Here is a 72,089-nt window from a genome sequence, read left to right on the forward strand (position 1 = left end):
TAAGCCTAGGTAATCAATGGTATTATTATTTATATTATATAATGAGAACTAGTAGGATGAATAGAATAGCTTTGATTTTCATGAATAAATAAAGCGGTATTAAAGTTTTATAATAACCCACGGTAGGTTTATGTTATCCGTTATTTCCCTAATGAAGCTTCAATGAGTAATATTGTCATGATTGTGAGTAGATTTATAAAGACAAGACAAAAACATCCAACATTATTTTGTCCAGAATGAACAATCACATTTATCATGAAATAACTACTATGAATATATTATAAATGGAAACTATCTTTCACATTAAAGCAAGATCCTACACAGTAGAACCTCTATATAAGAATATCCTAGGGACTACAGAAAAATATTCTTATATGGAGGTCTACCGTGAAAACATCGATTAATTTTGTTATATATATACCTAGAAAAAAAATGGAACATCATAATATACATGGGTAATATAAATACCAATTAAATGTTGTATCATTTTACAAATAGGCATATAAGAAGCTTGCTATATAACACAATCCACACAATTAAACCACGAAACAAAATTTTATATTGAGTTGTGCAAAATAAAGGATTAAATCCACATAGAAGTAAAAGGATCTTGCAAAATGGTTACAAGAATCCGTTCATCTTAAAACTGCGATCTATGACATGACCTATGTTATTTATATTATAATGTCAATTATTCTTGGATGGAGGTAAGTTCCTTAAGACGGGACAAGAAAAAAAATATAACTTATTCCAATATGAAGTTTATTCTTAAATATAACTGGCCCAAATCGGGACCAAATATTTTATTCTTATATAGAGGTTATTCCTATATGGAGTATTCTTATGTAGAGGTTCTGTTGTATTTTCCAATGGTGTCACCAACCAAATATTAAGAAGGTAATTAGCCTTTTTACTAATAGATTTAGTTTCAAAAAGTAAAATAAATCAAAATCAAAATTATATAATTTCTAGTGTTCTTATTTCCAAATACAACATTCCGAGCAAAAAATTTCATTGTATACCTAGTGCTAAGGATGTATTTAATATTTACGTAGATCTAGAAACTCTTTCATTATTTTATTTACAAACACTCAAAATGATATTATGACATGCATTTGTTAGTGTATAAACACAGTTACAAATGCCCATAGTTTTCATGTGTCTGATGTAATCATGACAGGCCGTATAATTGTCATTTAGTATATTTTGAGAGTGACGTGTTGGCCAGGCTGTCTGTACGGACACTACTGCAACATTGTCTTTAAATAGTGACCGATCATCACTTTAAACTTGTGATTTATCTTTGTAATATTTTATAGTTTTCTCTTTCATTACCATTTCAGTATGGTATCAGAGCCGATGAGGGCCTGATCACCTTTTGTTTTCCACAATTGCTTCCGCCATTAAAATTCTTTTTACTTTTCTTGATTTTCTTTTACTGATTCATCATGGAATCAAACATCTCCAAAGTACCTTTAAATACAATCTCTAATATTGTTCATTACAAACTTCAAGATCACAATTTTCTCACTTGGAAATCTCTTCTTCTCCCTTTATTCAAAAAATTCAAGGTTATAGGTTTCATAGATGGATCTGAATCTTGTCCAAAAAATTTCATCTATGCTCGAGCTGGTGCTGATCCAGAAGAAACTATCAATCCTGACTACATTCATTGGAACGATGAAGACCAAACTTTACTTCTCTGGTTCTTATCAACAATTTCTAATAGTGTTTTTCCTTATGTAGCCGGTCCAACAACATCGTTTGATCTTTGGAGAGCTATTGAAGAAAGATTTGTTGCATCTTCTGCTACACATGTGATTCAATTACGCACAAAACTCTCTACTATCAAGCAAGGGAATTCTCTAGTTATTAATTTCCTGAGTGAAATCAAGAAAATCACAGATTCACTTTCTGCTGCTGGATCTATAGTAAGTAATAATGAAGTTCTTGCTTGTATTCTCAATGGTTTGAATTCAAGCTTTGATTCCTTTTCTACTTCCATAAAAGTGCGTAGTCCACCAATCACCATTGGAGAGTTACATAATCTTTTAATTAGTGAAGAGATTGTACTTCAAGAAAGATCCAAATCTTTTGTTCATCCTGATGAATCTAAGGCCTTTGCTTCTTTTAGACCAAATAGATATTTCTCCAACACCTCCTACAGATATCCTTCACCTAATACCTATTATTCTCCAAGACCTGCATCTTCTTTCAGATCTGCTCCTCCAATGCAGTTTCAAGCACCAACCACTTCTTCTGCTTCTTCTTTTCTTGTGAAGAATGCTTCATCAAATCCTTTTCAGCTTCAAGTTCATCCAGATATCCAAAACCTATTGTCAGTCAAATCTGTTTTAAAGCTGGCCATTCTGCTATTGAATGTAATAAAAGGATGAACTTTTCTTATCAAGGTCAACCAATTCCACAAAATCTCCATGCCATGATGGCTACGGCTGACATTCTAGGAGAGAATCCATGGTATGCAGATTTGGGAGCAACAAATCATATTACTACCGAGGCTTTAGATCTCACAGACTTTCAATCTTACAATGGTAATGAACAAATCTCTACTGCAAATGGATAAGGTATGAAAATTTCACACATTGGTAATACTACAAAGTTTTTATTATCAGAGCCTATGTCTCTTCCTAGCATACTTCATGTTTCTTCTGCTTCTCATAAGCTTCTATCTGTACATAAGTTCACTACTAATAACCATTATAGTATGACATTTGAGGGTAACCATTTTTATGTGAAGGATCTCAAATATGGGAAGAGAATTATTCAAGGGCTGAGTAAAGATGGTATATATCCAATCCCTTTAGTTTCTACAGCTACATCTACATTTGTTGCTTCTTCACCTTGTCCTGGTGCTTCAGCCAATTCAGTTAATTCATAAACTAAGGATTCGTCATCTAGTTTGCCGCTTCATATGCGTTTGGGACATCCTTCCTTTCAGTCCATTCAAAGAATAAGCCACAAATTGGGTACTAACTGTGCTCAACAACCTGTTATGTGTAGTTATTGTCAGTTAGGCAGATCTCATAAATTGCCTTTTTCCTTGTCTACTTCTGTGTCATTCCAACCACTACAACTTTTACATATGGACCTTTGGGGACCAAGTCCTGTAATGTCTAATAATGGATTCAATTACTATTGTAATATCATAGATGACTATACCAAGTTGTTGATGGTGGTTTTTAGTTCATGGCTAAAATTGTAAAACCGTGTATTTAATGCGCCATCGCTCTGCAAAGAGGTTGAGCCATTTAAAAGTGATGAGTGCTCAAACCTCTCAACTTACATATGTATTGAGCAATTTAGTATATTTAATGTGTCATCGCTCTGCAAAGAGTTGAGCCATTTACAAGTGATGAGTGCTCAAACCTCTCAACTTACACATGTATTGAGTAATTCAGTACATTTGTATATGAAATTTATCCAGAATGGTGCGTGAAACCACAATCCCAGATATTCTGTAAATTTTAACCTATTGCATTATTCACTAATGCATTGCCTGCCTGGTAATTTCCCATGCTATTTTCCCAGCCGAACTCTCAATATTGACATGACATGACGATTAAATGTTCACTCTCAGCAGAGTAGCATGAGTCTCCTGAAGTGTTAGTATTGAGATCTGCATGGAAGTACCCACATGGCCTGCATCACTCTCTGACAAAGAAAATATTGTATCGACGCACTTTTAAGTTAGCTCGATCGAACACGCTTAAATTCCTTAAGGAAAATCTAGACTGTTAATATCAGTCTCAGAAACGATCACGGCCACACAACTTGGCCGCACGATCCAACAAGCATAGCCTACTCCTAGCAGAACTAGGCAATCATCGTAGTGACCACAGGCGGACCCACTAATGCCCTACTCCATTGAATCCTATTTAATTAACTTCCAAATGCTCCGAAAGTCAACCCTAAAATGGGTGTTCACGCTATTTGAAAGAAAGCTCAAACGAGCTAAGACCGTCAAAAAAGGCCTTAACTACATATTGACCGTTCAACTTTGCCAGCCTTGTTGGACGACTGAGATCTTCCCTGGAATGATCAAAGAGGCGTCAACATGCACATTAGCGGCCCAACTTCCCCCTTGCCCGATCGATCTGCCCGCGACAAGTCTGTAGAGAAACAAATCGTTTGCCCAAACTAGCGCAAGCACGTTATTTTCAAAACCCTAATTTGGGTCGCGGCAGTATACAACTGTCGCAAATAGATCGTGTTCGTCCAACTTCGCTAGCCTAGTTGGACGACTTGGATCGCGTTTCAGGCGATCAAGGAGGTGTACATGAGTTCACCGCCGACCCAACTCTATTCCTACTCGATCGACTTGCCCAAGGGAAGTCAATCCCACATTAAACGCTTGATCGAACTAAGGTGAATGTGGCCGCCTCAAAACCCTAATTGGCATTTGCGGCAACACAGTACTGTCGCAAATTGATCACAACCATCCATCTTCGCCGGCCTAATCGAGGGGATTAGATCTAATTCTAGAGGGTCCATGAGATGTCAACGTGCTCGCCGGAAACCCATCTTTGCACGAGGCGATCGACCTGCTCAAACTGGTACCCAGCGCCTCGAATCGCTCGCCCAAAAGGGGGTTGGCTGCTCGGCCTCTAAACCCTAAAAATTGCGTCAACGACAATACACAACTGCCGCAAATCATCTCCTCCATCCAACTTCGCCAGCCTAGTTGGATGGTGCAGATTCATTTTTAGAAAACTAACAAAGTAGCATTGTTAGCACCGCCAATCCCTCCTCCACAAGGAGTGATCGACCAAGAGACAGCTCGGCCATAAGGTCCTCAAACGATTACACAAAGATGGCCAGTCATGCTACTTTTAAGACGCTCAATCCGTGACTGGTTCGATCGAGCTCAAAAATAGCGATGCTTCTAGCACATCGATTATTTTCAGCTGCTTATTCGAAAGCGATGCTTTATATACATATATTACAAGCAACGCTTTACAAATATTGGTTTCACAAATAATTTATTATTTGACCTAAAAGCACTATGTGCTGCTCTCAACGACGAGTCCCACGACTCGACTCACTTACTCGAGACATCAAACATGTCACAAACTGGGGGATACTCACTGGGGTATTGGTCTGGTTTACAGCGTGCGGCGTGCAACGCGCCCATTACGAGAACGTGTCAGGGAAGAACGGACAGTTAACAACAATGAGATAGTGGGTGAAGGCGTGACCAGTTTCACCTCATAGTGGAAACGTGGTGATCACCACTCTTTACAAAACTCCACTTCTCCATTGCCTAATCACCTGCACTTCCTACGAGATCAGGGTGTGTTCGAACATGACTTGTATAAATAGATTTTTCAACCTATTCAAACAAGAGAACAAGTGTTATCAACACAGTATCCAGAAAACACCAAGAACTGATAACTTACATTCTGCAAGCCAGTTCCACATTCTGATACGAGTCATAAATAGTCGCACCTTCATAATTCAATATTCTGATCTCAAACACCTTCTTCGCTTCCCTCCCTAAGATCAACCCCTTCTCCTTCACTTTGTGACCGAATTGAATCTGGAACGACCATTTATTGGTTTAGGCCAGAGTCTTACAAATTGATCTCTTGAATCTAAAAGTACTCACGTGCAGTGCATTGTTTAGGGTTTGAATTCGTTTCTCATCAACACACCCAAATTTACCAAAAACAGCAGAACCAGTTTTTACCCTCAAACACAAGTATTGTTGGATCTTTCCATCGATGAGAAAATCATATTTTGGAACAGTTTTTGCTGACTTCAAATTACAGGTTGAGAATTCTTTTCAACTTAAAATTAAAAGCATTAGGTTAGATGAAGGTGGTGAGTTTATTAACACAAAATTATCTTCTTTATTAGCCTCAACAGGTATACTTCATCAATACACATGTCCTTACACCCCTGAGCAAAATGGAGTACCTGAAGCTAAGCATAAGCATTTAGTGTGAGTTGGGAGAAAATTACCGATTCAGGCTAATTTAGATGATTCATTTTGGTTTGATGCTTTCAAAACAACAAACTATTTGATAAACAGGTTACCAACTGCTTCAATTTCATTCATATCCCCTTATGTAAAACTATATGGTTCTTCACCTAACTATAATAGTCTTAAAGTCTTTGGATGTGCATGTTATCCTTGGATCAAACCATATACAGATAACAAACTTCAACCAAGAAGCAAGTTGTGTATCTTCTTAGGCTATGCAGAATCTCAAAAAGGTTACAGATGTTTTGAACCTTATTCAAGGAAAGTTTATATCTCCATGCATATTACCTTTGATGAAAGCCATTTTCCATCTCTGGCTTGCAAGTTGTTTAAAGTATCTAACACAAGTACTACTTCTCATTTCTTTTATGATGACACTGCTCAGCCTACTTCGGTTGTTTCTACACCAGTCAATGTGTTTCATACTTTTGATGCTTCCACACCAGAGTCTGAGGAAGGAGCTGTAGAAACAATTGCAAGCTCATCAAATACCGCTACTACACCGACTCCTGAGCATGTTATTTCAGATACTGTTACTTCAATAACAATTACAAGCTCTTCTGCTGCTACTCCTCAAAATCTCACAACTAATGCTCATCAAATGATTACCAGGGGCAAAACTGGTAACCTCAAACCTAAGACCTTTTTCACTACTAAGTATCATATTTCTACTGCTTGCATGGTTCATGTTCCTCTTTTAGTCTCTACTTCTTATACTCAAGCCTGTAAACATCCTAAGTGGTTAACTGCAATGCACAATGAAAACAAATCTCTCAAAGATGCTGATACTTGGAGCTATGTTCTTCCACCATCAGGCCAGAATATTATTGGTTGTAAGTGGGTTTCTAAGTTCAAATATAATCCTGATGACTCCATAGATAAACATAAAACAAGGTTGGTTGCCAAAGGCTATACTCAACATGAAGGCATTGACTATGATGAAACTTTTAGCCATGTATCTAAACCAACTACAATTATATTAATCATATCTCTTGCAGTTCACAATGATTGGTTGGATGATGAGTCCTAAAAAGTGCATATTTCTATATATTTTTCTTGGCATTTAATTCATCTTTTGTGCATTAATTCTACATTTTATCCCATATTCTGTATTTTCATTGTTTTCAAGAATAAATATTTTTCTTACTTAATTTTGCATTTTTAGGTAATAAATAAAGTCTGGATAACTTGCGGAGCGGAAAAGAGCTGAAGAGTGGTGAAAAGCCGGGAGGAATTACACAAGGAAGCCGCGAAGAATGTTGTGCACAAGACCAAAAGGCTAGAAGTGGGCTTGAAGAGGAAGAAATTGTTCTTAAAGAAGAAATGGGCTCAGAATTATCCCAAGCCCAACTTATCTCCCAAACCAAAACCCAAATCCATAACCCACTTCTCATGTAGCCGTCAGATTGGATCCATATCATCATCCAACGGTCGCCTCCTCTTCGTGCATCAAAGTCTGAATTTCCTGACCAACACTACAACACCTAACTCCATCTCACGCCGTTAGTTTCATTGTATCTCTTCATCCGACGGTCGCTGAAGGCTATGTTCCATCTTATCGTTGGATGCATTTCAGATGTATCGATCAAACGCCTATCACTCGCCTAACATCGAAATCTGATGAGCCCGCCTCACACCCGAGCAACCTAACCCTATACCCATCGCCAAACACTCCCCTCCTTCTTTCCATCGACTTCTTTCTCCCTCACCCTCTGCAACCACCATACTCTGCCATCACCATCACCTTCTGCCATCGCCATCATCCCTACCAGCCACTACAACCACCCTACATCAAATACAACCAAAACCCATCCTTCCCCCATCATCCTATGCTACCTATTTCACTGATTTCACACTCCCTCTCTCTGTTAGGGTTTTGAAATCGATGAACTAGGTTGATAGGCAGAGGAAGCTCGAGCTGGAGCGTAGCAGCATGGAAGACATGAAGAGGAGCAGGAAGAAGAGCAGCAGGAGTATGGGTGAGAATTGTCATGTCAATTTCTTTAATTTCAAAAACCCTAATTCACTGTTTTGGGAATTTGGGGGAAAGTGTAACCCTAATTCGAATTGTATAAATAGGAGCTGTGAGGGTGTTGTTGAGGTTATGCCTGGATTAGCCAGTGTGTCCAGAACCAAGTTCTGTTAATGATCATTTTTGTGCTGTTAATGTTGTGTTCATGTTTAGTGTAATATCCTGTTGTGTTCTGTGTGTGATGTTTGTTCCTGTGATGTTTTGTATCCATCTGTCATGTTATGTTTGTGTTAATTAGCATGTTTGTAATGTCTCTTCACATGATCATGTATTTTCCCTGTTTAAACCTCAGAGAAGACCTTTGAACCATGATGGTTAGCTATTAGGATGGTTTTTGTTGAACTCAAAATAGCTTAGGCTAGTTAGATTCCTAAAAGCCCAACTGATTTGTGATTAGTGGTGCTGTAAGAAGACCACTAATGCTAGGGGTCAGTGGTGGCTCTAAGGAGTTAATCAGCTACATTAGTTAGTAAGCCACTGCCTAGTTAGTCTGTGATTGGTTGTGCCTTAAACAGACAGCCAATACTAGGGGCTAGCTAAGGCTGTAAGGTTAGTTAACTAGACATATGACAAAAACTTAACCTAGATGAACTAGCTAGGTGAAGGGAATTCTCATCCATCTCCTTACACTTCCCATCCACAATTTCTTTTCCATGTTCTGTTTTGGTTAAGTTGTTCTTAGTTTCTTTCATTCTTTACTTCACTGCCTTTGGCTCATTGCCATTGTAACTGTCACTATCTCACTGCCACTTAGTTACTTGTTTAGATAACTTTAGTCTAGGAAACTTCAATACACCCCAAGTCTCTGTGGAATGATCCCTTGCTTACTTTCTATACTAAAACTTGGCCTTGTATACTTGCAAGAGTTTTTGTGTGTTTTCTAACCACACCAAGTTTTTGGCGCCGCTGCCGGGGACTTGGCTGCCGTGTTTTTGAAGTTTTTCTTGCTGTTCTTTGCATGCTCATACCTGCTGTGTAGTTCTGATAAGCATCTTAGTGTACTCATCTTGCATATTGCATCTGTAGCTGTAACTTAGTACCACCTCTAGTGCATCTGCATCATTTGCATAATCTTCTCCTTTGCTTCAACTGCATCATTCTGGGAACTGAACCTCTTCTCTGAGTTGCCAGGTGCTTGTGGTGCTGCTGTTGCAGCCTGTTGCTGCTGAATTGCTCCTGTTGCTGAAGCTGTTGCCCCTGCTGTTGTTGCTGTGACCTTGCTGTGAGGCTGAGAACAAACCTCTGGTGCTGATGTGCTGCTGTGAAGCCCAAATAGAGCTGAGCTGCTTCTCCTGCTGTTGCTCCTGATCCTGCTGCTGTGCCTCAGCTGTTGCTGCTGTGCAAAGGCAAGCTGCTGCTACCCCCTGCTGGTCCTGCTGTTGCTATGATCCAAAGCCCAACTGGGCTGATTCCAAGCAGCTGAAAAAGAACAAAGCCCAACTGGGCTTTGCAACTGAAATACCCAACTGGGCCTCAGAAAAGCCAAAGCTTAGGATGATCTAAAGCCCAACTGGGCTTTTGCAACCAAACTGAGCAGCTGGGCTGTGCTTCAAAGGTAAGCCTAAACCCATTAAGAGAACCCAACCTGTGGGCTTCCATTTTTAATTTGTGGGCTTGTAATAATTTTTTCCATTTTTTTTGTTGGGCTTGTAATTTAAGTTAACTTTTGGGTTTGTATTTGAGCTTAACTGTGGGATTGTCCCTATCAAAATTTTGGGTTTCAAAAACCCAACAAACAACCTAAACAAGGTTAACTGAACCTACCAACTCAGCTGGGCTTCATTAGTTTCTGGGCTTACTAAAGTCGTTAGTGGGCCGTGTACCCAAACTCTAGGCCGAAAGTTGGGCTCTGTTTCACAACAGTTCTCCAAACCCATTGCCTCACCAAAGCACAACCAAAACAGTGGGCTTATCCCCATAAAAACCAAATGTTTCCCATCAAAAACCAAATGTTTTTCATTCCCATAAAAACCAAATTTTTCCCAAAAATCCAAACCCATTAAAAACCAAATTTTGGGCTTTGTAATATAGTTACTTAGCTTTTGAGCCCAATCATGTCTAGATCTTGGTCTACAGTTGGGGAATACAACAAATCCCTTAGAGAACTTGCGTGTGGACATACTTCACGTTATGAACCTCCCATAGACCATGATGTCAATAGTCATAGGAATTATTATGGACATTTTCAAAGTCCCGAGCCTCAATACTGAACCCTAATGACTATTCACACATGCATCATTCGCCACAACGTGAAAATGAACATTTTGCTAGTGCCTCACCCACAATCATCTCTGATCGATCAATTAGAAGCTCGAATCGCAGCTTTAGAAATGCAATCACATGAGGAATCTGTCACATCTAATTTTCTTAGGCAACCTGAAATCTATGCATGTCCCGCATGTGGTAGTTTAGACCACCCTGTTGAGAATTGTCATATTTTGCATAATTTTAGGCAATCTAGAGAAAATCCAAGGTATGAAATGCCCATAAAGTGAGAATGGTAGTCATTGGGACCATAATCAATCCTTTGAGGGTTGCGATCAATCTTTTATAAACCCTAATGACCATGCACACATGTACCAATCACCACAATTTGAACATGAAGAATTTTGTACTCCCATGAATTTAGACTCCACCACAGAAGCTTTCAGACTCAGTGAGCAAAACTTCGATAGATCTACATCACGAATTCAGGCATATTTAGATCAGATTTTGCTTCACCTACAAAAGGAGGAAATTCATGAGGAAATGTATGTTGTCCCTAATGAAGTGTCTAGTCCCATTCATGTAAATGATGTTGAATATGAACCTAATTTAGAGGAACATGAATCGACTAACGACACCACCACTTTTAATGAGGACCAATATGCATGCTACCATGATGATGATTATGATGATTATGATGATGTGTTAGAAGAACATGAAAATATTGTGGAACCTGTTGGTTCAATAACATATGGCTTCTCGCCCTCGACCGTCATTCATGTTTTTTTTTCTAATACTCATTGTAATTCATATGATTTTGATATTGACATGGGATTCGTACAATTATTCTGTGAAGATGAGCATGACATAGGAATAGTTGAATCTTCTGTAGACACTAATATGCATGAAAATATATTTGATGTGTCTGATTCTCTACCTAGGTCACATTGTGATATTTCTCCTGATTGCCGATGCATGAGAATAAATTTGTTGATGATGTTGATGATTCTGAGTGTGAACTTGCTAATTTGATTGATGATTGTGAGCATGATGTGACATGTGTAGATGATTTAGGAGATTTTGATTTGATTGATAATGACGTACCTATTCTCCTACATGAGTCACAATCTGATGGCCTTCCACCCAACCTAGATTTGGTTTGTACCAATATTGTAAAACCAATTTTTCTGAGAATGCCTAATCTAGGTTTGGAACTGTGTGCTTCCCAAGTCCTCTTGGACCATTTTGCATTTAAATATAATATCTTTGAGGAACCACAGTTGGAAATTGCATGTTTGCCCGTCCATAGCAAAGTTCATTTCGAGTTAGACCTTGTACATGATGAACCCCCAAAACTGCGAGATTTTGTTTCCAAAATTTTATCCGTTGAAAAATCCAGGTTTGGGGGTAGCTCATTTTGTTTCACAGCTTCACTTGCATGCCTATCATATTATTATTGTGTGAAGCTGTTGAAACCTCTACACTTTGTCTTTTGGGTTGATCCTCAACTCTTTAGATTGTTAGTGTATGGTGAATTTTTGTATATAATCCAGTAGATAAAATTTCTTAAAACCCTTTTTGTTCCTTTTGTATATATTTTGCTAATCCAATATGATCTCGGCTGAAATATGTTGGATTTTTTTTCCTTGAATAACGGAGTTCTAATATTGCTTTCGCCGAAATCGGGTATTTTCTTTCCTTTTTCTCTACTCAACATGATCCTCTTCATATATTGTTTTAATTCTTTCCATATTTTGAAACATTGAGGACAATGTTTAGTTTAGGTTTGGGGGTGAAAAGTAGATACTTCGATAATATGCCATAATTGAAAACAAAACTCCTTCTTCTTTTTGAAAAAATTGAAAAATTCCAAAAAAATTGACAAATCAAAATTCAAAAAAATTAAAAAATTGAAAAAAAAAATCATAAAAAGGAGCTCATTTACCTTGAAATGTTGACTCTTGTGCAAAAATGTATTTTTATTAGGAGTCTTAGTCTAGATATTTAGGCACCCTGATTCTAGCACAATTCACATAGTGATAAGAAATTTGCACGCGCACGATCTACCAATACATGTATGGCCTCGATCTTCAAGGTGTTGGATAGGAAGTTACGATTGCCAATCACTTTAGAATACTGAACGAAACTTGACTAGCTTGTTCTTTGGTTGGTTGGGATAGAGGTGGAGGTTACATTAAGAAAGACAACCATCGAATTTAACTGGGTGCATCAAAAAGGGCTACCTCTTGCAAAGTGTCATGTAATTTTTGTTTCCTTTTGTATATGTATCAAAAGTGTTTCCTTAAAAAAAAAAAAAAAAAAAAAAAAAAAAAAAAAACGATATATATTCAAAAAAAAAAAAAATATCAGAAAAATACAAAAAAAATCAAGTATTATCAATTCCATCATCTCTTGTTCCAAAAATAAAAGAGAATAGTCAATGTAAATAAGAGTCATGTAAAGAGTCATTTTGTTGTTTCATTGTAATAAGCAAGGAGGGTGTATGCCATTGATGTACAACGCGAGTAATTGTGAAATACCTCCAACTCATTCACAATTCTCGTAAAGTCCGGACAGCTAGCTAGATTTCGACCTCAGTTCTTAGCCTGAGAAACTATCTCTTGGTGATTAGTAGTCATAACTTCAGATCTTTCTTTACACATGTGTAGATACACTTTACACTCTTATCACATGTCTTTTTTTTGTTATCAGTGCTAGGATTGTGCCTTCGATAGCTAGATTGACATCTCCATTTTGCTGTGAGCTTAAACTGTTTTGCACATGTCACATTTGATGGAATCTGAGCTTATATTTTGACCTAGAACTTTGTAGGTACGTTCTAAGCAAACCTTCACGAGACTTCAACTCGTCCACTAGGGACACTTAGTGGTTTAAAAGGCTTAGTGCATATGCTAAATGCATTCGAGAGACCAGCGACAGTGGTATAGGTAGGATTTCCTTAGTTTTGTTTTACTTGAGGACAAGTAAAATTCAGGTTTGGGGGTATTTGATGAGTCCTAAAAAGTGCATATTTCTATATATTTTTCTTGGCATTTAACTCATCTTTTGTGCATTAATTCTACATTTTATCCCATATTCTGTATTTTCATTGTTTTCAAGAATAAATATTTTTCTTACTTAATTTTGCATTTTTAGGTAATAAATAAAGTCTGGATAACTTGCGGAGCGGAAAAGAGCTGAAGAGTGGTGAAAAGCCGGGAGGAATTACACAAGGAAGCCGCGAAGAATGTTGTGCACAAGACCAAAAGGCTAGAAGTGGGCTTGAAGAGGAAGAAATTGTTCTTAAAGAAGAAATGGGCTCAGAATTATCCCAAGCCCAACTTATCTCCCAAACCAAAACCCAAATCCATAACCCACTTCTCATGTAGCCGTCAGATTGGATGATATTCCATCATCCAACGGTCGCCTCCTCTTCGGCATCAAAGTCTGATTTCTGACCAACACGACAACACCTAACTCCATCTCACGCCGTTAGTTTCGTTGTATCTCTTCATCCGACGGTCGCTGAAGGCTATGTTCCATCTTATCGTTGGATGCATTTCAGATGTATCGATCAAACGCCTATCACTCGCCTAACATCGAAATCTGATGAGTCCGCCTCACACCCGAGCAACCTAACCCTATACCCATCGCCAAACACTCCCCTCCTTCTTTCCATCGACTTCTTTCTCCCTCACCCTCTGCAACCACCATACTCTGCCATCACCATCACCTTCTGCCATCGCCATCATCCCTACCAGCCACTACAACCACCCTACATCAAATACAACCAAAACCCATCCTTCCCCCATCATCCTATGCTACCTATTTCACTGATTTCACACTCCTTCTCTCTGTTAGGGTTTTGAAATCGATGAACTAGGTTGATAGGCAGAGGAAGCTCGAGCTGGAGCGTAGCAGCATGGAAGACATGAAGAGGAGCAGGAAGAAGAGCAGCAGGAGTATGGGTGAGAATTGTCATGTCAATTTCTTTAATTTCAAAAACCCTAATTCACTGTTTTGGGAATTTGGGGGAAAGTGTAACCCTAATTCGAATTGTATAAATAGGAGCTGTGAGGGTGTTGTTGAGGTTATGCCTGGATTAGCCAGTGTGTCCAGAACCAAGTTCTGTTAATGATCATTTTTGTGCTGTTAATGTTGTGTTCATGTTTAGTGTAATATCCTGTTGTGTTCTGTGTGTGATGTTTGTTCCTGTGATGTTTTGTATCCATCTGTCATGTTATGTTTGTGTTAATTAGCATGTTTGTAATGTCTCTTCACATGATCATGTATTTTCCCTGTTTAAACCTCAGAGAAGACCTTTGAACCATGATGGTTAGCTATTAGGATGGTTTTTGTTGAACTCAAAATAGCTTAGGCTAGTTAGATTCCTAAAAGCCCAACTGATTTGTGATTAGTGGTGTTGTAAGAAGACCACTAATGCTAGGGGTCAGTGGTGGCTCTAAGGAGTTAATCAGCTACATTAGTTAGTAAGCCACTGCCTAGTTAGTCTGTGATTGGTTGTGCCTTAAACAGACAGCCAATACTAGGGGTTAGCTAAGGCTGTAAGGTTAGTTAACTAGACATATGACAAAAACTTAACCTAGATGAACTAGCTAGGTGAAGGGAATTCTCATCCATCTCCTTACACTTCCCATCCACAATTTCTTTTCCATGTTCTGTTTTGGTTAAGTTGTTCTTAGTTTCTTTCATTCTTTACTTCACTGCCTTTGGCTCATTGCCATTGTAACTGTCACTATCTCACTGCCACTTAGTTACTTGTTTAGATAACTTTAGTCTAGGAAACTTCAATACACCCCAAGTCTCTGTGGAATGATCCCTTGCTTACTTTCTATACTAAAACTTGGCCTTGTATACTTGCAAGAGTTTTTGTGTGTTTTCTAACCACACCATTGGACAAGCAACTTGATGCGAGTAATGCCTTCTTGCATGGAGATTTGCAAGAAGATGTATATATGGCTCAGCCTCCAGGGTTTGTAGATAAATCAAGGCCTAACCATGTTTGTAAGCTCAACAAATCCATCTATGGACTAAAGCAATCTCCCAGAGCATGGTATGAGAAATTAATGGATTCTCTTTTGGCTCTTGGTTTTCATACTTCACAAGCTGATACTTCTCTGTTCATTCACCAGTTTGGATCTCAACTTATCCTTGTTTATGTGGATGATATTATCATTACTGGTTCTTCCTCAGCTTTCTGCAATGAAGTTATTCACAGTCTCAGTCTTTCTTTTCTCATTAAGGATATGCGATCTATTCATTATTTTTTGTGTATAGAAGTCGAGAGAAACTCCACTTCCATGCATTTATCTCAAGCTAAATATGTTCTTGATCTACTCAAGAGGTTCAATATGTTGGATGCTAAGCCATGTTCCACTCCTGCTGTTGCAGCTACCAAAATGAGTAAATTTGATGGTACACCTCTTACTGAGTCAGGGGCTAGTGATTGCAGGTCTCTCGTTGGAGCTTTGCAATATGTCACTTGGACTCGTCCTGAGATCTTCTATGCAGTTAATCAAGTTTATCAACATATGAGTGCACCTATATTTGTTCATTTGATTGCTGCCAAACATATTTTACGATATCTCAAACTCACAACTGACTATGATATTATTCTTCAGAAAGGTTTGACATCTCTTTCCTCTTTATCTGACTCTGATTGGGAAGGTAACCCTGATGATCGCAAATCTACATGTGGCTACTGTGTGTTTTTCGGCTCTAATCCTATTTCTTAGTCTTCCAAGAAACAACCAACAGTGCCACGTAGTTCTACTGAAGCAGAATATCGTTCTTTATCACATACAGCTGCTGAAGTCCTTTGGGTTTGTCAATTCTTGAAGGACTTGGGTATTTTTATTTATACTTCTCCTTTGCTGGGCTGTGACAATAAGGGCTCCATCTCTCTCGCCTCTAGTCCTGTTCTCCATAGTAAGATGAAACATGTTGCTTCGGATTTTCACTTTGTTCGAGAGCTTATACAGTCCAAGACTTTGCGTATTGTATATGTTTCAACAAACGAGCTTGTTGCTGATATCTTCACCAAAGACTTGTCTTCACAACGTTTTGATTTTCTGCGTCACAAGCTGAGTGTTCAGTCTCCTTCTCAGCTCACCTTGAGGGCACAATTATAGGTGCCCATAGTTTTCCCGTGTTTGCTGTAATCATGACAGGCTGTATAACTGTCATTTAGTTATTTGTTGAGAGTGACGTGTTGGCCAGACTGTCTGTACGGACACTACTACAACACCGTCTTTAAATAGTGACTGATCATCACTTTAAACCTGTGATCTGTCTTTGTAATCTTTTATAGCTTTCTCTTTCATTACCATTTCGGTAGCATTCAGTCAGATCTTTTTTTGTTTTACCTCTGAAATCGATAAGACAGAGTTGTAAAAAGGTTTATCTTATTATTACATTTTGTTTCAAGAAAATGGAGACGATGATGTGGTATGTTGATTCTGAATGGAATTGCAAAGGATACATATCGACTTGGTCGCACATACTTCCTCCAAATAAGACACCCCTTGTCTGTTTGGCAAGTGGTGTGTAGTGTGTACTGCTTCCCATGTCACAAAGTACTTTAAAACGTTAATGGTAGATTCAGCTGTCTTTTCCAGCAATAGATTAAACAATACTGTATAGTGTATTCATTTATTTTATATTTTATTTCTTTCGTTGGGTCTCAGGCCGGAATCTTCTTCCTCACCTCGTCAGCAATGACGATTCATGGTTTTAAAAGGGTTTTTGTCTTCAACTTCGACCGGGGCAGGAGGAGGAGGAGAACGAAGCATCGAAATCATCAGATCAGATCGAACCTTTTCTCCATCCATTCATCTCCCTCCAATAGGTATAACCAGCTTTTTTCTTTTATTTCCCTGCATTCTTATTATATATTATATTATCCTTGCTCAGTTTTTCCATCTGATCTCACGAACATTTCTAAGTCTTCTGTTTATGAAATGTGTAATATGTTCTTCCCTAATTCTTGATTCTTGATCCCACGAATTTGATGATGAAAGAAACCAGAGAAATTGGCAGAAAGATCAGAGTATATATGTTAATATTAGTCAACATTTTTTAGTTCTACTTGGACAGGTTTTGATAAGATTCTACATGTTGCAGAAATCGCATGTGGATTGAGGAGTGATTGGATTATGTGTTTAGAAGTGCAGAAAACAATGGGGTTTAAGCCATTACTTTGGTATTGTAAGCCTGTGGAGAATGGGGTGTGGGCGAAAGTTGTGACAAATGCATTTGGTGTTTATACGCCTTGTGGAATTGATACTTTGGTGATTTCGTTTACGCATTTAGTTCTTTTCAGTCTCTGCGTGTATCGAATATGGAAAACGATAAAGGATGTTACGGTCAAGAGGTTGATGCTGAGATCGAATTACTTCAATTACTTTTTGGGGGTTTTAGCTGCTTATTGTGTTGGGGAGCCATTGTATCGGTTGGTTACGGGCATGTCAGTTTTGAATGTTGATGGACAATCTGCACTGGCTCCATATGAGGTGGGCATTTTTAATTCCTCACTTTGTTTTTAGTTGAGTCTTGTACTTTTTAAAAGAAGTTGTAATTTTGTGGTTTGATATGAGCTTGTAATCTCTCTTACAGATACTGTATTTAGAAAATCTGCAGAATTTACTGATGTGGTATATAGTGGTGTTGTTTATGCTAGATTGGCCTCTGTAACTATCTCTAGTAGGGGGAGAACTGATGGAGATATTGTTCAACTTCTAAGAAACCCATCAAGAACTCTATTATGTCCCAAACCTAATCGCTTTTATTCTACATTGAGAAAACACTACCATCACCTTATGTTTAAAATTCCAGTATTGAAGCAAGATTATATAGTAATTAAGCAAATGAATTACTTCAAGTCCCAGAATGCTGGAGGATTATAAGAAATACCATTGTTTGTTCTGATTACCTGATAATTAGTAGAAGATACATTGTACTTGATCCTGCTATACTGTTTGAATATATTTCATGACTGATGTGATTTTACCTTTGTTTCGTAATCCTACATCAGATGTTTTCTCTTGCCATTGAGGCTCTTGCGTGGTGCTCAATGCTGGTTATGCTTGTTCTAGAAACTAAAATCTACATCCGCGAATTCCGTTGGTATGTTCGATTTGGAGTCATTTATGTGCTAGTAGGGGATGTTGTTATGCTTAATCTTGTCCTCTCTGTGAAAGAATACCAAAATCCGTAAGTTGTCCATTCAGGTTTTGCTCATAAATTTTTGAAAGTGGTATGTAATGTTTAGTCCAAATTGTATTTGCTATCTCTGACATTTATCTGAAACATTACAACACCTTATTCACTTATCATGATTTCCCATCTTTCTCATTTCTTTTCTTTACCTTTATTTCTCATTTTTGTTGTATTATTTCAAGTTTTCATGAGTTTTTTCATTCTTTTTGAGAAGACTCAACCAATTGAAGCTTGTTCTATTATTTTAAGTTTTCATGAGTTTTTTAATTCTTTTTGAGAAGAACTCAACTAATTGAAGCCTGAGACAAGATTTATGTAACAATGAACAACTAGAGTAGAATTTGCTATATTCACGGAAACATCTATCAACTAAAATAAGAAAAGATGCATGTTCATCACTTGGCAGCATCATAACCCATCACATGTACAATTTAAATAACCAATTAGAAATGTTTACCATGGCTTATGATAATTGGTCGTCCAAGATTTCACAGATCAGAATATCCTTTTCTTGTAACCATGTCACTACTATCGTGGACATTGACATAAACCAGAAAAGAATACTGTAGTCTGATTATTATGTTCACCTTGCTGGGTTGTAAACATGGAAGGGTTATGGATTCTCAAACTTGTATTTTCTCTATGCAGATCTATATTATATGTCTACACCAGTCAAATTGTTTGCCAGGTTCGTTTTCTAGCTTTTGCGATCCCTCTCAGCTTGTCCAGTTTTTTTTTTTTTTACTGTAGAGAGCACTGGTATAGAGTTCTGAAGACGCGAAAGCAAACATTCTGGAGAATATCTTAAATTTTTTTTGCCTCTATAGGTTCTCCTTCTTTACTATAGGTAGGCTCGTATAGACAATCTTTATGTGGATGTGACTTAACATCATATTGTCCTTTTTTTTTGCTCATGGTATATCATACTTCTTTTTAGGGGGCTATGGAATTTGCCTACAGTTGGCCATAGCTTGTAGGGTGACATAAATAGAGCTTGGTTCTGCTCAAATGTTATTTAGTTTTTGAAAGTTGGTTGAGAACTGATACCCATTGATATACAGGGAAACCACCGGTCACTAGTCATCCTTTTTTTTAGTATCCTTCAGAAACACATGAACTACATTTTCATTCTACGCATACCATTTTTCTACAGATCTTATTTGGAGTTCTATCAGTTCTATACCTTCCTAACGTGGATCCATATCCGGGATACACTCCGATAAGGGAAGAGTTTGTTGATAACACAGAGTATGAATCACTTCCTGATGGAGAGCAGATTTGTCCAGAGAGGCATGTGAATATTATTTCCAGTAAGTTACTGGTGCATTGTATATTTCTTCTTCATTTTGGATAAACTTGAAATTGAATCACACATGATTAATGGGGCGATCCTCTTAATGAGTTCTTGTGAAGTCAGATTCAAGTTATACTATATTATATTATGTTTCTAGAATATAAACCAGATTGACACTCGCCATTCATGTACTAATCTTCGATGTGCTTGTTTCTGTGAGAATCTGCCCGATGCACGAGCATCCTCCCCTTGCTGTCTGGATCCGAGTCGTTTGACTGGATCTTCGGGGAAGATTCTCATGTCTTCCTTCATTACCGAAACGGAACCCTTTGAAATTTATTGAGCTACATTCAGCTGATTTTCCTCATCTGATGCTATTTTTGTGCGCCTTGCAGATATACTCTTCTCGTGGATGACACCCCTCATGCAGAAAGGTTATAGCAGACCCATAACTGAGAAGGATGTGTGGAGATTAGATACATGGGACCAGACTGAGACACTGAATGCCAAGTACTCATCATGTTGCCTCCCTTAACGTTAGTTCTCCTGTGATCTTTGATGTATCTAGAGATCTCATTTTGATGATGCTTTTGTAGATTCCAGAGCTGCTGGCTTAAGGAATCCCAAAAACCCAGGCCATGGTTGTTGAGAGCTCTAAATAGTAGTCTTGGAGGAAGGTAGGATTGCTGCTTAGTTTATAAGTTTTTCCATGACTCGCTGTCAACCCCTCTTGGGTAATACCCTAAATTCATTTGCTGTTATCCATGTTGTTGTGTACTATGTTATGATTATATTAGTCAGGACCTGATCACATTCTTTTATGTTTTCTTTCTAGGTTCTGGTTGGGAGGTTTCTTTAAGGTGCGAACCCCTTATTGTACTATGTGGTGATGTCCATTTGGTTAAAATGAATATCTTAAACTCTTCTTAACTGCATCTTAATTGAATTCATTTTTTATATTATTATTATTATGTCGTCAAAGCTATTTCTACAGTACTAATCTCTGCTTAATCACTTTCTAGATTGGAAATGATCTTTCTCAATTTGTGGGGCCCGTCATGCTTAATCTCCTCTTACAGGTTAGTCTTTCTTACCAATGCCTCCTATTTGATAAATTAACGTTTTTTTCTTTTTTTTCTTTTTTGACAATTTGTTACAATTATCCAGTCTATGCAAGCAGGGGAGCCAGCTAGGATTGGCTACATCTATGCTTTCTTAATTTTTGTCGGAGTGGTATGGATAGTTACTTGCATATCTTTAATTCCTTTTCTGAAGTTTGATTCAATATCTCCTCAAAAATAGAATATTGCCGCACAAGGATTTTTATGATATTCTCCATTTACTTAGCTTATTGTTCTCGTGGTTTCTGAATCCTAGATGCATAAAAAACAATGTTCCATTGCATCATAGGGATTGACATGTGAACATGAGAATTTCTAAATTTGAATCCAAGTAAGTTGTTGAAGATTGTAAGTGTTTAGTGTTTGTGTTGGGTTCGCTGTTATCTACTCAGCTATTATGTTACCTTTTCTTTCCAAGTCATGGCAGTATATATCTTGAAGCCAATGAAAATTTCGAAGTTCATTCAATATTCTGAAATAAATTTCTTAATTTCACTGAAAGTTTCATATTTGCTTTTTTAACTTGAGTTTTTTATTTTGCAGGTCCTAGGGGTGCTTTCTGAAGCTCAATATTTCCAGAATGTCATGCGTGTGGGTTATCGCCTAAGAGCAACATTGGTATGATATTTAAATTGAATTGACAATCTTTTGTACAGGTTTTTATGTTTGGTTACATTAGCTGTTATCAAATTTGATTGGAACTCTTAGATTTTAAGGAAGAGTTCAATATGCACAGTATTTTCACCCGGAATGAAGTTTCTCTGGAAACTTTCATTGTTGATGATGTACAATTTCTTGGCTGGTCTTCAAATTGTTTCTTCCGGACATTGTGAGGCCTAGACTAGGCTTCGAGTTTGGGATCACCTAGTCTTTTCCATTTTTTTTTTGGAGCTAACTTCTTATTTCTCGCGGAACTTAGGTCTTTGATTCCCTTCTGTTTTCTATAAATCTTCCATTTTTTTTTCCCGCTTCCAAATGTTAAGTCATGGCTGACTAGCCAGCAATCAGTCTGTCCCCAGCCTGACCAGGAACTTTCATAATCAACTGAAGGCCAAATCTCAGCCAGGCACAACCAATTCAATCAATACCCCTGATTCTGAAATGTTTATATTTTTTCTTGTAAAAAATCATCATATTCTCTTTTCAGATGTTGGGATCCAAGTTTCCATTTTAATTGTAAAATGGATTTCATAACTGCTGAATTGGTCTATTTTCTCTATTAGATATCGAAAGTCATGTTTTAACATATTTGACTCTGCATTCTTCATATGTCATATGTGTTTACTTTTGTTGTTAATCTTAACCCATGGTGGTCAATAAGAGTTGTTCCTGAGTGTATACACATTTAAATATGTATCTCTTCAATTTCAGGTTGCTGCTGTGTTTCGCAAATCATTGAGATTAACACATGAAGGGCGCAGGAAGTTCCCTTCTGGAAAAATTACCAACTTGATGACCACAGATGCCGAAGCTCTTCAGGCACTCTCTCTCTCTCTCTCTCTCTCTCTCTCTCTCTCTCTCTCTCTCACACACACACACACACACACATGTACACATACATACGTATGATACCAGTGGAGGAGAGCATAAGGAAATGTTATTTGACACACTTCAGGAATCCTTTATGCCTAGTCCACTGTGACCAGTGCATCCCCGATCCCCAAGTTCTAATTCAGAGTATCAGATCAATTTGGTTTGGGGATCAAAATGATGGGTGAAATATAAATGGAAATGTCTTCTTCCAACTCAATTTCATGTTGTTGCTAGTGCCATTCACATACTCGCGAGTTCAGTTTTTTTTTTTTTTGAAGCATAAGTTCAGATAATGTTACCGCCAAGGTGACCTCGGTTTAGATTTATAATTCTGATAGTGGTTGAGAAGCTAAATGTGTATGAATCTATATTCCATTATTAATTTGTATCTCTTGGGTAACAGCAAACCCGATTTAAGGTCAAGATATTAACACCCATCTGTCAGTAGACAATTAGACATGAACGCTAATGAATTGTTTCTTGTTTCAGCAAATATGCCAACAGCTAAACAGTTTATGGTCAGCGCCATTCCGTATCATCATTTCCATGGTTCTTCTGTACAATGAACTTGGTGTTGCTTCGCTGTTAGGTTCTTTGATGCTGGTCTTGATGTTTCCTTTACAGGTATCTCTCTCCCTCTCATTAGAATTGGATGAGATGTAAAATCACATTGTAGATTTTTGTTATGAAAATCTGTTAGCCAGAGTAGAAGTAATGTAGGAGTGTTGGAGATCTGAAATTTATATGTAGCTTATTATGAATTCATTTGATTGATTTCTATTTTAAAGTTTTTTCAGGTAGGTGGTATCCTTAGGTTCTAGAAAAATCTCTTTAAACAGGAAACAGCCTTAGGGTAACCATTACTAAATTAAATGAATGTGTGCCACATGTAAAACATTAGAATATTTTCCTGCGAGGCACATTTAAATGTCTTCAGTAGAAGAGCAAACTGACTGCAACTACTGATAGGGGAGTGAGTTGATACATATCGTGTAACTCGAATTCCTTTGGTATAAGGTTGCTGGTTGATTTGTTATATTAACAGCTGCAATTGCATTTGTGTCTTCTCCGTTCTCCTTCATATGAACTTCTTATTATTATTCTCACTGTTATTTATTTCTATTTTAATCTCTGTGGGGAACAGGCCTTTGTGGTAAGCAAAATGCAAAAGTTGTCTAAGGAGGGTCTTCAACGTACTGACAAGAGAATCGGTTTTATGAGTGAAATTTTGGCTGCAATGGACACTGTCAAGTATGGTTTTAGATAACTGTTACTCTTAAACACAAATTATTATTGTTGAGAGTGATGATTCTGACTATTTATATGGATTTGTAAATAGATGCTATGCATGGGAGGGGAGCTTCCAATCTAAAATTCAAGGCGTCCGTGATGATGAGCTCTCGTGGTTCCGAAAAGCCCAACTACTATCAGCGGTAGGGTAGAAAAACTTGCTAGGTCTAAGCTCATGGCAACATTGATTGATTTTCGTTTCAGATATGAAATGATATGCATAAGGATCGAACTTAGTCATAATAACGTGGTCCTCTGCTTGTTTGACTTTCTTTGTGTTTTATACAAATAAATTGGGTATTTAGGAACATCATGAATAGGCTTTTCTTGCATAAGTATAGGTCTTAGTTATCCCACTTATTTGCTTTACATTTCTCTTAAATGTTTCTCCTTCTTCTTGCAGTGTAATATGTTCCTCTTGAACAGCATTCCAGTTGTGGTTACTGTGATCTCATTTGGGATGTTCACTTTGCTTGGTGGGGATTTAACACCAGCGAGGGCATTTACATCACTTTCGCTGTTCGCAGTGTTAAGATTCCCTTTATTCATGCTTCCTAATTTGATAACACAGGTGCTGCTTGTTATTCTTATATTTTTGTTTCTCTTTTATCTGTGTATCTTATGATTTGGGGACCAGAGCTGCAGCTACCACGTTTTTTCAGTCAACAATAATATTTCGGGCCTTGTTAATTAGAAACCTCAGACGCATTATTGGAGAAAAGGACTACTCCTAGTACCGTATAATATGTCATTGTGATTTGATGTGCCTAGAGGCATAGTTAAGAACTCAAAATTGTTTCAAATCTGTTTGACAGGTTGTAAATGCAAATGTGTCGCTGAAACGTCTTGAGGAATTATTCTTAGCTGAAGAGAGACTTCTTATGCCTAACCCACCACTTGAGCCAAGTCTTCCAGCTATTTCAATCAAGAATGGCACCTTTTCCTGGGATTCGAAGGTTTGGCTTTCGAGTTAATGCAAACTGATTGAAATTTGTACTGTGATTTTAGGTTTGCTTTGATGACTAGCCAAGTACAAACCAAGGATGGAAACATATCTTGGGATCCAAATAATTTGTTTCATATTTGGTCTATGTTTACTGTTTTACTTTACTGGCTTTCTTTCATTTAAATGTGTTTAACTAAAAGCTTGAAAGGGTTGCTTCATTTGAATCCATCACTAGTTGAGAACAGAGGTATTCACCTGATGATTAGTATCGCCTTATATTTCAGATCTTTTGTTAAATTTGCCAACTACTTGAAAATCAATTGTCAATTAGCTTCTAATGTAATTAATTTCTAAAAACCTTGATGTTATTCATGTGTTTGTGTCTGCATTTTAATGCTTTAGCTGTGTTTGTACCTGTATCTGCCTTTCAGGCAGAGAAGCCCACATTATCAAATATCAATTTAGAGATACCTGTTGGTAGCCTGGTGGCTGTTGTTGGCAGTACCGGTGAAGGAAAAACGTCACTGATATCGGCGATGCTTGGGGAACTACCTCCAGCTGCAGATGTAGATGCCGAGGTTGTTGTTCGAGGAACCGTTGCTTATGTTCCACAGGTTTCATGGATCTACAATTCAACAGTAAGTTAGAAAATTCTTATGTCTGTCTTCTTGATTTGATGTGAAAGCGGATAAGTAGCTATATATACTTATTCCTCTTATTGCCTTCTTGGGTGTATATGGTCAATTACACTATCCTTCTGATAACTCCTAAGCCATGTTTACCAGGTACGGGACAACATATTGTTTGGGTCTCCATTCATAGCTGCACGCTATGAGAAAGCAATAGATGTGACTGCATTGCAACATGACTTTGAAGTACTCACTGTGAGTGTTATATTTGTGATGTATCTTGTGTCTGTTGCCTGTCCTGCGCACGTGATGTTCCTCTGCACTATATCCTACAAGTTTGTGATCTGCAATCCTTATTGTCTCACACACTCTATTTTATCAGGGTGGTGACCTCACAGAGATTGGAGAAAGAGGTGTGAATATTAGTGGTGGGCAAAAGCAAAGAGTCTCCATGGCTAGGGCAGTCTACTCCAGTTCTGATGTTTACATATTTGATGACCCTTTAAGTGCTCTAGATGCTCATGTTGGTCGCCAGGTAATGAAATGTTTTTGTACATATTATATCGTGGTTGTTGATCAAAAAACCAATCAATATTTTTTGTAGTTATATTAGCTGTTTTTGGAAAACAAATAACACGACACTGTTTGAAGGTAGTATGTTTCAGTTTTTGGAAATAGTTGGTTAGGTCCTCGTGTTGTCTCTTTGTTAATCTTCTTGCAGAAAGTGTTCATTGAAAATGCTAATTTTATTGACATCAAAGGTTTTTTGATTTTCCATGAAAATACGTCTTTCAGAGTAACAAAACAAAAAGAAACTAGAGAAATGTATCTGATGTTGCCTAGAAATAAAATGTACTAGTAGATATGCAAACTTCCTTACCTCTTCAGTTTCATCATTCATTTCTTTTCGAAAAAATTTTTTATCTTACAAACTGAACGATCTCTCATTTTTCAGGTTTTTGATAAATGTATCAAAGAAGAATTGCAAGGCAGAACCAGAGTGCTTGTCACAAACCAACTCCATTTTCTTCCCCAGGTGGACAGAATTCTTCTGGTTCATGATGGTATGGTGAAAGAGGAAGGAACATTTGAGGAACTAACAAATAATGGGATATTGTTTCAAAGCCTAATGGAAAATGCGGGCAAGATGGAGGAGCATGTAGAAGAAAAGAAAGACCTTGAGATACCTGAGGAAAAGGGTCCTCCAACCAATGGTGAAGTGAATGGGATGCCAAAGAGTGTTAGTCAAACAACTAAAGGGGGAAAAGGCAAGACCGTGCTTGTCAAGCAAGAGGAACGAGAAACAGGTGTCGTCAGTTGGAATGTTCTGATGAGGTAAAGATTCATATCCAACCACATTTCATACTGTGGTGAAAGCTTATTTTGCTGAAAGAAATGTCCACGCACAGCAGGATACATACAGAATTCTGGTGGTTTTTCCATTCATTTGTTTGTGTTTATCCTTTTGTTTTTGGGGAACTTATTTTCAGGTGGCACATGTGACACATTTGTCCTCTAAAAGTAGATTCTGAAAATATCTTCCTTATATGTTAAACTTGTATCATAATGTTTCTTTTTCTTCTATCAGTATGGGACCTTCTTTTAGTGAAGGAGTCTTTGAAAATTGAATTTAGTAGTTTCAGTGAAACATAACCTTTCTATGCATGTTTTCTGTGAACGATTCTTTTAATAGATAATAAGCTTCTACCAAGTTCTGTGTGATGACATAAAACCTTTTTGCAGGTATAAGAATGCATTAGGAGGCTTATGGGTTGTTATGATCCTCTTTTCCTGCTATGTGTCAACTGAAGTTCTCCGAATATTGAGTAGTACGTGGTTGAGTGCGTGGACTGATAGGAGCACCGCCAAAACCCACGGCCCAGGCTTCTACAATTTGGTTTATGCTTTGCTCTCTTTTGGTCAGGTAAAAATGCAGAAGTATGCCACTTCCAACTTTAAACTGTTCGCTCTTTTATTCATTATCTTCTCAGTTCTGGTAAGTTACTTGAGATTTGAGAATGTGGTCGAAAGTGAAAATCTTAGTTTTCAAGGGGGGAGAAAATATAACTGTTAGCGATAGATGGTTCATGGTTGATTTTGGTGGTTATTGTTTAGTTTCATTGGAGTAAGGATACTCAAATATTTTGTCCTTCTCTTTGAGTCAACTAGTTTTTCATGTTTTTTCCCCGTAAGTATATTGTTGTGTGATTACCAGCTACTTAGAAGCCCATTCCCTTTTTTTTTTGTTATCTTTCAGGTCCTAATCAGCTTGACAAACTCTTATTGGTTGATCATATCAAGTCTTTACGCTGCCAAAAGATTGCATGATGCGATGCTACACTCTATACTGCGATCTCCAATGTTATTTTTCCACACTAATCCAATTGGGCGGGTAATCAATAGATTCGCGAAGGATCTGGGTGACATAGATCGAAATGTTGCTATATACGTGAATATGTTTTTCACCCAAGGATTTCAGCTCATTTCTACATTTGTGCTGATAGGCATCGTGAGCACCATATCCTTGTGGGCGATAATGCCACTCCTGATCGTGTTTTATTCAGCCTATCTATATTATCAGGTACTCATAATTTTCAAGTAATGCTGATTTGATAAGACACATTCCTGCGTGTTTTTACTTGGTCTCATTTACCACCTTTTTAGGAAATATGACAGACAAAAAAGTACAAATTGTCATCGTATTACTCTTATTATTCTTACAAAAATGTAGACGAGGATGTTCTCCATGGTGGGGTATTGGGATCATCCTCCAAAAAATCAGATCTGTTTTAAAACTCAAGTAACCTATTTGACCCCATTGTGATGTGTTCCAGATATTGGAAATAAATATTCTGTACAGTAGCAAGCATGTTGATTTTCTTTTCCTTTTCTATTCTGTTCTTTCATCTTCTTCTTTTCTTTAAAAATAATACTGAGAGCATCATTTTTGGTCTCCAGAGCACATCACGTGAAGTAAAACGGTTAGATTCCATTTCAAGATCTCCTGTCTATGCACAATTTGGAGAAGCTTTAAATGGTCTATCAACCATTCGTGCATACCAAGCCTATGATCGGATGTCTAAAATTAATGGGAAATCGATGGACAATAATATCAGATACACCCTTGTAAACATGAGCGCTAACCGCTGGCTTGGTATCCGTTTGGAAACCGTGGGAGGCCTGATGATTTGGTTAACAGCAACTTTTGCTGTCATGCAAAATGAGCGGGCGGTGGACCAAGTGGCATTTGCATCTTCAATGGGTCTTCTTCTTAGTTATGCCTTAAATATAACAAACCTGTTGACAAGTGCTCTTAGATTAGGAAGTCTGGCTGAGAACAGTCTAAATGCTGTGGAAAGGGTAGGCACGTATATTGATTTACCTTCAGAGGCTCCGGCTGTTATTGAGAGCAACCGACCCCCACCAGGATGGCCTTCTTCAGGATCAATCAAGTTTGAGGATGTTGTCTTGAGGTACAGGGCTGAACTTCCTCCTGTCCTGCATGGCTTGTTTTTCACAATCTCTCCCAGCGAGAAGGTTGGAATAGTTGGGAGAACTGGCGCTGGGAAATCTAGTATGCTCAATGCTTTATTTCGAATAGTTGAATTGGAAAGAGGAAGAATCTTGATTGATGGTTATGATGTTGCGAAGTTTGGTCTAACAGATCTGCGTAAAGTACTCGGAATTATTCCACAGTCTCCAGTTCTCTTCTCAGGTATGTAGTTCCCAATGTTAGTAGTACTCTATTCTAAAACAAGGAATGCATGAGGGTGTTAGGAATATATCCACTGCTGTTGATGGGGCCATAAAAATGCAGGCCTACTATCGTTCAGCGACCCTCTTTCATTCTCAAAGTTTGCTTTATTCTTCTGATCACATCCTTTATATCATCCAGGAACTGTCCGATTTAATCTTGATCCTTTTAATGAGCACAATGATGCTAACCTTTGGGAGGCTTTAGAGAGAGCACATCTGAAGGATGTCATTAGAAGAAACTCTTTAGGTCTTGATGCTGAGGTAAATGCTCGACCCTCTTTCATTCTCAATGTTCAGTAATTTGATTGTTCAACATGAGTATCTTTATAACTACTTTCACTTAGAAACCATAAACTGAAGAATGTAGCTATTATACTTCAATTAAATCCTTTATATAACTACATACCTATAATTATACTGTTTACTTAAAAGTTGGTGCTAACTAGAAGTATGATATTTACCTTGCTGTATTTGCAGGTTACAGAATCGGGGGAAAATTTCAGTGTAGGACAGAGGCAACTGTTGAGTCTTGCCCGTGCGCTTTTACGGAGATCTAAGATACTTGTTCTTGATGAAGCAACAGCAGCTGTTGATGTTAGAACTGATGCTCTTATCCAGAAAACTATTAGAGAAGAATTTAAATCATGTACCATGCTCATTATTGCTCACCGACTGAATACCATAATCGACTGCGATCGTGTTCTCCTCCTTGATGCTGGCCAGGTTTATATTCTTCAAAGCTTGTTACTTGATTGCTTATATTTGTCCTTGCTATCTGCTAGGTAATTCATTTTTGATGAATCTTAGTATAGCATCTACTTAATAGTTGGGGATTGTTCGTGGATAATATTATTTCAATTTACCATTGGGTATAAAATTTGATCCCCTTGAACCTAGAAATTTGCTTATTAGGGACCTCATGGGATTATCAAATAAGATAGTTTGTTGAGGACATGATCCTATTCATGCCATGGTAATTATCCTCCACATGAATCAATTTTCTTCTGAAACCTCTGGCTCATCAAAAGTTGGTTAAAAATCAACAATGACTTATAACATGGTTCTCCTTCGGCGGGCACAGATTTTGCAGCAGGGTGCTTTCAGCCAAGATGTTTGTAGTGTGGGCGTCACTCTCCCAAGAATTCAGACCCTTGGATCCTTCACTAGTGGGCTCCACATGAGCAGTAACATCGAGTCAACATACCTCTTGATTGATATGTTAATTTCTACACATCCACCACAGTTTACCTTAACAACATATAGAAGAATATTATTGATTGAGCAGATATTATAAGGATATTATAGAGGCTTTCTTGATTTTTATCATGTTCAAGTTTTATTTTGGACCGCTGCTCGTTAATCAAACTCTTGCTAAGTTTTTCGTCCTTGGATGGAGCGGGCATGTTTTAACAGTTGTTATCCCCGAACCACAGACCAGTGCCATATTATGTGTGCAGTTTCAATATGTTTTGAGTCTTTGTTTAACTTATCTATCCAGGTTTCAGAATTTGATACCCCAGAAGAACTTTTGTCAAATGATGAGAGCTCTTTCTCTAAGATGGTCCAAAGTACAGGTGCTGCAAATGCGGAATACTTACGTAGCTTGGTCATTAGTAGTAGAACAGGTAAAGAAGAGGCGAGAAGGCAAGATGGGCATAGAAGATGGTTGGCTTCTTCTCAATTTGCTGCTGCTGCCCAGTTGGCTCTTGGAGTTAGCCTCAGTTCTTCACTCAATGATCTGGAAGACTTGGAAATTGAAGACGATAACAATATCGTCAAGAGAACGAAGGACGCCGTCATCACTTTGCAGGGAGTTTTGGAAGGAAAGCATGATAAATCTATTGAAGAGACGCTAGATCAACACCAGGTTCCTAGAGATAGATGGTGGTCTGCTCTTTACAGAATGGTCGAAGGTACGTCCATAATCCTACAAAAATTTCGTTCCTGATTCTTTCTACCTCATTATTAAAACTGGCTATTATGGGCATCAATACAACTTAAGATGAGTCGTCAGATCGAATGCGTCTGCCTTTCCAACTGTCACAGTTCTACCAGTCTATTCATTTTTGGTCTTCCTGGAATTTCTGTTAAAAGAAAAGATGTACTATCAAAAATCCCTTAGCCTGTAAAAAAATCTCTCACACGTACAGTCACCTTTGGTCTATTAAAGAGTGACAATATACGGCTATCGAGGGTCCATTTTTTCACCATAGTGCCGATCTTGTCTATCATACACTATAAAAGTTGCATTTCAACTATGAGTTATTGCATTTGAGAATCAAGCTCCCGAGTCCTTCCAGTTACCATGTCGGGGATTTGCATCATGCATGACCATGTGAATATTATGTATTTTATCCATTCGTTGGTGAACTCTTGATCTTAAATCAAAATCCTTTTGGCATAGGCATAGGCTGTAAAACAGAGCACGAAACTAGGGAAGTCTTCCACCTTGATACTTCTTGAAGTAATGATAGTTTGTATGCATTAGCACACTATAAGCATGTTCATAAGATATGGGAGTGCCGAGGCATGGTATGTCGCATCTCACATGCCAGGTGCTACTTTTGTATGAGGGGAAACATGCTTGTTTTAGATTTCACATTTTTGCATCGAAGTATTTGGTATATTTGATCTTACACAGCATAATAAAATTTTTAATTCATAATTCTTTCCATCTTTCAGGGCTTTCCACGATGAGCAAGTTGAGCCGCAACAAGCTTCAACAATCAGATTACGGGTTTGAGGACAGGCAGATTAATTGGGACCATGTTGAGATGTAATAAATAAGGTAATTTTTTCCTGTTGGCATCACTCTTATAGCTATACTTTTCATCACATCTAAGGACTCTAACTGAGCACTTTTTCTGTTACATCCAAGGATTCAAACAAGAGTTTGAAATATCCAAATGAAGAGCACTTGCATGTTACATAACTTTCTTAAATAAACGAACAAAAAGGATGTGTTAAAATGTCACGGTTGATCATTACCCGTGGAAACCATTTGTATGCCTGTTGCTTGGTGTCACTTGCTTCTTTATTCACAATTATTCCTAGTAAACTTATGAATAAAGTTGTGCTGAGCTAAATTTGATTATTTGTTGGGGCATTTTTGTTGAGATTTAGGCAACCTACTAGTGATCTTAGTTTAAACTATTTGTCCAGCAACTTGGAATTCATTACTTGTTGAAGTAGACAGTGCTAAGCAATTTGTCATAAGAAACATAGTCTGCTTATATTTTTTCTAATATAAATATGTAAGTGTTGCTTAGCCTTGGTAATGCTATATTTGGTTCTTTCTTTCTCCAGGCACTGATTTTTTTTCTTCAAGATCAGATGGTTCAATGGCTTTATTCTTCAGTTCCCAAATGAAGAGCGCACTACGTTTGATCATGGGATTGTAAACTCTTTCTGAATCTGATATGTTTTCTGTCTCGAAACTGTGGTGAGGCGGATAACTTGCTTGTGATTAAATTTTGTGGGCTGAAAAGTGTGAAAGCTTGCACTTGTGTTGTATTGCAAATCCGAATTTAGCTTGGTTATACCCACAACAAATCCGAATTAAAAAATTTCTATTTACTCGTCCTTAGTTCAAAAAAGAAAAGACCTATTTGGATTATCCACAGCAAATCCGAATTTAGCTTATTTTAATTAAAACTCAAGACAGATGTTAATTCGGTTTCAATCTGGCGCACCCAAATTAGACACCTACATACGAGCTGCCTACTTTTGAAATTCTTGAAATCTGTGGCATCCTTAAAGGTTGTCGGCCACTCGTTTTAGTGGTGATGTGTCCCGACTCCCGCATTCTCTAGAATGATCGGTCCCCGATATTCCTTTATCATCATTTCACAAGTAAGTTTTTCATATATAAAGTTGGACTAGTACCAGTGGCTTGTGTTATAGAACAAGCAAAGAGGAAAAGCCACAGCAATCAGAAGAGAAAAGAGGTTGAGTTTGCAAGTTGACTATATATATCATGGCTGAAACCACCGGGAAGAGTTGTTGCGGAGACAATAAATGCGTCGAAGGTGCTACTTTCAGGTAGTCTTTTTTATTTTGTTGGAACTAGCAAGTGAGGCATGGAATCTTAATTTCACCGCAATTTTCAATTCCAGTTTTCGATTTTCATTTTGAGGCTTTGAGCTAATTGATATAAATCTATTGGATTTCATTGCAGCACAACTGAAGTTAAAACCGATGGTGTCATCTGCAACTGTGGGGAAGGATGGAGTTGTATACTTACCAAAACTGAAGGTCCAGATGCCGGTAAGGTTTTCCTTAAGTGCGGTGAAGGCTGTTCATGTGAGATTGGGTCCTCTACTACTGGGAAGTGCACTATAACAAAAGGTATGACCGGTGCTTCATGCAAATGTGGAGAAGGCTGGAGCTGTGAAATCATCAAGACTGAAGGCCCGAATGTTGGTAAGGCCTTTGCCGAATGCGGTGATGGTGGCTGCGTCACAGTTGCTTAGGCTGAGTCGTAAACGGAATCTAGCATGTGTGTACTAAATAAAGTTGTGATGGAGTGAGCACTTATATTTTATATGATTGATGTAATAGAGCTTGGGTGAAGTATGTATGGTTGTGTGGCTTTCTTTTGTATCGAGTGTGCAAGCCTAAAAATTAATCTTTGCTGGCCGTAGTTGTTCTTCACTACCTCACTTTCAGTAAAAGTGATACTTAAATTTTTTTTTTTCAGTTTTTTTTTACTTAAAAATTGACGAAATTGAACAAGTGAAAGTATATCACTTTTCCTGTCCTGAAACAGATGAGTAAAATAAAATTATCACAATACTCTGAAATTATGCATGTCGACTACCTAAGTGCTAATCATACGGGAGAGAAGGCAAAAATTCGGCGTACTTCAAATGCTTCATAATATTAACTTTCAAGAAATCAAAATCAAAATCATTCACAAACCCGAGTATTAAAATGTCAGCCCTTGGGTGCAACAGCTAAGCCACTGAGCCAGCCCATATGGAAGTTTAATGGTAAATAAATGACGATGAGTACAACATACATTAATATAATTGCATTATGATGATGATACAGCCAAACTCCATCATTATTCAACAACAATAAATAGTTTTCAAAGTTGCAAATTGCTGATTATTTTTCAAACTGATGGACGAAATTTGCAAACAGTTTTCATCTCTTCGGCTGGTTTGTCATTTCCTGCTAGTCCATTATCAACCCACGCTGAATAACCCCCGTCCATGTTCTTCACATTCGCATATCCCTGATTAATGATTATCACATCAACTCAAATTGTCTTTAATGACTAGGAAAGTTCTAACTTGGATTCATTCTATTCAAGTGAAACTACTACTTACAGCTTGAAGAAGATCAGTACATGCCATAAATGATCTACCTCCGCTGTTGCAAGCCTTCACATTGGCAGTGCATGATCGAGCAAAACACGGTTAGACAGTTCGAACGAGCATTTATTGAAGCCAGACGTTGATAAATAGAGCTTATAAACATTGGTTTAAAATGAATCTAAAACAAAAGTAAAATTACCACGACTAGTTGATCATCCTTGGTACAAACTGCCGAGACCTGGTCTAGAAATTCTGGGTTTTTTAGCCTGCCTGAAATTTTACAATCACACGAGAATAGAATATGACATACCCGAAATTGTAGGTGGTGTGTATCGATTGTGTTTCTACAACTTAATGATCTAAAAGAAAAAAGAAAAGCCAAAATTGTTGCAGAAATTAGGCACCTTCGGGTGTTTTGAACAAGTAGGGAATGTTGATAGCGTTCTCAACATGACTTTTGTTGTACTCCTCAACTGTCCTGGTCAATTATAACAACCCACATATATTTTAGCATCGAGAAATGCATGACACCAATGGACTGCAAGGGTAATCGGTAGTCCCATGGTTTTCCAAAATTTATGCAATATATATGTACCTCACATCAAGATAACGGAAGCCAGATGAATCAAGGAGATTCTTAGCAGCGTGGACATCTATAGTTGATACACTCTCTTGAATATGACTGCAAATTTACAGAGAAAAACATGAGTTAATGAATGTAACTAAGAAACTGCACAACATATTTTAACCTCGGATCTATATACAAGACAAGATTAGTTATTACCTTTCAGGGGTTTCCATTGGATGTATACTGAAGGAAGGAAAATTGTTTCTCAAAGATGTGATTGACTTTTTAGTTTGTTACAAAGAGAGGAGGCATCTTTGGTTCGATATATAGAAGGTTCAAGGTCAACTTGTATATAAAAAAGTGAATAATGTACACACCTTAGAGCATCCACGGTGGGCGAGTATAACCAAAAATTTGGGATGAGATCGTGACGCAGTGGGACGGAGTAAAGATCAAATCCCAGCCAAAGATCAAATTCCAGACCATATTTGGTCGCGACCAAATACCAAATCCTAATATAGTCGGGCGTAAATTTAAAGTACGCTTGTTGCTGGGCGTAAATTTAAAGTACGCGCGTTAACGGGCGGAGATTTAAATTACGCCCGATGAAAATTCAAATTAAAAAAAAAAAAAAAATGAGGCGTAAACTTAAAGTACGCCTGTTGACAGGCGTAAATTTAAAGTACGCCTGGTGATTGATTGGGCGGACATTTGAGATACGCCCGATGAAATTTTTTTGGGGCGGAGATTTAAATTACGCGCGACTAAATTTTAATCGGGACCGTTACGTGACAACACGGACTAAACCCAAAATTTGATCTTTTTTTTGATCTTTGATCTTTGGTTTTGATCGCACCACTGCAGTTGCTCTTAGTGGTACTATATTCCATGGATGCTAACATTTGAAAACCGAATAAGGATGGTAGAATCGGCCAGGTACAAATGTTGACGTGGAATGTATTTGGAAAAAAAGAAAGAACTTTTCTTTTCTCTGTCTTGTTGAAACTGTATTTAAGGGATAAATTCCAAATTCTTTGACACGATGAAATTGTCATTCGACTCATTTTCTTAAAAGTGATCAAATTATGTTTGGTAGAATATCAAGTTTAACTTTTTTTTCTTAAGCATGCATATTATTAAAAGGAATTAGATTACAATTTGTCGTGGGTATGTAGTACCCACGGAGTCTTGAAATAAAATGTGACTAATAAAAACTGGGATTATCTGGTCCCATATTTTGGTGAATAATTTCCTTTTTGGCTTCCATTTGCTGCATGATTGGCCATTCCGTCGGCTGCTTGATTTCCTTCCCTGTAGTTGTGCTGAATAGCAGCTTGTGGGATCTGTCGGAGTCTACTTTTTATTTCTTCAATCATTTCTGCTATGTGCCAAGGTGGAGGGGTAGAGGAAGTTATGAAACACATAAGGTTTTCTGAGTCTGTTTCAAAGAGAACTCTTGTCCATTGCCTTTCTGTTGTTGTTCTTGTGGCTAATAGCAGAGCCCTAGTTTCCGCAGTTAATGCAGTCGTGATTCCCAGTGGCTAAGCTAGAGCTATTAAAGTTCTTGCGTCGGAGTCTCTGCAGATGAATCCTGCTCCCGCGAATCCTGGGTGACCTCTGGCTGCTCCATCTTTGTTAATCTTGATCTAGTTGATGTTTGGAGTGGACCATCCCACCGATATTTTTGATATCCTTTTATCTCTAATTGGGTGGTTAAATATCGGTGTATCTCCTGGAATGATTGGTGGAGAAGAGTGTATAGCCCCGTAGTATACTTGTTGCAGTTTTTGTGCCCAAGTTAGGATTTCTTATGAAGTTGTTTGCTTTTGTTGGTATATTAGATCATTTCTAGCCAGCCATAATGTCCAAAATAAAAAGCAAAACGAGGAGATTGCAGTTGTTGATGCTGGTTGTTGAAGGATTTGAGATATGGTTGTTTGAGGTGTTAAGGTGAAAGTTGGGGTAGGGTTGGAGGATGATGAACGTGTCATACGATTGAATAAGATGTTCCATGAATTGGTTGTCGTTGGACAATGAATTAGAATGTGATTTGCTGATTCTGGATCCGTGTTACATCTCGGGCAAATATCTGAGTTGGTTAAATGGATGTGATGTAGAAGAGCGAAGGTTGGTAGTCCTTCATTGATGGATTTCCACAAGAAAAGCCGAATTTTTGGTGGACATGGTAATGTCCATAGAAATTTGGTGGGTGGTAAAGTGATTTGAGTTGGTTGACCTTGGGTTAGACATTTGTATCCTGAAGAGGTAGTGTAGTTTCCAGATTTTGAGTGTAGCCAGATAATTTTATCTTGGGGGTTGTTTTGGGGAAGGTGGATGTTTATGATCTTTTGGATTATAGGATTGGGTAGGGTGCTCGGTTTTTCATGATTCCAGGAGTGGGATATTGGATCAATGATATCTGCTACCATTCGTATTGGGTAGCATTGTGTAGGATCTAGATTTGTTGAGTGTGGAATCCAATTGGCTTCTATTGGGGTTGATAATCAATTTCCAATACGATGAAATATTAGATGTTGCATGGTAGGGACAATTGAAGCTAGTTATCTCCATTGAGGACTGGAGGAAGAGGGTATAAATTGAATGCCTTGTAGAATTGGTTGTTGATCAAGATATTTTGCACTGAGACTTCCGCAGATAGAGTTAGGTTGATCATGTTCCATATTCTCTTCATGAGAAGTACCTTGTTATGATCACTGCTCTTTCTTATTCCTAATCCTTCTTCAGATATAGGTTTTGTTACCTTGTCCCATCCTATAGGGTGGAGTTTTCTAGTTGTTGAGTCGTGTCCCCAGAAAAAATCTCTGGTTATACGATCTATTTGTTTGTGGATATTACTGGGTAGGTTTTGTGTTTGCATGATGTGATTTGATGTGGGAATTAGGGAGGTTTTGATTAGAGTGAGTCTTCCAGCCGGGGTTAGGCATTTTGTCATCCATCCTTTAGCTTTTCTGGCTAACCTCTGTAAGAGTGGAGCGAAAAAGTTTGGTTGGATGTCCTTCCGTGTTTGAATAGTACTCCAAGATAGGTTGGAGGTTTTGGTGTAGCCGGCATATTGAAGAATTGTTGGAGTTCGTTTATCTTTATTGGGTCTAGGTTTGGATGATGGATGATTACTGATTTGGTGGTATTGATTACTTGTCCTGCAGAAGTGCTATAGGAGTGGAAGAGGGTTTTTAGGTGTTGATTACTCTGATCCGAAGATTTATATGTGATCAGTAGATCATCCGCATACATTAAATGAATAATTGGTGGTGCTTTTTTTGATATGTTAATTCCTTGAACTAATTTTTGGTTCTGAAGGTTTCCTAGGTTTGTAAATAGAATTTCAGCACATATGATGAAAATATAGGAAGATAGTGGGTCCCCTTGTCTAATACCTCTACTTGGGCTGATGTATCCATGGGGCGTACCGTTTACGTTGATCGAGTATGTAACTGAAGTGATGCATAGCATAATGTATTCTACAAAGGTTGGCGAAAATCCAAGTTTTGTAAAAGAAGTTCTGATGAATCCCCAATCTAGGCTGTCATAGGCGTTCTGGATGTCTAATTTGAGAGCTATTTTTGGATCTTTGGAACGATTTGAGGTTCTAATATGATGGAAGAGTTCTCCAGCAATTGCTATATTGTCATGTATTGATCTTTGTGGAACAAAAACACTTTGGTAAGGGCTTATTATAAAGGTTAGAAGGGGTCTAATTCGGTTGACTAAAATTTTTGAAATGATTTTGTATGTGACGTTACATAGTCCTATGGGTCTGAATAGTGAAGGTTTTGACGGATGGTCGACTTTAAGTATAAGTGTTATGTTTGTGTGATTCATGAGAGGATGCATACTTAAGTTATTAAAAAAGCTCTCAACCATTGCTATCATTTGGGTATGAGTTGTTTCCCAGAAAACTTTAAAAAACTTACTTGTACAGCCATCTGGACTTGGAGCACTTTCAGAATTTATGGAGAAGAGGGCTTGTTTGATTTCCGTTGTAGTTACTTCCTTCATAAGTAGATCCGATTGTCTGAGAGTTAATCTTGGTCTGATATTTTTAAAGAGATCTTCATCTATCATTGTAGGTGGCGCCATATACTGTTGAGTGTAGTGATCTAGAATGAGCTGAACAATTCTTATTTTTTGTCAATCCAATTGTTTTGTGGGTCTTGTAGTTGTTGTATATTGTTACAACCTATGTGAATGGTAGCTTTAGAGTGGAAAAAGGTTGTGTTGAGATCTCCTAATTGTAACCATTGAATTCTAGATCTTTGTTTCCAGTATGTTGCATGACATTGTAGTAACTCCACATGTTCTAATCTTAGTTGTTTTTCTTGAATCAACCAATATTCCAGGTCTGATCCCATTTGGGTCGCACATTAATGTTGAGCGTGTTTTATCTTGGTTGTTGATTCCTTGATCATGGTTGGTAGGTGGACAAAAGTTGTTTTGTTCCATTCTAGGAGAGTTTGTCCGGTTGTTATGAGTTTGAGTTGGAGGTCGAGGGTAGGTTCACTATCTTGTTGTTGCTCCCAAGCCGATTCAACTACTTGTCTGAGTTGTGAGTGAGAAAGCCAAAGGTGCTCAAATTTGTAATTTTTTGTTCCCCGCCAGTCCATTGCCTTTTCTTGTAATAGTATTGGTGCGTGATCAGATGTTATTCTTGGAAGATGAGTAAAAACTGCATGCGGATTTGCTGTTCTCCAATGTTGGGTTGTCATAGCTCTATCTAGCCTTTCTAGAATGTTATCTTGCCCCATTTGGTTGTTTTTCCAGGTATACGGGTCTCCTCTGAATCCTAAATCAATAAAAACCATTTGGTCCATTAGAGTGAGTAAAGGTTGAGATTGAGCATATGTTACTTGTCTTCCTCATTTTTTTTCGGATTGATCTAAAACGTCATTGAAATCTCCTAGTAAAATCCAGGGAATGGATGGGTTGATGTTTTGAAAGATTGTTGGAAATTCTTGCCAAAGAATTTTCCTTGTATCGGGATGTGGTGGGCCATAGATGCTTGTGCAAAACCATGGTTGTTCTGGAGGTGGTGGGGTAACTTTAGTATGGATGTAGTTTTGAGAACGGAATAATATTTGGATATTTAGGTTATCTTCCCACATTAAGCATAGTCCGCCTCGTCTTCCAATTTTTGGTACAGTAAACCAGTTATTGAATTGAAGGTTTTGTGATAGTCTTCTTATGTGTTGCTCATTAGCTAAAGTTTCAGAGAGAAATAATATGTTAGGTTTGTGTAGAGAGACCAATCCTTTTAAATGCTGAATAGATGATGGGAGGTTTATGCCTTGACAATTCCAAGCTAGGATAGTCATTGTGAGGTTAAGATTACTAGTTTAAGTGGTGTTTTCTGAGTAGAATGGGAAGATTAGGGTGGAAAGAGTGGAAATTTTAGGTGGGATTGCAAGGATGAGGCCTGCAGAAGTAAACAAAAGAAGATGTTCCTAGTAATAGCTAGAACCTGAGGAAGTTGGACACAGTAGATTTAGACAACAGATTAGAGTATAAGAACAAGTTAACAGGTTTAAAAGAGAAGAGGTAGGTGAAAACATATAAGGATTTCAATCAGGATTTGAATAGAATTCTAAGATCAAGAGGTCACTCAAGGGAGAAGCAAGGAAGGCAATTTCAAACTATAGATACATTGAAAGTTACTAAAAGGAATTCAAATTCTAAAAGCAACAGGAGGTAACAAACAATTGGGACTAGGTCGCAGAAAGAAGGAATGAAGTTAAATGTAAGCAGTAGTGAAGGTTTTTTTTTCAAAATAGGGGATTAAGTGAAAGTCAGTTTAGTACAAAATCAATTTAACTATTGTTGTTGTACCAACTACTAAATGGCAAAAACAGACATATCTCTAGATATAGTTTTGTTATAGTTTTCCTGGCGTCATTAGGGCTACCCAAAAATTTTGGGGCAACACAAAAAGACAAAAAAGGTTACCCAAGCGTAAATCTAAGCTACCCCTTATCTCCGACATTTTTAAATGGCAAATATACCCTCCACAATCGAAAATTTATTTACGTAATCGGTAGATGTTAGGATAATCAGAGGTTATTGTGTGCATATGTAGTTTGAAAGTTTTGTTATTTTGAATAAAACCTACGATCGGAAGGTATTTATTTTCCATGTCTCCCGATTATGAAGTTGCCCCAAAATTTATATTTGCAAAAAAATTAGGTTTTTCGAATTTGGGAACTACCATAATCGGTAGACATGGAGTTAACATGTCTTCCGATTATGGAGTTGCCCCAAAATTGATATTTGAAAAAATCTCTAGATTTTCGAATTTGGGAACTACCTTAATCGGTAGCTTATAAAGTTCACCTAATGTACCGATGTTAAACCCCACATTAATCGGTAGACAATGATATAATGTTGTGTCCGATTATAAGGTTATTTAGGTTCAGAAGAACAATAAAAATGAAGCCATTATAATCAGTAGCAATGGTTAATATTTATACCTCCGATTATGGACCTGTCTGACTTTATTTTTGAAAAGTCACCAGAATCGGTAGTTAAGGTTGATAACATTACTACCGATTCTGCACATATCTCACAATTTTTTGAAAATTTACCAGAATCGGTAGGTAAGGTTGATATATATCCTCCGATTCTGGTGAAAAATTCTGTAGTTTCAGACAATCAAGTAATAAACATAACTCAAAATACATTCATAACCCATAAACTTAAGAATATATATCCAAAACAAGTATTTAAAACACCATAATCCGAAAGAAACTGTTAAAACAACATAATCCATAGCATCAAACAACACATTATCACATAATTCCTAGTTTTCTTCTTAGTATTGTCGGCTAAAGTTTTAGAACGCTTAGGACAACCTGGACGACCCGCATTATCACTAGCATCACCTTCATCTCCCTCAATATTTCCTTCAGCATGAGAGCTTGAAGAAGCCTGAGATCTTTTGTTCACCTTTGATGCTTTTTTCTTGGGCGGGTTCTTCGTCACTTTCTTCTCCCCAAACTCAGCTGCATACTCTTCATTATCAACATTATCAATCATCTCCCTGTGCTTTTTTATCTTCTCAATTGGCACAGGCTGTCAGCCGTTACGCAATCAGTGCACCATTTTGACAAAACCTTGTACCTATCCACCTGTTTTATTAATTGGCAAAACATCAAATGGAGTTCACCTAAGAAATTGAATCGTAATATTAGAGGGAAAATTCATAACCATATGCAGCAGTTTATCATAGCCTGGGGTTTTTTCTTTGATGATACATATGTAAATGGAAGCCACCGAGGTCGTCTTTGCTTTAAGCTCACGGATTACACGAAGATGTGAATGCTCTCGGTACCACTCCATATATCCTGGAGAAATTTCATCATCTCGGTTGACAGCTCTCCCAGTGTTCACCAAGTGGTACATCATCTTATCCTAGTGATCAACAACAGATGGTGTACTGGAGTAAACTACCTTGATGTTGTCCTGGTTAGACTCGCTATGCTCCATGTCCAACTTGAACTTGCCATTAATGTGATACCATGGTACTGTTTGGCAAGAACCATGTTGTCGCATCACCCTGGAGCCATTGTACATCACATAACCTGTGGGGTGCCACAACGGTCCAAAATAATGAGACAACTCGGAACGACCCGCTATATGGCCACTAGCTAGGTCTTCCTTGTATGGATCAAAGCATACCTCCGAGGCCTTAGGCGAGTCTAATTTCTCCTCAAGCTAACCAACTGCTGCTCCTTTGTCCTTGAACGGTTGTCATTGAACTTGTACTTTGTTCCTCTTGGTGTACCTCTCTCCCACGCTGGGTTCACATCTGCCAATTTCAGACTGGGGTAGTGGTCATAGATCCATGTATACATAGATATCGAACCAAGTATTAGAAATTGATTCTTAAATTATAAAAAAAACATAACGATCAATGAATTAATAGAGTTGAGAAAATACCTGGAATAGACTCACGTTCCCGGTAATTTGGCTAGTTCTAAGCCTCTACGCCTTTCTAAACTCTGCCATCAAGAGTGCAATAGTTGTCGTGCCCCAGGAGTAGTCCGCGACCTTATTGAGAGGATGCAATAGTTGTAGAAGGTTGGCATATACTCGGTTGCAACTGGTATTGGGGAATATGACACATCCCAATACAACCAAGAGATAGGCGGTGGCCGCCGCATCCACTTCGCCATCACTTAACGGTCCTTGCATTTCTTTCTCGGCAGTGCCTTTGAACATCTTGATCAACTGACTCATGTTAAACTGTCTAACTTTGTAAGATAAGCCCTTGTTGAACTCAATGTCTAATGTCTCTTTATCCCAACCAAAACACTTGTTACACAAATCATAAAGTTGTTCCCAACTTAACTACTTTGTGTACTCATACTTGACAGCCACACCATGGTCATTGAGATTAAGAATATGCCTCGCATCATCTGGAGTAATGGTCATCTCCCCAAACGGCATATGAAAGGTGTCAGTCTCGGGATACAATCTCTCCACAAAAGCCGATATCGCGACCCGATCATGTTCCAACATTGAGTTCTCGGCAGCAGTAGATAATCCCGAGTTGGCTATAATTGTCTTGAACCTTTCACATTCACCGTCTAAAGGACAATCTTTCAATACTTTTGATGATGCGGCAGTGGGTTTGAGTAGAAGAATCGCATCGAAATGATACTATTAAACACACAACACATTACAAAATTAATATAGTATTATTAGAATAAAACGACAATACGTTAGTAAAAAAGAATACGATTATTACCTCAGTTTCGTAGATTTCTACGGCCCAAGAGTCTTTGTAGCCAAATAACAATGCTCTTCCATCTCTAGGCACCCCCGTGATTTCTTCATCAAAATCCGTTTTCTTCAACCCAATAGGGACAAGGTGTGATGCTTTATTCGCGATTGTCTTCCTTGTAACTCCTCCTTCTCCTTGAGTGCCACTTGGTTGTCCTTCTTCTTGAGTGATTACTGGAACACTTTGTCCAACTTCATGTTGAGTGATTTCTGGAGCGCTTGCTTGTACTTCTTTTTGAGTTCCTTGTTGAGTGCTTGGTTCCACTCCTTTTTTGCTCCTTTTCCTTTCTCTCCGCGCACTAGCGCTTAGTTTCTTACCCCCTTTTTGACGAGGCCATGTAACAGTTGTATCTTAGACTTTCTTACCTCGCTTGTCCCTAGACAATAAAATTGGTTCGTAAATTACATTACAAACTTCACAATCGGAAGTTATAATTAAAATATGACTTTCGATTATGCAAAATCGGAAGCACATGTAAAATCTTTTGTTCCGATTATACACAATCGAAAGTCATATTCTAGTTGTTTCTCCCGATTATGTATCAAATTGGGTTCAGAAACTGACAAAGTCATGAGACATATATAATCGGAACAAAACAATCTAACATATCCCCCGATTGCATATACTCGGAAGTAAATAAATAGACCTTGGCTTCGATTAAGACGTAGCCCCAAAATTAGATTTTGCTAAAATCACAAAATTTTCAAATTTTACAACTTACATAATCGGTAGTGGGTTGAATTTGTCTAACCTACGATTACGTAAATCGGAAGACAAATATTATATATAGTATCTTCCGATTCTACCGAATCTGTGTGTCCCTACATGTTCTAATCCTCTGTTCAAATCGTAAGGCAAAAAAAAAAACCTAGCTACCGATTAGGTCAATTTTAGGTTTCAGTGTCAAGCAACGATATATAATCGGGAGTCACCCATAAATATTAACTCTCGATTTTGGTCGATATAACCGAAAACCCTAAAAAATGGACACAATCGGGAGCAAAATTTGAAGATCCAAACTACCGATTCTGGGAAGTAACTGAAAACCCTAGAATTTATTTTCATGGATTCGTCAAATTGAAGCAACACAAACACATAAAACGATAGAAACTTACCTAATTGGGCCATTTCCTGGAGAGTTTGATTATCAGAATAACCACCACCACCTACATGAGCGGCTTCATCTTCTTCATGTTCTTCGTGTTCGTCGTGTCCGTCGTTTTTTTCGTCATTTTCAGCAATTACTCGAGTTCCCGTGGGTTCATTTGTATTAGTCATCGTTTTATAGAAGAATCGACGATGTTTTTGATTCGGCGATGAACGACGACGATGAATTGAAGTTTGAATAGGGGGGAATAGTGTTTTTACTCTCCACAATCATAAGGGAAGAAGAGGAGACGAAGAGTTGAAAAGAAAAGAAAAGAAAGAAAATGAAATGAATGAGTGGTCTTAATCGCCTAAAGGTTGTGTCGGAAATTTTAATCGGTAGTAATATGATGTTCATTTTCTACCGATTATAGATCCCTCAGTTCAATTTTTCACAATTGGTAGTTCCCCGGCGTTTATTACCCTCGGTAGTCTCGTGATGTTATTTTATCTACCGATTTTGGTAGTATCCCCAAATTTAATTATTTCAAAACAAAGCAAAGACGAGAAGAACATATTCACAATCGATAGATAAAAAAAACACTCAAAACTACCGATTATGAAGGGATATATATGTATTTTCAATCTATTTTTTCTTATTAGTTGCCCATAATTCTTTCATGGTCGCCCCTCATGACGCCAGGATAGTTTTTTGGGTTTAAAAATAATTAATTTTCTTAACTATTATATAACATTAAATTTATTGTTATAAACTAAAGAATTAGAAAATGCTAAAGATAAATAAGTAGAGAGATGATATGAGAGCATTTCATTCATGGAATTAGTGTTTCCTAATACAATTGTGTAAGAACCTCTATTTATAGGTCATAAAATAGAGTGGGTGGTTAATGGTATTAAGTATTAGAGGTAATGGCATGCAACCATTACTTTCCATTAACATGTACTTAAGATGGTTACAAGAGAAATAAGAATGTGTAAGGGTGGTGAAGGATGTAAATGTGGTGGTGTAAGTGTGGTGTAAATTCACCAAATAATTATTTACAACACTCCCCCATGGATGACACGACACTACTACGATACCGCCTCGTTAAAACCTTGCCAAGGAAACCCAAAAGGGACAAAACCTTTAAGAAGGAAAAAGAGTACAAATCATATCATGGTGTTGGACGCGTTAAAGATTGTCTCATTAAAAACCTGCTAAGAAAATCCATTGGGACAAAACCAAGCAAAGGAAAAAGAGTACAACGCACATAAATTCCCATCACTCAATACTGACGTTCTCCCCCTGATGATATGCACCCATAGAAGTATATAAAGACTAGTAATATAATGTTGATCTTCAAGTAGAATTATTGGACGTCTTTGTTCAAAACAAGATATAAGTCTGTCTTCAATAATGTCTTCGGATATCTCTTTAAGCAAATTTCTTCAAGTTTGTTTCCTCATCAAAACCTTGTCGGGGAAACCCAGAAGGAAAAAACCTTGACTAAGGAAAAAGAGTAAATTGTAGATAGATTAAAAAAAAGAGTTGGATATATATATTGCCTCGTTAAAACCTTGAGAAAGAAAACCCAGTGGGACAAAAACCTTGACTAAGGAAAAAGAGTATAACGCGTAAAGTCCAAGGTATCTAATATATCCTCGAACAGAAAGAAGATATCTCAGTTGATTGGTTTGACGATACGGTACCACAAGTAGCTAATCAGCAACCATCTTCAACTCAAGAAAAAATTTGTTGGTATTGTAGACCTTTATGTTGCCGTAACTTAATTTCAAATCTCAAGTTGAATTGTCTTTGTCCAATTCCCAACGGTTTATTTCTAGGATCTGATATATCTTTTATTCTTCATAAATTGCTTTCGAACAATAATAGATGATCATCCTTGTTGCTGCAAAAAGGATGTTGTATCGTCTAACAATTTAGTAAATGGAAACTGATTATTTGTAGTTCATTACTTACGTAATCTTGGATAAACCGTCAAAGCAAAGATCAAATGTTAGAGGTACTACAAAAACCAATATACTTGCCTCAATATTAGTGCTAATTAAGTTTGGAAAAAAAATCACTACCAAACGATTTCAAGTATAACATATAAAGTTATGCATAAAATCAAGCACAAAAACAACTTGTAATAATTAGTACGTAATACAAACCAGAGAGAGTGTTACATACTCGTTACCGAGATCAAAGTAGATTGCTACTACACAAGTTTTATTAAGAGGTTACATACCTTTCCATGTAAACATGTGAAAACTTTCCAAAGTTGAAAAAATCGTGGACCATTATGATGCTTAATAAGTTTGATACTTGATTCCAAGATCTTTTATCTTAAATTCTTTCAATAAGCAAGTATAACCTATGATAATCTTTTAGAAGTTTACACGAACATTTTCTTTGATAACAAACAATTATGTCAGACTATGACATGTAAAACTGACAAATAATAGTTTCCCTTAAAATTCATCTATCAACGGGGTACACAATACTTACCAAAGTATTGGGTATTTCCAAATTATTTAAGAGTAGATGATGTAATTTTACCGATCTCAAGTGTCTGTAGAAACTAGATGCCACGAGTGGCACTGTGCAATTAGCGTCCTTGTTCCTCTCGTCACACTTTCATGTAAACTAATTAAACATAAAACTTGTAACCTTCTGGGTTCACAATTTGTATTTATGTCCAAAAATGTTTATTAGTGAGAGGACAACCAAATATGGATGTCTTTCACCCATATTAGCCAACCATACATATTGTCGATACTTCATGGAAGTTTCTATGCGCAAAAAGGATTTTGTCTACAATCACTATTTGATGATTTCAGTAGCTACTCTGAATACATATGTTCGACAATAACTACGATTATGTACGCGTATAAAAATCATTCTTTAATATCGACACCACTTGTCCACCTAGGGATGTCCTCTTTAGGAGAAATACATGGCTCGGTAATTAAAGATCGTAGTTAGATAGTCTCATTGAGAACATTATAAATAGCCTCCCAGAAGCACTATTTTGATTCAACGTTATTGGCTTCCTCTATCAAGGAATATATATTATTTTTTTCATCAACAATTCAGATGAGTTGTAGACGACTCAATTATTGTTCACTCACTGCATGCCCTGCAGGGACATAAACTAATGCCAAAATACATGCAACAACATATGAGATTTAATTATTATTCTTATAAGAATAAAATGATTCAAGCATATCATAATGATATGAATAAATTATCCCTCTTATACCGAATTGATGGAAGAATTATGATGAGACCAATTCACGACGTTCTTATGACAATTGTTTTTCTCCCCCTAACGAAGGGAAGTCTCATCACTCTTAGTTGTATTCATGCAAAATATTTTTGGGTGAATGACCTTGGAACCAAGTAGGTCATCCGAAAACTTTTTTCTTCGGATTGTTCATCATAATATTACAATTAAAAATTTTAAATCACCCATGCTTATATATGTCATTGAAATTTGACAGCGTATACTTTATCAGTGTGCACCCTGATTAGCATTTATTATAAACGATAGTCATATGCTCTTGTATTGGTACGTATACCAAAATTTGAACGAGCAATTCCTCATTGTTGGTGTGCGATCAAAGATTGTTCTTCCTCCTCAACCATTGTGTTCTTCAGTTTGTTTCGAATAGCTTGAGCAATTCTGGGATTACTCTCACTAGGAAATTTCTTGTTAGTAGCATGCTTCACTGTTGTTTGTTTCGACATTTTATAGAGAAAGGGAAACGATTAATCGTTTTTGGATCATCGATAATCGACGATGTTTTGGTTTCAAAAAAAAAGAAAGGGAGAAGAAGAATCGGTTTATAAGGAGGGATAAAAATGAATATGATTTTAGTTTTAGGTTTCATTATTAAGAGTCAATGGGGGTAAATTGGTAGTTTCAGCGAATTTAGACACCCCTTATCATTTCGTATTGGGTAAATGAAGTAATCTATAGACCCCAAATAATGTACCTAGGCCCCAAACTAGCCAGGCACATCAACCCGCACATCCCTTTCTCAGCTACAAGTCTCATCATAGTCCAATTCCATTGGACTTACCAAAAAAACATAGTGAAAATTCCACTTTTTCTACCCACCTAGCTTACCAAACAATGGAATCGAAGCTGGGGATGAATGCGTGCACCAATATAATAACGATACATAGGCGAGGTAGTTTTTTGGTGGAAAAATCCCGTAGATAACTAGCATTTTCGCAATGGGATCAAGTCATTCGGATATGAATTGCCCTTAGGTTCAGGGAACTCCTTTTATCAGTGGCAGGACAAACTGTGAAATTGAAACCCACTGTATAAAAATTACTCGCGGTGGTACAATACCACAACACTGTTGGACTCGAGTCAAAGGGCACTTAAAATAAAATTTTCAAAAAAACTCTTTTTTTTTTAATAATAAAACAGAGAGAGTGCTCGGAAGAGCAACAAACTCACAGAAACAAAAGGTGGTCATCTGGGCTAGGATTAGCACCATGATGCCCCTCCACTGCCTCATAGTTAATTTTACAAATTTCCTCATCAGTCGGAACATGGAATGACTGTTAAGGATCAAAAAAATGTTGAAGATTTGGGCCTTTCCAATTAAAGTTTTGAAATAAATTTGATTGAATGTATATTTTTGTTAATCTAGTAGCAGATAGGTTTTGATGAGGAGCTAGCTTGATTAGTTTGCTTAAAACAAAATCAATAGCTTCAAAATTTCCACCATGAGTCAGGGTGAAACTTCCTTGAAATCTTTCTTGAACTTCCATTCGGTAACCTTCCTTGATGGCATGTAGAGTTGCTTCATCTTCTGCAACAAAATCAATGTTGGGTTTCTGCATTTCCTTGCCCCATTCCAAAGCTAGATGAGCTCCTCTGTCTGCTCTACTGAATCCAACTGTAGGGTCCTTGTAGTTTCTTGCTCCCACGCATTGATCTGAGAAGGACAAATCAATAAAAGCAAAGTTACTATATGGTTGAAAATCACCATTATCCATGCTAGTACCAACTTCTAAAATACTCATGTTAATAGTGATTCCAAAGTTTTCCTTATGATTCCTCATCATCATAACAATTCTTGCTTGTATATCATTATTGGTATCCTGATAGTATATATTGTTCAGAATGTGCCCAAGATTGTGAATAACTCTATTAAAAGGGCATAAATGCTGAGTTATTTCAGGGCAGTATTGTCAGCTGAAGGAGTAATTTTTCTGAAAACCAGATCACATCTGGCTTTCCAAATGAACCAGCAAATTGTTGCATAAGTAACATTCCAGATGGTATTATGATTATCATTATGTAACCAACTATTGAGACACTCATGAAATGAACGGAAAGCACTGAAAAGTTGATGAGAGTTTCCAAATAATCTTTCCCAAACTTTGATAGCAGCAGGGCAAGCTAAGATAACATGAGTAATATATTCTTTAGCATTCTTGCAGAGATTGCATATAGGATCAATGTAATTCAAAATGTTGGCAGACTTAGCATTGGTAGGAAGAATGCCATGAGCACATTTCCAAATGAAAAGTTGGATAACTGGAGAAGTATCTGTTAGAGCACTGCTTGGTCGAACTCTCAAGCGTTTCTATCTCAAGCTTGTTTGTCAAGTTTAGTTGCCAAAACTATAAGTCTTGATTTCTAGTCTACTTATATGTCTCAGATTAAGATAGTAAGTGTAGTTGAGCTTTAGACTCCATGGCGTTCATCGAATGAAGACGAAGAACTACTCAAGGTAACTTGTGGAACTTCATCAACAAAAGGTATGTGGAGATTTGAACTTATCTATCACTCAAAAGTTTATCTATTCTATCTCCTATTTGAGACAAAAGTCGCATTGCTATATAGACTTTAATTATACACATTTGCTATTTCGAAATGAGTTTAACTCAATTATCTATTTCTCGAAATATGGGTTGGTAAGCTTTCGCTTTAACCAAGTTTATCTTTACTCTTGAGGAAAGTCATATTGATTATTTTAATAACTTAAAAATCGCTTTGATGCTAATAGTTTGTGGATAACAACTATTGTCATCCTCTAAGAAAGTCTAAATGATTGAGATGAGAGTTTAGAACAAGTAACCATGTTTGGATATAAACATAGTGTGTATTCACATTTGTGTAAAATCCAAAACCGGGAACCTAAGTATGCGTACCCGTACGCGTACTGGTTGGTTGTTGGAAGTCCGGAACTAAGGTATGCGTACCCGTACGCATACTGGCGGAAGTTTGGGTTCCTTGAATTTCTGCTGGAGTTTGTAAGTGTGAATTTGTATGCGTACCCGTATGCGTACTGGCGTAACCAAACTCGTTCCGGCTACTTAAGTATGCGTACTCGTTTGCATACTTAAGTAGGTTACTTTCTAAAATCGGTTTGTTCATGAACTAAAACATTTATATAATAAGGAATGCAATCTTTTGAAAACCGTGGCTATGCTGTTCATGAATTGATTCGAGTGAATCAAAATCGATTTTGCTTCAATTATGTCTTGTACACTTCTACGAGATCTAAGCAATTGAACAACTCTCTAACTAGTTTCTTTGAGTCATTTGAACTAGTTATGTTAAAGATGAATAAGATTAATATGAAAGTGCTCATATGGCTAACCATTGGTTAACTATTGTTGAACCGACTAAGTGTACACGTTTAGGTACGGTTACTCAAACCTAAATGAAGATACCTTTCATTTGTTTATAACAAGCTATGTTTGATCTAACGGTTGAAAGATATTAGCTTGAATCTAATCAGGTTTTCATCTAACGGTGAATATTGAATGCTTTGTTACCAAGGTAACTTAGATTGCAAACCCTGATTTCAAATCTATATAAAAGAGAACTCTAACAACTGGGAAACCTAATCCCCACACCTCCTATGTGATACTAGTTATATAAGCTAGAGTTGATTCTTCTTTAACCTTAGGTTTTTCACGAAACCTTGTAGGTTAACGAATTGAAGACTTCATTGGCAGACCCAACTATTTTCTTTGTAGTTGAGTGTTCTGATCTTGCTGTTTTCTATTGTGATTGAGTACTATCTTCTTTAAGATTTGCTCGAGATTTTATCTCCGATAGGAAAGATTGAAAAGTAGTCACAAACACCTTCGCCTCATCGTTTGTGATTCCACAATATCTTGTTTCGTTAATCGATTAAGATTATTATGAGGTGATTGATAATACTAGGCTGTTTTTCGGGAATATAAGTCCGGATTATCAATTGGTTCCTGTTCACCTTGATTTATCAAAATACGGAACAAAACTCGTAGGTATTTCTGTGGGAGACAGATTTATATATTCAATAGACTTTTCTGTGTGATACAGATTTGTTTATCAAGTCTTCGACTTTGGGTCGTAGCAAATCTTAGTTGTGTGTGAGATCGTCTAAGGGAACCAAATGTGCAGAATCCGGCGTGGTTCTTGAGGCGTAAGGAATGCAACTGTACCTTGATCAGTATGGGATTGATTAGGGCTCAGCTGCATTCCATTCCGAAGTTCATTGGTAGTAGGATAGTGTCTGTAGCGGCTTAATACAGTGTGGCGTTCAAATCTGGACTAGGTCCCGGGGTTTTTCTGCATTTGCGGTTTCCTCGTTAACAAAACTTCTGGTGTATGTGTTATTTCTTTTCGGCATTATATTTTGTTATATAATTGAAATATCACAGGTTGTGTGTTGAATCGATCAATTGGTAAATCCAACCTTTGGTTGTTGATTGAAATTGATTGATCCTTGAACATTGGTCTTTGGTACCGTTCAAGTTATTTCTCTTATATTCAATCAGGCTCGTAAATTTCTATTTGTTTGATTGCGGATTGAATTGAGAAATTGATATATAACTCTTTGATATACTTTTTCTTAAGATTGAGTCTAACTGTCTAGTTGATTCTCTTAAAAGTATATTGGAGTTAGTCCATACAGATTGCTAAGAGAAATCTTGGGTGAGGTTGTTAGACCCCCGCTTTTTCAGTATCAAGATTCCAAATTTCCCCCAAGGGGTTGTGAGAACATCATTGGCATACTTATCATTAATTTGCTTATCATATAGAGATTTTACAGAGAAGACCCCCCTTTATGAGATAAACTCCAGATGATAGTGTCTTCTGTATTGGTATTGTGTGCTGAGTAAGAAGGATATGGTTTTGAACATCCTGAGTGAACCAAAGAGCCAAAAGATCTAGGTTCCAATCCCTAGTGGTATTTAAAAGTTGGTTAGCAGTAGTAAGGTTAGAGGGACAGTTAGAAGGTTTTGGAATGATATCAGGATGACCATCAATCCATCTATCCTCCCAAATATGAATTTGTTGCCTTTCCCAATTTTCCAGATGTAGTACTTTTGGATATTTCCTATACCTTCAAAGATACCTTTCCAAATTCAAGAATCAGTACACTTTGGTTTGGTATCCATTCGTATGACCTCTTGGTTTGGGAAGTGAGAAGCCTTCATAGTGCAGCTCAGAGGGATTAAGGTTTAATGATTAATATCCAGGCTATTTTAGTGATCATGGATATATTGAAGAACTCCAAGATCCTTGGGTTTGTTAACATCATCCCAAGCTATGTGATAGAGACCTTTAGGTTTATCTGGTTCTTTGTTCCAGAAGAAATCTCTCTAAATAGCATTTATCTCTTTACAAGTGGCCTTAGGTAGCTTGAAGCAGTTTATTTGATAGATACTGGAAGTTGAAGTAACAGTTTGAATCATGGTGATTTTCCCAGCTATTGACATGGTGGCTTTCCATCCAGCAAGCCTGAATTTTAGTTTCTCAACACATGGTTTGAAGGCTTGCACTTTGCTTTTATTGGTGAAGAGAGGAGATCCTAAGTATTTATCCTTAATGTTGATTCTTTGGACTTTCATGGTGTGACTTATACTATCAGAAATATAAGGAGCAGTATTTTTACTGAAGAAAATACCAGATTTATAAAAATTTATCATTTACCCAGAGATTGACTGAAGTCTTGGAAAATCTTGATAAGGTTGTTGCATTCCTCCATGTTAGTTTTGCATAATATCATACAGTCATCGGCAAATAGGAGATGGCTAATGGCAGGAGCATCATAGCACAGTCTAATTCCATGAATTAGGCTTTGAGATTCGGCATAAATAAGATATCTTGAGAGAGTATTCATGAAGGAAATAAACATATATGGAGAAATAGGGTCTCCTTGTATGAGCTCTCTTGAAGGCTTGAAGAACTTTCTTGGGGAACCATTAACCAAAACAACAAGATTTGTGGTAGAAATACATTGCAGAATAAGGTTACACCATTGTGTATTAAACCCCATTTGAGCCATAATTTGGATTAGAAAGTCTCAGTTGACTCTATCAAAAGCTTTATCCATGTCAATCTTGATGCCCATAGTTCCAGCAACTCCTTTTCTTTGCCTTTCCTGGTATTCATGTGGTGGATAAGCTCATGAGCAATGGCTATGTTATCAGATATTTGTCTGTCATGGGTAAAAGCAGATTGAAAAGGGGAGATGAGTTTAGGAAGGAGAGGTTTTAGTCTTTGAGCAAGAAGTTTGGATATAATTTTGTAAGTTGTGTTGCATAAAGATATGGGTCTGAAGTGAGAAGGGGTGGTTGGGTTGTCAATATTGGGATGAGGGATATGAAAGTTGAGTTCATTTAATTTAGGAGAAATCCAGGATTGAAAAAATTCTGAACCATGGTAGTAATATCTTCTCCAACAATTTCCCAGTTGGCTTGAAAGAAGTTAGGTGGAAAACCATTAGGACCAGGAGCTTTATCTCCAGCCATACTAAAGAAAATAGATTTGATTTCAACGGTATCAGGAATTCTGAGGAGATTATTGTTTTCAGTGTTGGTGATGGTAGTAGGTATGAGGTTGATAATGAAATGGTTTATGGTAATAGGTTTAGCAGTGGCCATATGAGCAGAATGGTTGGTGAAGCAATGAGTAATATCCTTGTTATTGTGGAGCCAGTTACCATCTTCTTTTTGGATGGAGACAATTTTGTTTCTTCTGTATCTTTTCTTAGCTAAGTCATGAAAGAACTTGGTATTTCTATCCCCAAGCTTGATTAATTGATCTCTACTTTTAGTTTTCCAGAAGCTTTCCTATACATTCTGCCAATGTTCCACAGCTTTCTTAGTCTCCCTGATGTCATTACCTCTGTTGATATTAAACTGATTTTTGGTAACCCAATCAAGGCGTTTGAGACTTTCTTCAAGGTTTGTTTTAATGTTACTATAATTTTCCTTATTCCACAATTTGATTGTAACTTTAACATCCCTTAATTTCCTAGCTATCTTGATAGCAAGAGAACCTTTGTGTTTTGTCTTCCAACATTCAACAATGATGTCTTTATAATGTTGATAATCAAGCCAAGGGCCAAAGAATTTAAAAGGAATATGACCCGGTTTCCAGTTAGGATTGGTATTGAGAAGAATTGGGTTGTGATCAGATCCAATGGCTGGTAGGTTAGAGATGGTAGAGTTGGGAAAGAGGTCAAGCCAAGCATCAATAGCTAGTCCTCTGTCAAGTCTTTGTTCAGTAAGGTGATTGCCCAATCTTCTGTTGTTCCAAGTGAAGGGATATTCAGTGTAGCCTAAATCAGTGAGATTAGCTTCATCCAGTTTCTCCAGAAAAACATTTGCTTCACAAGAATCAATAGGATGCTGACTAAATTTTTCATGATCATGTAGCACAAAATTTAGGTCCCCCATAATCAGCCATGGCAAGATATTGGTTTTTTCAGTGTTTTCAATCATTTTCCAAGATGAAAAAGCGGGGGTCTAACAACCACACCCAATATTTCTTTTAGCAATCTGTATGGACTAACTCCAATATAATTTCAAGAGAATCAACAAGACAGTCAGACTCAATCTTAAGAAAAGTATATCCAAGAGTTATATCTTTATTTCTCAATTCAATCTGCAATCGAACAAATAGGAATTTGCGAGCCTGATTGAATATAAGAAATAACTTGGACGGTATCAAAAATCAGTATCCAAGTGTCAATCAATTTAATCAACAACCAAAGGTTGGATTCACAATTGATTGAACTTATGCACAACTTGTGATATTTCAATTATATAAACAAATATAATGCGGAAAAGAAATAACACAGACACCAGAAATTTTGTTAATGATGAGGAAACCGCAAATGCAGAAAAACCCCGGGACCTAGTCCATATTTAAACACCACACTGTATTAAGCGGCCACAGACACTAGCCTACTCCAAGTTAACTTCAGACTGGAATGTAGTTGAGCCCTAACCAATCTCACACTGATCAAGGTACAGTCGTGTTCCTTACGTTTCTAGAGCCACGCCGGATTCTGCGCACTTGATTCCCTTAGCTGATCTCACGCACAACTAAGAGTTGCTGCGACCCAAAGTCGAAGACTTCATAAACTAATCTGTCTCACACAGAAAAGTATATTGAGTAGATAAATCTGTCTCCCACATATATACCTATGAGTTTTATTCCGTCTTTTGATAAATCAAGGCGAACAGGAACCAATTGATACACCGGACTTATATTCCCGAAGAACAACCTAGTAATATCAATCATCTCACAATAATCTTAATCGTATGGTATCAAAACAAGATATTGTGGAATCACAAACGATGAGACGAAGATGTTTGTGACTATTTTTTTATCTTGCCTATCGAAGATTAAATCTCGAGAAAATCATAGAGAATATAGTACTCAATCACGATAGAAAACAACAAGAACAGAACACGCAAATACAGAGAAAATAGTTGGGTATGGCTTCACAATCCCAATGAATTCTTCAAGTCGTTAACCTACTGGGTTTTGGAAAAACCTAAGGTTAAAGGAGAATCGACTCTAGTCGCAACTAGTATCACACATGAGGTGTGGGGATTAGGTTCCCAGTTGTAGGATCAGAATCTCGCAATGACAATGTTTCAGCGAAATTATCAATAACACAGCACAACAGCGTCGCAGAACAATTTCAAGAAGAATATAATAAATGACATCACCTAAGATCACGAGAAAGATGTGATAGTCCTGCGAAAATTAGAGAGCTTGCGAAATTAATATTTGTAAAGTTGCGATAACGTCGCAGACCATACCCGAAAATAAAGGACAAATTAGCTGTCATCCACTATGTATTTCCTTATAAATGGTCGGTCGAGTTGTAAAGGAGAGAGAGATCTTTTTTGAGTAAGAAACAAGTAAATAGGAGAGAGAAAATTCAGAGCAGAGATCATTCTTGATTTCTTTATCTTTTCTTGTAAGAACATTCAAAGATTAATTAATAAAATTAAGAGTGTAAACCTAAAAATGAGTTGATTAATAATGAAATCATATGAGGGGTGTAGTGTAGGATTTCCTGCAACTACATAATGGCACTAGAAACAGGGAGGTGTTGAAGACTATTTTAGAAAAAGCTGAAGATTGATATTGAGATTTGTGAAAATTTAGAGTGATTGATTGAGAATTTTCCATAATTTCTTGCAATACTATTAACATTGAAGAAATGGCTAGAAGAAGAAAATACATCCGAACAACCGACTACTGTTAGAAGAAGCAAAAGAATTGCTGGAAGAGAAAGAAGTGAAATGGGAGAATCTACTAGAATGAGAAGTAATAGAGAAAATCAAATTCAACCACCAATTCAAAAAACACTAGTTCAAGGGAGGAATACAAATTATGATAGGGTGAGCATACACACTTGGCAATCAAATTCGGCAGAAGAAGTAGAAGAAGAGCAACAAAACAGAAATTATAGACATGAAGAGAGAAATCAAGAAGCAGATGAAGGAATAATTCATGGAGATGAGAAAATTGGAGCATTAGAAACGTTGAGACGAAGAATACATGAAAAAAGAAGAGCTGAGGCAGAAAACGTGCAAATTTAACAAGGCAAAATCACGAATTAAGGATGGAGAATATAAGAATACAGAATAGAAGATCGAGAAGCGTTACAAAATCATATTCAAGATCGACTAGAAGAGAAATGAGGCGAAACTCACCCACAATCAATGATGGAAACAATATTCAAGAAGAAATATCAAATCCTAATGAAGAATATTGCGAAAATAGAGAAAGAGCTGATGATCGTTACGTTCCACAAAATGAAACTTTTGATGATGGGCAAAATGGTGTAAATCAAGAGAACGAACAACATCAGGGACGAAATGACCAAGATGGCGAAGGAAATCGAGAGGAAGGAAGAAGAATTTTACATGTGAGAGAAACTCAAAGAAATCAACATACAATTGAAGAATAAATTGAAAGACATTATGCTGAACAAGCACGTTTAAATCTTCGAACGTGAAAGATTGAGAGCGGAAATGGAAGAACAAGAGCTTCAGGAGACAATTCGCCAAAAAAATCATGACAATCGAGAAAGAAGACGTACACAAAACCGTAATAACGGTAATCTCAATGAAGAGTATGATAGAGTAAAGAGGATGGCTGAAAGAGAGCGAGTTGAATTGATAAGAAATGAACAAAATCATGGAGTGGAAAATGAAAGGCATCATCATACGCGAATTCAAGATATAGATGAGGAAGAGAATCGCAGAAGAAGACGAGATGAGGATAATGAAGAAGAAATGCAAAATTTCGCGAGAGAAGATAGACATGAACGCAGAAGAAGAGAGGAAAAATTAAAGAGACCAATGGATCAAGATTCAGGTGTAAATAAACAAATCTTGAAAGAATTAGAAGAAATGAGAGGAATGCTAAATAATAGAGGAGAAGTGGGTAGAAGACAATTGGATGAAGCAATAGAAGAAGCTGCGAAACCTCCATTTACAAGGGAAGTACAATTAGGAGGAATACCATCGAAATGCAATTTGCCCGCATTAACCAGCATTTTTGATGGAACAACTTGTGCAATTCAACACATTAAAGCCTATGTGAGGTGCATGTTACAATGGGAAAATCATGATGTCGTATTGTGCAAATATTTCGCATCCAGCTTAACAGGAGAGGCGTTAAAATGGTTTGAAGGTCTACCAAAGAACACAATAACCTCCTTCAATCATTTGCAGACTATATTCTTGGGGGCGTATATAAGTAATAATTCCTCGCGACCTGGTATAGAAGATGTGTTTGGATTAAAACAAAGGATTGGCGAAAGTTTGAAACACCTGACTAAAATATGGAGAACTATGTGTAGCGAAATGGATGGCCGTGTAGATGAGAGATATCTTATATTATCATTTATCAATGCTATGTTCGCAACAAACCTATTGTATGTCCAAATTTTCAGAGTCAAGAATACGATCACAATGACTGAATTGCGAGAACTTCAAAAAGAATACATTTCTCTAGAGGAAAAACAAAATGAAATGGAATCATATCCAGTTGCGAACACCATCTCACAAACAGCGAATGCAAGCTTATTACCCAAGCTAATAAACACAGTGGCGAATACTTCGCAAGTACAACAAGAGAAGGTGAGAAGTAACAATCAACAGAAACTGGTAGCTATGAGAAGCCGAGATCAAGAAGAGTATGAAAGAGAAAGAAATTTATACAATCGTGGAGGAAATAACAAGATTCAAAGACTCGATCAACCGCAAGAAACTTATGGAGGTCAAAGACAAAACTATAATAGAGGAGAAGGAGGTCACAAGGTAGTATGGGAAGAAATCAAGATGCCACCTCTAAATGCAAGTGTGGAGAAGATATGGGAATCTATAATCTTGATGGAGAATATACCAACACCATGGAACATGGGAACGGAACCACCTCCAAACCACAGAAGTCATGAGTTTTGTTCTTATCATCATTTTCATGGACATACCACAAATGATTGCAGAAATGTAAAAAGAATTATTTTGAGAATGATAGATCAAGGAAAACTAAACGACTTTCTGGTAGGGCATCCACAATCTCAACCACTGCCACCACCACCAGAACATCACAAAATGAATACGATGAAAAAGAAATAAACATTCTTCATAGAAGTTGGTGCAAAAGCAAAAAATTTATTCTGTCACTCTATCGTACATTCATATAAGACAAATGAAGATTTACATGATAATGTTTTGAGTAGACTGTTCGCAAGAGATAATGATGGAAGAGAAATTATGAATATTGCGAAAATCTCGCCACTAGAGGAATGGCAGAAACAGATCATTTCTTTTACCGCAGAAGAAATTCCCGAAGGAGAAGAGGTGCATGACAATTTATTGGTAGTAAAATTAGAAATTAATCCAAAACCAAAAGAAGATGAGGATGATGAAGCTGAAGATTCATGGGTAATCAATAGAATTCTAATTGATACTGGAAGCTCTGTGAACATCTTATTTTATCATACTTATAAAACCATGGGTGGAAGAGATGATGATCTTATACCATCAACATATAAGATATATGGTTTTAATGGTACTGTTAACAAGCCTAAAGGGGAGGTTACTATGCGATTCCATTGAAGGGAATATCTTCTGAAATCTTATTTTGTATCGTTGATGTAGAATCACCCTACAATGCGTTAATTGGTCGACCTTGGCTACATGGGATTCTAGGTGTAGCTTCAACTTTTCACCAGTGCATCAAATTCCCTCACCACAGTGGTGTAGGAATCATAAAGGGAGATTGGGTTGAAGGAAGAGGTGTTACGAAACTGAGATAGAATCTTGCGAAGGAAGAGCAAACAAGAAGGAAAGTTGGCGACAAAAAATCAAAGATACACAAAGAAGTGAGAGGTTGATGGTGGATACAATCGAAAGGAAAGGAGAAGAGATGTTGCGAAACTAATGCTAGCTCAGAATAAAAATAATGAACATACCACTACTAAGGAAGCAGTAGCAGAAAATAATAAAGAAGCAGAGGATGACAAAGGTAATAAAAACAAAAAATGTATGAATGATTAAGTTGTTGCGATACTCTCGCAATAAGAAAAATTCTGAAAAATACATTTGATTGAATGGAAAAATTGAGATTGCGAAATTCAGATACAATATGATGATTTGCGAGACTCTTGCAGAGATAATGAATTTTACAGAAAGTAATCAGAGAAAAATGACAAAAGAGAAATAGGCAAACCTTTATGGCGTACACCCTAGTTCGCGAATACAATTTCGCAAGAGGCAAATGTAAGACCTAAAGTACGTCATATAAGGGGGTACCTATTGCATGACTCGGGGAAAGGCTACACCGCCACTGGAACCTGAGTCATGGAGATTTGGGGTCAAGGAAGCCCATCTGGGAGAGGCACCTTGGATTCTCAGCTTAAGCATATGACTTAGGTTGGGCGACTAAGGTAATAAGGACTCTCCCAAGGAGTGCAGATCTGATCAAGGCGCCGAGGAACACGGTTGAGTCAAGAGTGCCAGAGACGTTTGAAGCGTACTTTGCCATTCTTGATAAGTCTTGGCTGATATTGCACTCGGCCTGAAGAAAACCCCACTTAGGGTGCAGTCTCGTAACCATAAGCCCTATAGGTAAAAGGGATAAGAGGCTGCGAAAACAACTGGTTGTTGTGAAGACTTGATGGGAGGAGCTAACCTTGTATGGTAGAAGTACGCCTCCTTGAAGGGGCAACCAAGGGGGAGATAAGGGCGGCACCCTCCATTAGGGAGCTGATAAGTGTCTTAAGACGCAAATGTCATGAGGCTTTTTATTCGCAAGGATATTAAGGCTTGTCATATTTGTGCAACAATCCTAAAGAGGCAATAATACAAAAGAAAAGGATAAGACGAAATCAATGGGTTTTCGCATGAAAATGCGAAGACGTCCTGCGATTTCGTCGCAAGACGTCAATGTCACGGGGATTCATTTTCGCAAGAATATTTAGGCTTGTCATATTGTCGCAACATTTCTGAAGAGGCCATAATACAAAAGAAAAAGTTAAGGCAAGATCAATGGATTTTTGCATGAAAGTGCAAAGACGTCCTGCGATTTTGTCGCAATGACAAGAGGTGGCATAATAAGACCTTTAATTAGGAAGGAAAAATAAGACCACACAGGAATGAGATTTTTAAAAGAAACAAAATTCACTTTGCATAAGATTGCGAAGTTATACAATAAGAATTTTTTTTATGAAATCTCTCATTTGGATTCAAATAACAGAGGCAAGTATGAGAATGCATGAAATTAGAAAATGTTATTTGTCTCCATATGAGAGATTTACTCAAAGATTCAAGAATTAATGATTATATTGATTAACTGTATTGCAAAGAAGAATTGTTTTAATTAATGCAGGTCAAAATGAAAGAAACACAAATATACAGAAAGAAGAAATAAATGTACAAGTATTACAAAGAATCAAAGACAGAAGTAAAGACTATTTATTAGTTAATCCTTCATTATCTTCATCAGACTTGTTTCCTTCTTCGTCTGCGTCAGAATCTTCATCACCATCAGAACTTACATCACTATCAGATTCTTCATCGTCAGCTTCACTATCGGAGATAATTAAACTGGGAGTATTCTGTGGGATTTCTTCCAAGAGACAAGGATAATCAGAATGTGGAATATTATGATCGTCACAAACCATTTGGATGGTTTGATTGCGAAAATACATAGCATCATTCTTAAAATTCGCAACAATGATCTTGATTTGATTCTTTAATTTAGAATACTTGTCGTTGCGAGAAGAAAGATTCTTTGCGAGTTCCTCCTTTTCAGCTTCAAGTTCTTCAATCTTTTCACGATATCTATTTTCAGAATCTGCGAACAAAAGACAATCAATTATTAACTTGATGAGAATTCATAAGAAGCAAAAGATTAGTAAAGAAGAGCAGTTAGTAACCTTCTCCGTCAGAAATCATATCTCTAATCAAGTCTGTATGCTCAACTTGGAGACTAACATTTACACCTAAATCTTTTCTAGCATCATCTAAGATTTTCGCAGCCCAAACAAATTCATCCTCACTACTTATAAGAAGACGAGAACGAATTTGATTTTCCCTTTCGCAGAGTTCGATATTCTTGCGGTTAACTTCATCTCGTTCTAGTTGAACTTCAAGAAGAGCCTCTTGGAATTTCACCAAAGCCTTGGCATCTTGATCAGAGATGCGATTCTTATCATCTATGAGACCGCTAATTTTGGTTCTTAACTCATTGGTTTTCTCTTTAGAATCAATAAGGAGACGCTTAAATCGGTTGGCTAAGCCTAAACTAGATCTATGATCAATTTCTAAGAGGCGAAATTTAGATCTAAGCTCATTTAGAGAAAGAGATAAAATTCTATCATTTGAGAAGCTATTTAAGGAATTTTTAAGACGCTCAAGAAGGGTATCATTATCCAAGGCATTAGGAAATGAACGAAGAAGGGTAGCTTCATCAGAAAGACCATAAATGTCTGCAAAAAGGATCATTTAAATAAGATAAAACAACAGGATGAATGAATAAAGGGAAAAAAAAGTAACATACCGTAAAGCTGATTATTAGCTTGCTGAAGACTAGAAATTTTGTTCTTATACGAAGAAGAATCAATTTCTAATTGTCTATTTTCTTGCGAAGACCTTTAACTTCAGCTTCTAATTCTTCATTCTTTTTGCGAAATTGGAGATTCTTCTTTTCAAGATTTTCACGTCTTCTCTCTAGATATGAGGCAACAACAAAAGAAGCTTTTCCAGCCTGCGAAAAAATATAAAAAATATTAATATAGAAAGAAATTTTGAGTTATAACATTGAAGAAGTAAAAGGATAAAAGTATACCAGACTATTGAGAGAATGCAAGAAGTCGGGAGTCACTGATCAAGAAACTCCACGAAGAGCGCTATCACCATCCAGTAAAGGGACATCGCAAAGGGTAGCGAGAGCTTTGCAGGTATTTGCGAATTGGCTATCTCCCATTCCTTGTAGAGAATCAGAAAAGAGGCCAGAGAGCTTAGCCATAGAAGATTCAGGTGGAGAATCTTCACTTGCAACAAGATCATCGTTGTCCTCATCACCCTTGTCACTTTAGGAATTTTCATGAGGAAGAGTATTTGAAGGAGAAGAAGAACGAACTTTCTTTTTCTTTGGAGGAGGACCAGTTGATTTTTCCCTGCGAAGAGCACCTTTACCTTTATCACCAATCTTCGCAACATCGACAGATTCTTCTACTTCAGCAATAATCTTCACACACAGATAGAAATAAGAAATCAAAGTATGGAAGTAACATTATACTATTTAAAATCATAAGAGAAAATTTCTTACCTCATCTGTGTATGAGCGAATAGCTAACAGAGTACTAGATTTCGCAGTCCTGTTATAACTATCTTTCAGTTTTTGAATCTGCGGAATATCGCAAGAGTTAGCGAACAGAATAATAAAAATAAATAAAGAAATATAAAGTGAGTTAAATGGGAAGGAACATACCTTTTTCTCCTTTTCGGGCCAAGAGAAAACCCAAGGTTGATAAGCAGCGCGATTCGCAGGATGAACATTTGACCCAACAATGTAGGGTCCTTTTAGCATTAAAGGAAAAACACACCATTTATCATCTTTGGATTGGCAAGGAGTTGTGTGTTTACCAGAATTCCAGTCAATATCTTGCATGAGAATTTTGGCTTCATCAATGTTATCTTTTCTCTTTAAGCGAATACCCCAGCGAGTATTCTCTTTCTTAATGGAGATAAGTTCATAGTTCTCAAAGAAATTCGCTATTGTGTATTTTTCAACAACTATCTCTAGGTTTGTGAATTTAGGATCCCTAAGTTATTTGGATTAAAGAGATCCTCTACCAGCACCACCATTAGCGAACTCTAGCATCAGACGGATGCAGTCCCCACTCAGTTGGAAGATAGCTCGCGAAAATCCCGAGTGAGCGAGAATTTCATAAAATAAAGCAAGATATGGGTTATAAAGAGGAATATGGAGACCTGCGAGAATCTGACCTAGCGAAATTATGATTGATTGATCATCACAATACTGATCAGAGAAAAGTTTGACAGAAAGAATTGATTTGGAATTTTCACCAGGAATGGTGGAGAGTGTGAAGCCTTTATCAGCAAGATCTTTTTGGACATCCTGTAAATTCTTTTCATATCTATGACCACTTGGAGCCATGTTTGAATATAGATTATGGGAATGTATGAAAAGTAAGAGGATTGAAGGAGGAAAAAATTACAGCAGCAGAACTTGCAGAAGAATAACAGAGTTGCAGAGATAAGAGAATAAAAATAGAAGAGAAAGTAAAAAGAAAAATGGAAAGAAGAGTAAGAAGAGTATATAAAAGAGATTTTTTTCACTCGAAGAAATAAACATCATTAAGACGAAGAGACGTGAGCGGTTGAAAAGTAGCGGTTACAAAAGACGTGTCAAGAAACAAATGGAAGAAAGAATACGTGTGATAAATGCAGAATACGAAAAGATGAACAGATGCGACATTTCTCACATCATTCTCTACTTTGCAGAGATGATATGAGAAGAGGCAAGATGTAGGATCAGAATCTCGCAACGACAATATTTCAGCGAAATTATCAATGACACAGCGCAACAGCGTCGCAGAACAATTTCAGGAAGAATATAATAAATGACATCACCTAAGATCACGAGAAAGATGTGATAGTCCTGCGAAAATTAGAGAGCTTGCGAAATTAATATTTGTAAAGTTGCGATAACGTCGCAGACCATACCCGAAAATAAAGGACAGATTAACTGTCATCCACTATGTATTTCCACATAAATAGTCGGTCGAATTGTAAAGGAGAGAGATCTTTTTTGAGTAAGAAACAAGTAAATAGGAGAGAGAAAATTCAGAGCAGAGATCATTCTTGATTTCTTTATCTTTTCTTGTAAGAACATTCAAAGATTAATCAATAAAATTAAGAGTGTAAACCTAAAAATGAGTTGATTAATAATGAAATCATATGAGGGGTGTAGTGTAGGATTTCCTGCAACTACACCAGTTGCTAGAGTTCTCCCTTATATAGTCTTCAAATCAGGGTTTGCAATCAATGTTACCTTGGCAACAAAGCATTCAATATTCACCGTTAGATGAAAACCTTATTAGACTCAAGCTAATATCTTTCAACCGTTAGATCGAACTTAGCTTGTTACACAAAAATGAAAAGTGACTTCATTTAGATTTGAGTAACGGTAGTTAAATGTGTATACCTTTTTGGCTCAACAATAGTTAACCTAATTTAGCCATATGAACACTTTCGTATCAACTATAGTCATCTTAACCATATATAACTAGTTCAAATGACTCAAATGAAACTAGTTCTAGAGTTGTTCAATTGTTTACATTCTCATAGAAGTATACAAGACATAATTGAAGCAAAATCAATTTTGATTCACTCGAATCAATTCATGAACATTATAGCCACGGTTTGCAAAAGATTGCATTCCTTATTATATAAATATATTAGTTCATGAACAAATCGATTCTAGAACATAACCTACTCAAGTATGCAAACGGGTACACATACCTAAGTGGCCGGACTAAGCTTGGGTTCGCCAGTATGCGAACGGATACGCATACCTTCCAAACTCAGTTGAATTTCCGGAACTTAAAACTCACGCCAGTACACATACCAGTATGCATACTAGGTTCCCGAACTTTCATTAACCAACCAGTACGCATACGAGTATGCATACTATGGTTCCCGGACTTGGAATAACTTGCAACAGTTAGCATACAAATACGCATATTGTGCTATATTCAATCATGGTTATTTGTTCTAAACTCCCATTTCAATCATTGAAACATTCTTAGAAGACGACAATCGCTGTCTCACACAAACTATTAGCTTCAAAGCAATTTTCAAGTGATCGAATGATCAATACGAAATATTCCGAGTCTACATCAAATGACTGCCTCACACAAATCATGTTATATGTTACAAGGCGATTTTCACATGATCATATTTTAACTTCCGTTATAAATATAAGATGAACTTGGTTAAAGTGAAAGCTTACCAACACATATTTCGAGAAATATGTAAGCGAGTTAAACTCAGCTCGAAATATCAAATGTGTATAATTGAAGTCTATATAGATATACGACTTTTGTCTCAAATAGGAGATAGAGTAGATAGACTTTTGAGTGATATATGAGTTCAAGTCTCCAGAGACCTTTTGTTGATGAAGTTCCACAAGCTCCCCTTAGTAGTTCTTCGTCTTCAATCAATGAACGTCGTGAAGTATAATGCTCAACTATACTTACTATCCTAATCCGAGACTTAGCTATAAGTAGAATAGAAATCAAGACTTATAGTTTTGGCAACTAAACTTGACAAACAAGCTTGAGATAACAACGCTTGCGAGTTCGACCGAGCAATGCTTTAACAGTCTTCCCCTTTGTCAATTTTAGTGACGAAACTATCAATACATCTGGATTGCAAAATAAATAAACTTTGTAGCTTCTCATCTAAATGCTTCATTTCCTTGGTTCTTCAACATTACTCAAAATCTTCGTTACTTCCAAGTACTCCAGTGATTCTGAACGTGTTCAACTCAGAATCATAGTTGTTGAAGATCCTTATCTATAATAATATATAAAACAAGATATTTTCGTATTGTTACACAGTGTCATAGTATTATTACACAACATCAAAGTCCAATTGTATCACAACTTTGACAACAATACTATGGTGATACGTATCACTCCCCCTTAATCAATACTTCATCTCACATGAAAACCACTCCCCCTTACATAATGATCCGTAAACCATATGTATTTGTAGTGTGAACTACACATTTATTCTCCCCCTTTTTGTCAATGTAAATTGGATAAGGTACGAAAACTAGTGGGATCATAATGAAATTCTCATAGAGATACTAAAAGAAACTAAATGCATTCATAAAGGAGTTAATAAATATACAAGAAAACTCCTAAAATATTCCACAGCCGCACTCCCCACAAAGATTTGGCAATTAAGCACAAGTTCAAATAAGAACTCTCCCCCATAACATTCACTCCCGAAAGAACAACAAGATCGACCTTACTTTTACAAAAAAATAAGGATTTCTTTAGACATTAATAAATTACATGAAACATGAATTTGTATCCAGAAAACTCAATTAAATTAACCACAAGAGGACCCATGAGTAATTTAATCGGAAATGCTCGACATAAGAGAACTTATGGAGCCGCACAGTACTTTCACATAGAAGTGGATCAGGGAAAGATCAATACTGCGGAATATACAAATATTCATTCTATTTTTCATCATTGCATAAAGACATATAATAGACTTAATCTTTGCGATCAAAAGTTCGTCCTATCTTCCATCAATATTTGCATAGTGACACAATAGGCTTAACTTTTGACAAGTATGGGACAATCATAGTTCACGGACGCAAACACACGTATCCCATAATAATTTTTTCAATATATGAAACCAGTAAAGAATAATATTTCAAAATCATCTTCCAAATAAACTTTAGAATTTAAATAAATAAATCTAAAAACATTGCAAGATGAAAAACGTTGGCAATAGTTATGTGTACTCACAATAATTGCTATTGCAAACCCTAGTTATCCTTCTTAAAACACAAGAATAAATTCTCATAAGAAGTTTCCTAGACATTAAGACCTTTGAAAAATTCTTTATCGTCCCCGAACTCCTTGTCGTCAACAACCATTGGAATATAAGGTTCATGAGATAAGAGTCAATTCCAACAAACCTTCTTGATTGATGCCGAACCAGGGCCTTCTGAATTTTGAGAGTCCTAAAAACAATAGCCTTTATTTGTAGTGTATCCTTTCTTGTTTCCTTCAACTCTTCAAGAACATCAGAAAACTTCTGAAGATTTGAAGGGACATCCCTTGGTTTCCTCGCATTCCTCCTTTTTCTTTTCAAGGAAGAGGGTATTGGAGATATATCTTTTTCCTTCATGATTGATGGCTTAACAATCATATTAACCTCTTTTCCATCAGAAGACGTGATGCTTGGAGTCTCCATACAAGTATGAGATTGTGAGAGAAATTCACAAATCAAGCTCAATAAGCACCATTGTGATAAAAAAGAGTTTTTTAGAGAAGGAAAAATGAATGTAGGGTTACGGAACCTTTGTACATCTAAAATGATTCACGTACACACAACTCACAACCCTAAAGAAGGCAAAATTGTCGATTTTAACCCGCTTTTTAATAATCAAACAGGGAAACCCTTTTTAATATCAATTAGATATGAAAAAGTATTCCAACAGGCGAAAACACAAAACTAAAAGGAGAAAAAAAATTCTTAAAGCCTGAAATGTGCAAACTCTTGTCTATTTTGAACCAGACACATGAGACAAGATACACCAACAACATAATTAAGTTGTGCTGGAGTGAAAAATGATCTGTCCACCATAACCTTCTTGAACGAAATTCTTAAAACCCTGTTTAACAGACTGTTTAGACCGTATCGTTTTCTCTAGAGGTCTACTCTTGTCTTTGGAAATTAACTTCTTTGAAGAAGAGATAAGTTTACATACCTCAGACGACTTCTGAACAAGTTTGAGCTTGTTTGCTAATCGATTTACTCTTCGTTGAAGTTTGTTGACATATCTTACTTTAGAGAGTCCATGACCCTTGAGAGTACAATAAGAACATGTCAGTATAGAGGATGGTTTTTTTTTGCTTAATCATTAATTTTATTACCAAAATTATCAATTTACAGCTTACACAAAAGCCCATATGTTTTCAAGGTTGTAAACAAAATTGAGCCCAACATGCTAGGCCCATTAATTGAAATAGTAATGAAAGTAGCTCAGTGGAGCTTTTACAAAATAAACAGATAGGAAGAAAAGCTAAAACCTGAAGTACACATCTATTTCATTTTTTAGTCTGCCAAGACTTTGTGGTTTTTCATCATAGAATTGTATCACTCCTCTTGCTAGTGCTACTCCTCTTTTAGCCATATGATCAACAAAAAAATTTATTTCTCTGAATGAGTGTCTGAAAGTAATAAGAGGAATACCTTGTTTTGTATTCATCCATCTGTGATATACCATCCATGTTATTTTGTTGTTGTTAAAAGCCATCAATACTGCTTTTGAATCTAACTGAATCATACCTCTTGTAAACCTTTGGTAATGGCCCATTCTCCTGCTATAATAAGTGCCATAACTTCAGCCAAGTAATTTGTTGCTACACCCAAACCACCTGATGCAGCACCAATACAACCACCAGTACTATTTCTTGCAATGAATCCCAAACCTGCCATTCCTGGATTCCCCTTTGAAGCACCATCACAACATATAAGAATTTGGTTTTGACTGGGAAGTTTGAAAAAACACTGTTTAGCTATGATGCTTTTAGTCTTGATTCCCGTGATATTAAAAGTAAGGAGAATCTGTAGATCATACATACTACCATCCATTTTTCCTTTCATTATGATTCTGCACTCTTTTGCAAATATTGCAATATGTTGCTTGAACTGTGATGAGCATGGTGTTTCACCTTCATAAATGATTCTATTTCTTGTATGCCATAGCTGCACCATTATATTGAAAGAACAGTTGTACCAAACTTCTTTGACTGCAGAACTTTTCTTTTTTCCTATTTGAAGCAGCTCTTCAAATTTTGTAGGTTTTGAGCATTGGAATATGTTGCTTATCCAGTGCCATATGGATTCACTAAAATCACATGACCATAATAGATGTTCCATTGTATCTTGATGTTTACTACCAAAATAGCATTTAGACGCAGTAGAAAAACCTTTTTTCTGATAGATTCTTCAGTTGTACAAGCTCCTATTAATATTTTCCATAGGTTGGCAGATGTATAAGGATGAATACAGGGTTTCCAAACCTGATGAGCCCAAGTTACTATTGGGTGTTTTTGTCTGATAACATGTGCAGAATTTGATACAGTGAACTTGCCAGTTTTCTCATGTGCCCATATTCTTTTATATTTGCCTCCTCCAATGATTGGTAGTTCATTTATGTTAAAATATTTCAACATTGAGCTTGGTATAAGCCACTTACCATTTTGGATTAGGTCTTGCACTTTCATTTCTGAACGTTGTTGAATATATGCATCATCTTCATGTCTTTCAGCTAAAGCAAACTCCTTCACCCATTTATCATTCCAAACAGATATGTTTACTCCATCACCAACTAACCATCTTGTACTTCAGGCATTACCCATTTAAGTCCAGGCCATATGGAAGATTGCTTGTAGTAGTTTATCCACTCACCCTTCTTTTTTTTATATTTGGCTTTTATGAATAATGCCCATTCTACCTCATATGTTTCAATTTTCCATAGCAGCTTCATTAACAGTGCTTTGTTCATCACTTCTAATCTTATCAATCCCAATCCTCCTTCTTCTATAGGTGCATTTACTTGGTCTCATTTGACAGTGACTAGCTTCTTTACACTAGGATCACCAGACCACAAGAAGTTTCTGATTATTCTCTCACAAGTAAGAATTACTGATTTGGGCCATTTGTAAACTGACATTATGTATATTGGCATACTGCAGAGCACATATTTAACCAATGTTAATATGGCAGAAAAAGATAGCAGTTTTCTCATCCATCCAGCTAACATGTTTTGCATCATTTCCACCATCCCCCACACTTGATGTGTTTTTACTCTGCCAGGATTAAGTATTACACCTAAGTATTTGTCAGGAAAAACAGATAATTCCATTTGCAGAGCATTTTCAATTTCATTCCTTCTTAAGTCTGAAACTCCACCAAAAAAAACACTTGCCTTTTGCTTTGTTCACCACTTGACTTGATGCTTTTTGATATTTATCTAGTAGCTCCATCAAATTTTGTAAAGTCTTCTTATGCCCATTACAAAAGATGAAAATGTCATCTGCAAACATCAAGTGACTTGGTTGACAGCCACCACTATTTACAAGCCGTGTAAGCTTGCACAGCTGCTAGACAAATTTTGTAAAGTATAGAGGATGGTTCAGACGTCATAGTTATGCAAGCTGCTAGACAAACGGTAGAACCTGAAAGATTAGAAATAGAATTTCCAGTAGACAAAGAGAAATCCATTTTATCCTCCAAAGTGGTTGAAGTTTCTCCTGGAAGAATATCGAGGTTGATGTACGTATTGCTACAATTATCAACATCAATATTTTCACAAAGGAGTGCAATACTTGATTTTTCGTCTTCATTAGAATCATGTGATCATACTTTTCATCACGAGTTGCAGCAAGACCTTTGTTTCCAGTGTATTTTCTACGATTCAGACACTCATTTGCAAAATGACCAAAACCTTTACACTTGAAGCACTGTGGCATATCCTCGTCATCATTATCGTCAATACCCCTGTTTTTAGGAGGAACACGATTATGAGGTTTAACTGATGACTTAGGTTTATCTCTAGTGAACCGTTTACTTCTCTTCAAAATAAGATCTCTAAACTGTCTTGTGATCAAAGAGACTGACTTGTCAAGATCTT

The 72,089-nt window shown here is 37.0% G+C and overlaps 2 protein-coding genes across 5 annotated transcripts; one reads left to right on the top strand and one right to left on the bottom strand.

Annotated features, from left to right (window-relative positions):
- The first annotated feature begins 16,948 nt into the window (after nt 1-16,948).
- Nucleotides 16,949-33,746, top strand: LOC113290692 (ABC transporter C family member 2-like). 4 transcript variants are annotated; one of them, XR_003331595.1, is made up of 30 exons: nt 16,949-17,109; nt 17,385-17,773; nt 18,295-18,473; nt 19,128-19,167; nt 19,633-19,789; nt 20,169-20,283; nt 20,370-20,450; nt 20,609-20,633; nt 20,796-20,852; nt 20,941-21,006; nt 21,438-21,512; nt 22,266-22,373; nt 22,917-23,051; nt 23,572-23,678; nt 23,767-23,860; nt 24,121-24,288; nt 24,533-24,673; nt 25,095-25,301; nt 25,449-25,547; nt 25,675-25,827; nt 26,248-26,627; nt 27,036-27,216; nt 27,550-27,873; nt 28,251-29,007; nt 29,188-29,309; nt 29,526-29,771; nt 30,547-30,961; nt 31,731-31,836; nt 32,355-33,089; nt 33,226-33,746. XR_003331595.1 is itself a non-coding variant. In XM_026540281.1 (29 exons), exons 1-28 carry the CDS (start codon nt 16,989-16,991, stop codon nt 31,826-31,828), a joined length of 5,040 nt encoding a protein of 1,679 aa, XP_026396066.1. In that variant the 5' UTR covers nt 16,949-16,988; the 3' UTR covers nt 31,829-31,836; nt 31,927-32,139. The 4 variants fall into 4 exon arrangements, 1 of the variants encoding a protein (XP_026396066.1); XR_003331596.1 differs by having other exon boundaries at nt 32,382-33,089; XM_026540281.1 differs by lacking the exons at nt 32,355-33,089; nt 33,226-33,746 and adding an exon at nt 31,927-32,139.
- A 162-nt stretch (nt 33,747-33,908) lies between these two features.
- On the bottom strand, nt 33,909-35,262 carry LOC113290705 (protein HIGH ARSENIC CONTENT 1, mitochondrial). The gene is made up of 6 exons (XM_026540292.1): nt 35,154-35,262; nt 34,965-35,051; nt 34,774-34,847; nt 34,569-34,639; nt 34,382-34,435; nt 33,909-34,287 (listed from the first exon to the last, which is right to left on the bottom strand). Exons 1-6 carry the CDS (start codon nt 35,168-35,170, stop codon nt 34,165-34,167), a joined length of 426 nt encoding a protein of 141 aa, XP_026396077.1. The 5' UTR covers nt 35,171-35,262; the 3' UTR covers nt 33,909-34,164.
- Nucleotides 35,263-72,089: the final 36,827 nt, after the last annotated feature.

Source organism: Papaver somniferum, chromosome 1, assembly GCF_003573695.1.
Source record: "Papaver somniferum cultivar HN1 chromosome 1, ASM357369v1, whole genome shotgun sequence".
Taxonomy (NCBI): domain Eukaryota; kingdom Viridiplantae; phylum Streptophyta; class Magnoliopsida; order Ranunculales; family Papaveraceae; genus Papaver; species Papaver somniferum.

Bases quoted from the DNA above. Each gene is read 5' to 3' on its own strand.
- LOC113290705 (XM_026540292.1), bottom strand. The intron at 34,640-34,773 runs GTGCCTAATTTC...GTAAAATTTCAG, and splicing joins CTTGTTCAAAACACCCGAAG to GCAGGCTAAAAAACCCAGAA. The intron at 34,288-34,381 runs GTAAGTAGTAGT...ATCATTAATCAG, and splicing joins GTACTGATCTTCTTCAAGCT to GGATATGCGAATGTGAAGAA.
- LOC113290692 (XM_026540281.1), top strand. From the start codon at position 16,989: ATGGTTTTAAAAGGGTTTTTGTCTTCAACTTCGACCGGGGCAGGAGGA. The intron at 20,451-20,608 runs GTAGGATTGCTG...TTTTCTTTCTAG, and splicing joins AATAGTAGTCTTGGAGGAAG to GTTCTGGTTGGGAGGTTTCT. The intron at 25,302-25,448 runs GTAAGTTAGAAA...CATGTTTACCAG, and splicing joins CATGGATCTACAATTCAACA to GTACGGGACAACATATTGTT.